General features: G+C 47.2%; 3 protein-coding genes across 5 annotated transcripts; 2 read left to right on the top strand and 1 right to left on the bottom strand.

The window, feature by feature from the left end:
- Window positions 1-23705: 23705 nt before the first annotated feature.
- On the bottom strand, window positions 23706-27325 carry rrp8 (ribosomal RNA processing 8). The gene is made up of 8 exons (XM_084466673.1): window positions 27190-27325; window positions 26861-26993; window positions 26525-26780; window positions 25511-26426; window positions 25077-25206; window positions 24841-24947; window positions 24636-24732; window positions 23706-24527 (listed from the first exon to the last, which is right to left on the bottom strand). Exons 2-8 carry the CDS (start codon window positions 26966-26968, stop codon window positions 24417-24419), a joined length of 1725 nt encoding a protein of 574 aa, XP_084322799.1. The 5' UTR covers window positions 26969-26993; window positions 27190-27325; the 3' UTR covers window positions 23706-24416.
- A 531-nt stretch (window positions 27326-27856) lies between these two features.
- LOC311341654 (scaffold protein ILK) lies at window positions 27857-41758 on the top strand. Of its 2 annotated transcripts, none has more exons than XM_084466456.1 (13): window positions 27857-27940; window positions 28919-29190; window positions 35055-35220; window positions 36730-36825; window positions 36911-37007; window positions 37127-37210; window positions 37479-37564; window positions 37700-37809; window positions 38024-38151; window positions 38547-38668; window positions 39172-39271; window positions 39658-39788; window positions 40142-41758. In XM_084466456.1, exons 2-13 carry the CDS (start codon window positions 29102-29104, stop codon window positions 40289-40291), a joined length of 1359 nt encoding a protein of 452 aa, XP_084322582.1. In that variant the 5' UTR covers window positions 27857-27940; window positions 28919-29101; the 3' UTR covers window positions 40292-41758. The 2 variants fall into 2 exon arrangements, with proteins under 2 accessions (XP_084322582.1, XP_084322583.1); XM_084466457.1 differs by having other exon boundaries at window positions 27864-27966.
- A 648-nt stretch (window positions 41759-42406) lies between these two features.
- On the top strand, window positions 42407-54567 carry apbb1 (amyloid beta (A4) precursor protein-binding, family B, member 1 (Fe65)). 2 transcript variants are annotated; one of them, XM_084466764.1, is made up of 13 exons: window positions 42407-42537; window positions 43147-43800; window positions 44714-44919; window positions 45084-45143; window positions 45683-45759; window positions 45933-45999; window positions 47322-47468; window positions 48283-48410; window positions 48915-49029; window positions 49200-49356; window positions 49452-49567; window positions 50588-50764; window positions 51481-54567. In XM_084466764.1, the coding sequence occupies exons 2-13, from the start codon at window positions 43170-43172 to the stop codon at window positions 51634-51636; spliced, it is 2037 nt and encodes a 678-aa protein (XP_084322890.1). In that variant the 5' UTR covers window positions 42407-42537; window positions 43147-43169; the 3' UTR covers window positions 51637-54567. The 2 variants fall into 2 exon arrangements, with proteins under 2 accessions (XP_084322890.1, XP_084322889.1); XM_084466763.1 differs by having other exon boundaries at window positions 47319-47468.
- Window positions 54568-71167: the final 16600 nt, after the last annotated feature.

Raw genomic sequence — 71167 nt, 5'->3', positions numbered from 1 at the left:
TGTACCAAGGATGATTCCCAAGCGATGAAAGACAAACTTAGGAGTTTGTTACTGTGTTGGTCGTCATGTTGTTTTGGTCATTGTTGAGTAATTAATCATACACTGTTTGTCATTACGAGGAGACATTGCTGTGTTTGAAAGACTCTTGAGTCCTCTCAATATGCCAGGGCGTCGCCATCACAAAATCCCATGATGCATTGTGACGATAAGCCCTAAAGTAAATTTGCTGGTGGTGAAGCACGGTGTGTGTGATAGGGCTGGGGAACGGCTCATGCTTGGACAAACAAGGCTCACTGCTAATGGCTCTGTGCCACTAATTGGGCTCATGGCCTTTGAGGGGCTGTGATCAGAATGGGTGGGCGGTCATCCTACACTGACATGGTTCTGAGAATGCCCCCTCCCCTCTGCTCTCTCATTGTTCTGCAGTCCTGATGCAGATATAATCTGCATTGAAGTTGTATCCCTCCACAGCATCACAACTATCCATCGGGACACATGGCTTATACATATGAATAAAGTATATGTTCTATGTTCAGAAGAATGGATGTAACATAATAGTTCACATAGGTTCAAGTCCAGGTGCTATCTGTAAGCTGTCTCTCTCTCTCTCTTGCTCTCTATCTCGCTTTATCTCTCTCTCTCATTTTCACTCTCTCCCTTCTCTTCCTCTTATTCTCTCTCTCCCTATCTCTCTCTCTTTTTCTCTCTCTCTTTCGCTCTTCCTCCACGTCTCTCCCGCTCCCTATATCTCTCTTTCTCTCTTTCTCTTATTTTCACTCTTTCTCCCTGTGTATGTGTCTCTCTCTCTCTCTTTCTCTCTCTCTCTCCCCCCCCCCCCATCTCCCCTCTGTCTATCTGTTTACATGGGGCTCTATATGGGGGGCTGGGGCTGTTATTTGTCATGGTAGATCTCTGTGTTTTTTTCACCTGGCCGTGTCTGTCAGTGGCTGGACTGCCAGAGCCCCCTCCCAACACACACACACACACGCACACGCACACACACCAACCTCAGTCACCCCCCGCCCCCCCCACCACACATCCTAACACTCAGCATGCCTCCCCTGAACAAGTGGTGCGTTGGACTCTGGTGTGTATCCAACATGACAGCAGTCTCCCCCCCCTCTCTACCACCGGGGCGTTTGGGTCATGTGACTTTTGGGCACACATCACATGACTGCTCGCTGGCCTCCGCAGCGTGTTGTCATTGCTCACCAGCCCAGAAGACAGACCCTGGCCTGGGACCTGTTGTCCTTGCTCCTGCCCCGGGTGCAGTCCGGTCCTCCCCTGGGAACGGGGCTCTGCACAGAGCCTAATCCCTCCCAGAACAACACAGCGTGCGGATCGGGGCTTCATTATTTATGAATGAATGAGTGAACCCTGTTTGTTCCCTGGAGTCGGATGACTTAACCCAAATGGAAGGTGGTGGTGGTGTTGTTGTTGTTGTGGTTTTAACCGTAAGTCGTAAATAACTGGAATGACTGACTTATCATGTGGCTTATTTTCTTGTAATCATTAAGTCAAATTAGCTCAACCGTCAGGTAGTTAATAATTGTTCTGATAGACCAACAGACAGACGGACGGATAGAGAGGCAGGCAGACAGACAGTGCATCATGGATCCTGCTGTGCTGGGCAGCTTCTGTTCACACACTCTCAATCAGACGTGGTTTGTGGGGTCTTTCATCTCTGGGGGTGGGGGGGGTCTGACTGAGCTGGACAGAGGAGGGCTGTGTCTGTGCTCAGCTGTTCCATCGCTGATCCATCAGGCCTGTCCTGTGCTTATACTTAAAACATGTGCTATTCTGTCCCATCAAACTCACCAGCGGCCCATCCACTGATTTACAGCCCGGGATTTACTGATCCGTCCCGCACTGTACCCATAAAGTTTTATACATACCCCCTACCATAAATATATTTATATCAACTTGGAATCAGATATTAATTACTTCCACTACGGGGATTTCTGTCCTTCCTTATACTGAGTTAAAAGCAGTATTAAGTATTAAGAGTATTAATACTCCTGCCCGTGTAAAGTGCTCCTGCCAGTGTTTGAAGGGTGCTGTATAAATAAACCTGGCCTATTAAAACCCACCAGCGCAGCAGTTGGCGTTTCACTGTTCCACGAGACGCTGGCTTCTTGGCTGTTTGACTCCCGTCATTGTCCTCTGCAGCAGCGGGGGTTCCCTGTGGTTGGTCCGGCTGGGGCCGTCGTTAAAGGCAGCCCGGGATCAGGGGCCCCAGCGGCCGGGGACAATGGAGCACGACTCCAGCGCTGGGCCCCCGCCGCGGACAGACCCGGGGAGGGAGGGTGCGTGAGCGAGGCTGAGGGGGGCTGAACTCCACGTCACATCGCATCGCCGGCATCAAACGGACGAGGAGTGGGGGAGTGGGGTTGGGAGTGAGGGGGGGGGGGGGCGAAGCTGCGTGGCGTCTTCATTAGTGAGACTTCACACTGGCTCGTACTTATGGGGGCGGAGGAGGTGGGGGGGGGGTCAGGAGTTAGAGGACGGTGCACACCCCAAGCAAACACACACATGCACACACACACACCCACGTGCACACCCCAAACAAACATACACATGCACACACCCACCCACGTGCACACACCAAACGAACACACACGCGCACACGCACTGGCTCGGCCTCTGTGAGTCCCCATACGTAACATGTCACTTCCTGTCCCATCGCTACCAACAGGGCCAAAACAACAGCACCTGTTCTGTTATATGGCTGATTACGACACAGGTCCTCACCCGGGGGGGGTAAGACGCTCGACCAAGCCGGGGATTAAAGCTCCGCACAGCAGGCGGGTAATATTCCAATTATTATCTGTATTTTTCCTCTGTGTCTGTCCGGTCGGATCGAGGCCTCAACCGCTCGCCTGTTTTATTGGCAGTAATGATCGCAGTTCCCCTGCTGGTGGTTCACGTGCCCCCCCACCCCCCCCCCCCCCCCCCCCCCCCCTGCGGGCCAGGGAACCAGGAAGGATTACTGGGAAGAGGACCTGAGAGGGGCCAGCGGTGGCGCATGTTCAGACACACATCCTTTTAATCAGGAAATGTAGTGTGTTTATCTGTGCTGTATCGTTAACTTTCATTGAGCCATTATAAAAGCATTACTCAGAGTGGGTTATGTGGGAGGCGGTTAATGTGCTCGTATTTGGCCGACAACACCAGAAACGGCCGGTGCAATCATTAAGAAAACAGCACAATTAATATTGCAATGTTTTATCCAGTGATGAACCAGAGTGAAGAGCACGGGTTCGCTCGGTCGAGGTGAGGACCCGGTGTGTAGCCGCGTGTCAAATGGCTCCGCCCCTCTGGGACCTGGAGAGGAGGTCAGCAGCCGGCTTCCCATCTGGAACGCCATTATGGTCTAGAAGTTCCAGGAGCCATGACGATGCACTTTCATTTCAGCCAGCAAGTAATCCCAGAATGCAATAAAACTGTCTGGCCCCTGTGTCTAGCTCCAAGTCAGCCCAACTTTATTGACAGAAACGTTGTAGCCCGTGGCTCTTTGGCAATATCGGGGGGGGGGGGAAGATATAGCCTGAGAATAGGAGTTGAATGTGCTCCTCTGTCTCTCACGGCTGACATATTGGATTCCGTTTTAGCGACGAGCCAGGGGTGAGTCACTGATTATATGGGAGGATGGAGTCAGGTGTGATATAATGAGGGGCTGGCTCTGACCAGACAGGACACTGTGTCTGTCTGGAGGGACCCGGGTCGTTGCGCTGTGGTTGGACCGTGTTTATTTGGGCTAAAACAGGCCTAGCTCTCTCCCGCTGCACTGTGTCTTTAAAGTCCTTACTTTTGACTCAAAGTTGGTTTTGGTCCTGCGGTCTGAACGTATGTGTGCTGCATTGCAGTCGGATATATTTGCTCTGTCCCTCAGTGACTCGCTCCCCCTTGCACAGCAGCAATGGTTTCTTCTTGGGTCTCTTCTTGAAAATGGTGATGCAGAATTATTCATCATTGTCAAGGAATTGAGGTCCACTTTCTAGAAAAACAGGGTGATTAGTTATGAATCAAAATAAGTCAAATTCAGCTTTAATCTTAAACTATGATAGATCTCCTTCTACCATCGACACTGAGAAACTACAAAACTGATGATGTCATTCACTTCAAATATTATTTTAGCATTTATTTTCCATAAGAGTTCAACCGAGTCACTGAAACTCGAATACCCCCACCGCCCCCTATCTTACCCCACATCTCAAGTAACACATCCATTTAGCTTTCAGAATGAAACATCCAAACTAATCTAATCTAATTAGAGGTGACTGCGGAGTGATGGGAGGGGTAAAACTAACCTTTCTGGGAGCGTTCCAGAGGCGGTTTTGTCTGGAGGGTGGTGGGTTACCCGTGGGTGGGGCTTATCGTGGTGGAGGTGAGGGGAGAGGAGGGCTGGGGGACGTCACTGTGTTTTCGCTCTCTGATCCTCTGCCAGGTCATCTACCGGGTGACCTTTGAACTGACATTTGGCCACGTCTGTCTCCTGCGGTATGAATGGATATATGATATTACGTTTATTTTTAGAGCCCCTCTCTCTGAATCACTCCTACTGTTACTATTTTTAATCAAACCGTGTCAGAGGGAGAACATTAAAGGTGTGAATGCTGCGTTTTATTAATAGAGAAACCATTTGTCTTTTTCATAATCCAGTCTCTCTCTGGCACAAGACTGAAGCCTGCGAATAAAACCCAAGGCAGAATATCCATTAAGGAAACACATTTTATAACGTCTAGGCTAGGCTTTATCGGCCTATTATATAATCTTTCTTACTATAAAGTGTTCACACTCCACATTCAAATGCAACACGATTTATCACATATCATAAAGATCGGTCTCTTTACAGGGATGACATTAGCAGATGGAGAATCTGGGAATGTACAATTTCTATTTGCCCTTCAATGAGAACCCCAACACTCCTTGTAAACGTGTTTGCATTAGATTATTCCCCATCTAGGTTTAAAGGTGCCATGACATGCCACCAGGTATGGTATGATTAGCCATTACAAGCCGTTTTGGAAATCTGCCCCTTATGTCCACCCAGATGTGTGCTGGATAGATCAGTCTATCAGCCTACCCAGTGGACTGTAGCAAACATTGCTCATCTATCCGTCACACATCTAGGTCGACACGCACACCTCCGATGTCTTAAGGGGCTGATTTCCAAAACGGCTTGAAACGGCTAATCACACCACACCTGGTGGCAGGTCATGGCACCCTTAACACACGCTATCGCATGCACAACCTCTGATTGGCTTACACCCCGCTCACCTGCTAACTAAGAATTGATGCGGAACACCTGTCCTTTCACTAATTGAAAGTTAAACTGTATTGAACGGGCGTTTGAAGAGGAACCAGAATGAAAATAAACTGAAGGTATTTTTTAAAGGCGGGGTTACATAGTCCTTCATAATCATACCGCGCAGGGCCTAGCTCTGGTGAGGCTAAATGACCATAGTAGACGAGATTAGAACATTGTTAAAGATATTTAATAACATAATGAGGGTATGGAACGTTGCGTTTAGTAACGTTACCGTATGCATAAGCTTGGATGCTGACATGAGCCATATATAATAGTAGCACATTGTAGCAAGCTATATGCAAGCTATATAGCGATATTGAAATATATCAATACATTTGGTCTGTACTGGATTACTGTTTCCTGTATTTCCCCAGAGGTGAAGGGGTGGAGGGGATATGACGCCATCAACAGGTAACCAAATGAAACAAACCCTTACTTTGAATTTAACTCCAGACAACAAAATATACAAAGTGATATGTATGTATAATTTGTTTAGTTTGTTACGAGTTAAGAGAATAGACCTTGTGTAGGCTAGCCTATAAATCCCCCCTCCCACGCCAACCCAGTTATGAAAGCTGGAAGAACGAAAGGACACGATGGAGACATCAAACGCCCCAGACTCAGCGAGTTACACTTTCCCACGCTGAATATCGTGCATTGCGTGATGGTCCGCGGCATGTTGGGTTTCGGTGTCCTCCGGGGAAACCTCCTTTTTTATCCTCGGTTTGTATCCCCTCCACCACTCGGCTCGTCGCCACAGGCTCATTCGCTGATTTAGAAGTTAGCCAATTGTCATAAAAAACACCCTGAAATATTCATGGGGACTGGACGGCGTGCCGTAGTGATTTAGGGGACTAATTATGATCGGATCGATAACGCTGTAAGAGCGGCTCGTGGGCTTAAGGAAGAGGCTATGGATCCGTTTTCTTCTGCATGAACCTGAAACATGATACGTTGTTGTTAATTCACTTTTTAATATTCAAAGATAATCAAATCCCAATCAAGCAACTTGATGTTGGAAGTCGATGGTTCTTTAAAAGTACTTAAGTGCATTCTTTAAGAGTGCTGTTGTGTAAACAGTAGTAGGCCTGTGGAACTTCACAGGTGGTACCAATATAAAATAGTTCTACGTAGTCAGAAAACAACGAGGCCCTCCTATAGGGGGCGGTAAATAGTTAGTTTAAACACACACAGGCACACACACACACACACACACACACGCACACAGGCACACAGGCAGACAGGCAGACACGCAGACACACACACACACACACACACACACACACACACACACACACACACACACACACACACACACACACACACAGGCACACACGCCTAGCTGGTAGTAGTTATGTCTACTTACATTATATTCTATCTTGCTTACATGAATCATTGGATTGTGTACATAACTCGTTATTGTAAAAGAGCATATGGTCTTCCATAATACAATAAGCAATAAGCAATAAAAAAGATCAATATACGAAAAATAAAAAGCGTTGAGCCTTCAATCATAACACAGATGCTATTGTTCAAATCACGTTGGTTTCGACCTCTACCACCACGGTCCACGGTAAAAAAAAAAAAAAAAAAAAAACACGCGGGGGGCATTAATGTATGCATGATCCTGGACTATGAAACGCTATCGATTGGTTCCCTGCCTCCCTGCCCCTGCTCGGGGCCGGGCCGGTCGCGGAGCAACGTGTCCCTCAGGCCCCGCCTGAACGGGGCCATTCCGTCGCATCAGCCTTGTGAAGAGCAGCGCCGAGCTGGAACTAATGATCAAACATGGCTTTAATTAAGAGCCACTTGTCAGGCAAGATAGCTCCTCGCTCTCTGACAACTCTTACGTTAGGAATTCCAACCGTTTCTTTTTTTACATAATAACTAACAGGTTCTTACAAATGCTGATTGTGCTCGGATAATTGTTGTTTGAGCGAATTCAGCAGATTTTAATGACTAGAAGAAGGGCTGTGTTTTTGTGTTTCTGTGTGCGTGCCTGTGCCTTTACGTGCGTGCGCGCCCGGGTACGTTCGTGTGGTGGGGGCCTACGTAGGTCCTAACTTCCAGCCGTTTACTATAATATGCATATAATACGGGATCCTGGATTCAGATGAAGCGACGTCCACGGCGGATGACATCAACATGTTTTGGCTGAGCTGCAGCAACATGGCAGAGTTTCTCTCTCCCTTTGAACCTCGGAGGGCTGCGGCCGTGGGTGCCAGATCACAGCCCGGTTTGGAAGGGTTTCACGGTAACGGGGGGCGGGATGCCAAGGCTAGTGGCAGCGCTGGTGGACCGCATGCTATCTCTCACGGCCTGAACACAACTGGTACCCAAAGCAGAACCATCTGTTCCGTGTTCCACTTGTGTACTCACTTGACACGGCCGCCTCCAGCGCGGCGCGTCTTCTGTTTTCGCTCCCCCCCCAGTCGTCGTCACACACACACACACACACACACACACACACACACACACACACACACACACACACACACACACACACACACACACACACACACACACACACACACACACAGAGCGCAAGGCCCATGCCTCCAGAATGAATGCCTGTTGCGGTTCCCTGTAGGTTTAACCGCGATCAGCCTTACCATTCCATAAGCACACTCCTCCTCCTCCTCTCCTCCTCTCCGCGTCGCCGCCTCCCAAAATAGTCCCATCGGCCAGAGAAAATGTTGTTGCAATGGTGATTTATTTTCGACGAAAAACAAAAGCGACGGCGCGCCTCTGAATGGCGCGTCTCTCAACTCAGCCACGCGGAGATTAATCAAAAGGGCCGCTCCGGCGCTAAACATGTCCCGCTTGGGCTGATCAGGACGGATCTGTCTGTGGAGTTTCATCTACTCTCCACTCTGCGTACTGTAAATAAGTGCGTTGGAGTGATTTCCGTCCACTAAATAACCATTAAGCACTCAGCGTCATGAATGCAACGTATTTTTTCCTTTCAAGTAAATGAAAATTCAATGAACTGCATTGTGGAGGCAACCAGCACCACAGGGTGCAATAGAAGAAGAGAGAGTGGTTAAACAGTTTTTAGTCATCTTCCTTACAACAGGACACACACACACACACACACACACACACACACACACACACACACACACACACACACACACACACACACACACACACACACACAGCTAAGGTACTTCATACTTCATTAGAGTAGTGTCTGCATCGTGGAGATATTTGAGATTGAAAAATGGATCGGTTGTATATTCAATTTAATAATGGAATCCCTCGGGGCTCACCATAAGAATAGTCCATCATAGGCTATTGAGTCAACAAAGCTTGTCCATTATACTTTATTATAGAGCAATCAAAACAAAAACATGAAGTCATCCGGATTGTGTTACATATACGACTCCCTGTTCTGACAAATGTCGACTGGCTTTGCATGGCGCGGCCAGGAATATGAACCAACTGTCAAAGAAGCTGAGCTGACTCAGCTGGAGCTATGTCGCTAATTTCGGGCAACATGTTTTTTTCCCCTCTAAAACTCTTCACACTATACCCGGCATGGGGCCAGGCGTGACTCTGTGGCTGAAACCAGACTGTGACTCTCGCTCTTTTAAAGGGAGGAGTCCACTCTGTGTGCCGTGTCTATATTTCAGATTTCATGTTGTTTTCTCTGCTCTTGGATCAACACTGGTCGTGTTAACCTGTATGCATGCTGCCACTGGCCGACCGGGTCAAGCCTTTGTTTATCTAGATATGCAGTGGATTCTATACATGCAGTGGATTATATAGAGATAGTAGTGGAGTTGATATAGCTGTAGTGAAATAAATCCACTGCATTTGCATATAATCCACTACATCTACATCGACTTCAATGAGCGATCTACACTTCACATGATGCACTGCATCTACACTAGCAATTGCACACACAGTAGTTACTGCATCTGCATAGAATCCACTGCATCTACGTATACTATTCTGCAAGGCATGGAATCCACAGAATCTACACAGAATCCACTGCAATGCAGTCACAGAATCTACACAGAATCCACTGCAATGCAGTCACTGAATCTACACTGAATCCACTGCAATGCACAGGCACTGAATCGACACTGAATCCACTGCAATGCAGAGTCACTGAATCTACACTGAATCCACTGCAATGCAGAGTCACAGAATCTACACTGAATCCACTGCAGCTCCAGTTCATAGAGGTGTGTGTGTGGGGGCTGGTGGTTGTGAGGGGGACCAGGACTCAGAGGGGGGGCAGACCAGCAGGAAGAGATCAGCTGGGGTCTCCTCCTCTGCTGAGGGGAATGGGATGTGATCCCTTCCGGAGGGGACTTAAGTAGGTTAGCAGAACCCCTAGCCGTGTGCCTGTGCACCGTAATCACTGTCCAATCACCAATCAGCCAGGCCACACTTTCCGGCCGACACCCGAACCCTGTGTGTGTGTGTGTGTGTGTGTGTGTGTGTGTGTGTCTGCGTGTGTATGAATTTATGAATCTGAATTTATGAATGAATCTGTTTGTGTGTGTTTGTATATGTATCTGTGTGTGTTTGTGTGTGTGTGTGTGTGTGTGTGTTTATGAATCTGTTTGTGTATGTATCTGTGTGTGTGTTTATGAATCTGTGTGTGTTTGTGTATGTATCTGTGTGTGTGTGTGTGTGTGTTTATGAATCTGTGTGTGTGTTTGTGTATGAATCTGTGTGTGTGTGTGTGTGTGTATGTATGGGAAAGTAGCACTTCTTAATCCATTATTTTCGGGAGTGGGAGGGACGTATGCTGAGCGATGTACTTTATTTGTGAGCGATGGGCTATATTGTGTCAGGAACAGCATTACTTATGAGTACAGCCAGGGACCTGACTGTACTCAGAGAAGGAGCTGTGCTGCCAAACACCAGGTATCCCAATCGCCCATCTGTGGAGCTCATCAGCCCGCTGTCCCTAAATGTTCTGAGGCTTTTGTTCCGACTCAGGAACTTTGAGTCGCAGCCAAGTCACACACGCTTTGAAAAGGAAACAGGAAGGAGAAGAAAAGAGCAGAAAAAGAGCAGCGATCCCCTGTTGTTGCTCTCGGCCCGGCCCGGCCTTTCCCGGAGACTCAAGCCACACAGGTAATGTGATTACGTCCGGGCTTCACATGCACGTCTGTCTTCTCCTTAAAGCACGGTTCTCTTCTGAGAGCTGGCGTGAACTACGTGTCTCCCCAGAGCACCGTGTGTGCGTGTAATGAAGGTAATTGTTTGAACTTTGCGTTGCCTTCCGCAGATAGGATCGTCTGCGGCAGTAATGGAACCACCCCGACCAGGGGATTACAGGATGTAATAAGACCTTAATATGGACTCCATCGCGTTTGAAGGCCATATTCAAACTCCTTCTTGTGGTTTGTGCAACAATGCTTGTTTTACAAATGTCTCCAAACAATAAAAAAGACACAAGGATGGATTCTGTTTGACTTACGGTTATGTGATGCATGTCCCTGGATGTTTCTACTGATTGACTGAGGGTGGTGTGCTGATGGTCTGGATGTTGTGTGTGTGTGTGTGTGTGTGTGTGTTTGTGTGTGTGTCTGCGTGTTGTTATTCACTTTACTGTGTGCTTTACTGTGTGGTTGTGTCTGTTAAAGGTACAAATAAAACGAGGAAAGATGTCGTAATATCATTCATAAGTCCGGCACGGAACATGCTGAGTCTATTTTTTGCAGGCTGGAGTTTATTATTTGAAGGAAGCACAAAAGCACAATCCACCCTAAACGGCATCTCTTCATCTGTGAAGTCACTTCAATTTGTTCAATTCCCTTTGCTACGGTCTCAGCCACAGAGCCAGAGAGTGGATCATCCCCAGCATCAAGTAAAACAGGGCAAACTGAAAAAGTTTTCAAGTTCAAACTAAATCAATATGCAGCCCTCCCCACCTCTCCCTCCTCCATCTCCCCCGACTCCCCTCAGGTGCTGCAGTGATAAACTCTTATTTATCCAAACACGTTTTTGCCACAAAGTCAAACAGAACAAATATTAGCGCTGCCTCAAAGTGATTGATTTTCCGTAACTAAGCCGTGAGAGGCGGTGATTGGCCGGGCAGGGTTCAGATGATGTGAATGATAAACGGTGGTCTCTCTCAAACCATTTCCTCCTGCTGCAATGGGAGGTGTTGTCCACACCCATCCTGCACACACACTCTCACATCAGCAGGGACACACATCTCTAATTCTGAATACTGAGACGCTGTCAAAAGGGAGAAAATGGGTATGACTGTTTTGATGTGAGTAACTTTTGTTGAAGCTATTGGCTCTTTGTGGAGATTTTGGCAAAAAGAGTGAATGATGACGTCTGTGTGGTCTTGCTTGTGAATATGCGCGTGTGTGTGTGTGTGTGTGTGTGTGTGTGTGTGTGTGTGTGTGTGTGTGTGTGTGTGTGTGTGTGTGTGTGTGTGTGTGTGTGTGTGTGTTTGGTTGCATGCATAAGCGTACCGTGGTCAAAGTCAGCTGCAGGGTGTGTGCCTTTTACACTAAACCACAATATCCCAGTCACACACACACGCACACACACACACACACACACACACACACACACACACACACACACACAGGAACACACTCACACACAAACAAACAGAAACAGAAACACCCAACACACAGAGTTAAATACTGTGTGAAACATATGATGGTGTGACAAACCTCTGTTTCACTAGACACACATGAGACTCCAACATGGGTTGCTCAAGTGTGTTGATGTTGGGGCTGCTCCTAAATCTGTCTCACTGTTTGGAAATTATGGGTAAGTGTTAAAGACACATTTCATCTGTATGTGCTATTTCTGCGGTTGGTGTGGATATTTCTATTCTTCAAGGGCGAGTTTAAGCTGTGGCATTCACTCTGATCGTTAATTAGCACAATTACAACCACTAACAAGCAATGCGGCCACATTTTCTATGTAGTGAATGCATTTAATTAGACAGTTATAACGTAATGAAGAGTAGCAACCGGCACATTACACTGTGACAACTACCCAGTCATGATTATGTCGCTGTCATTGTGCGTTTAAAAATCTATTAAAGCAACGTTGGTCGCTGTACAAGCTTTTAAAATTTTGATTTTATTGAGATTATTATTTTGAAAGGCATGGGTTTTCGTACTTCAAGGAGACACTCGTTGAAGAATGACATCACATGTCCTTTGTTGTGTGTCTGGTTTCAGTAAGAGACCCACGTCCTACTCATGTGTTGTGACAAAGTCAAAAAGCACTGCTCAAACGCACAACCATCCAACGCTGACAACATCCATTTCACTTATTGCATGAAAAGTCATCATTACGCTGTGCTACCATGTTTTACTAAACCAGTCGTGTTCAATCTAAAGATAGCCATGGTTGAGTTCATTCTCGAGCACTCGGTTAGGAGAACCTAACGAACGTGGAGCGTTTTACTGGTCAGCTCACGGTGATTTCTTACTGTTCACGCCCGTGCTTTGTCTTGTTTCACGCTTGGCTGACTTTCATATCGGGGGATTTTTTCAAGAGCAAATCAATTTTATGGATCCTAAACACTCGGGCGTGATAAAATTATACAGCCAATCCTGTGCTTCCTCCCTGTCCTTCTCCCTCCGTTCCTCGCTGGCCTCGGAGCGCTCCGCATGTCGTTAACTTTGTGGGAGCGATATACACAGGACGGCACTAGCGCTAGCAGGACCACATCACTATTAGGCGGCTCTTCCTCTGGCTAACATGCTGTCACAGAGGGGAGATGCATTGAGTCCCACCAGAGATGTGTCCCACCTTGTTTTGATGTTTTCCTCGTTGTTTGTTAGGCAAGCCGTCGGCTAGGACAGCTCAGTGCATTTAAGTTAAAAGTTAACTTTGTCCCCTTGCCGCAATGACACTGACTGCAAGAAATAAATAATGAAATTGACAAGCCCTTCCAGGACAGCTTAAAGTTGTCAGGTTCCATTAAATGCCCTTCCCTTTGAAACCTCCCGTAATCATGACTTCAGCGGCGGCAGAAAGGTGTCTGGCTGCAGTTCAGGGCACAACTTTTGGACTCTCTTCAGTTCATCAACATAATGGAGTCCTCTGGGGACAAAGACACATTATTCGAGCGCCGTTGTGCGCACATGGACCCACAAACCTTACACAACCCCCCTGTCTTGAAGGAGGCCGTAATCCTCAAAAGCTGAGAGATGCCACAGCTTTGAGATATTGTTGCACAATATGTCTGTGGCGTTATGGAGATCATTGTTATACATATATATTAATAAATAAAGGGATTGGCTATGCAGTGGTGTTCCTCACCTTGGCAGAATGACAACCAGGCAAGCTTGCGTGACAAACAATGTCCCCAGCTGTGTGTGTGTGTGCTTTCTCGTTCTTATCCTCGACGCGTCTCCCATAATCATCTTTCCCAGGCCCCGCCGGAGCAGTGAAACACTAAATCTCTGTGGTCAACTGCTCGCGTACAGGGACGCCTGTCTGATTCTTCCACCTCAACAGAAATACAATTCGCCCTTGTTTGCCGTTTAAGCTGTGTTTACCGACTGCCCCGAACTTACGACCTTTTCCAGGATCAATACTAATCTTTAAAAAAAGAAATAAATCACTACCTCCGGACAAAACGTGTGTCGTGTCGTGTTCTCCGCCTCAAGATGCCGACGGAGGTGGGGGGCCGGAGGCGGGGGTCCGTAGCGACCTCGTGGCAGTGCTCGGGGGGGAGGTGTACCTGCGGTGTCTGTACGACGGCAACGCCTCCATCACCGCCAGCGCCTGGACACGCCGCAGGGGCGCCCGCGTGCACCGGCTGGTGGGGTTCACCAACGGCACGGCGTTCAGGCGCAGCGCGGCGGCTGGCGTCTCCTTCCCGGCCTCCCCCACCAACCTCACCGTGCGGATGGGGGTGTCCAGCCTGGACGCCGAGGGGGAGTACGTCTGCACCTTCGAGTCGCAGGACCGGGAGTTCACGAAGAGCGTGGTGAACCTCCAAGTCCACGGTAGGTCCGACGCGTGGGGTGAGGACAGAAACGCAGCCGGGGAAACACAGACAGGTCAGCACAGCAGACGGCTCGGCTGGGTTTCTACGTTTACCCTTTCAATTGGTCATTCAACTGGGAATGCGTTTAAAGGGAAATGTGGAAACTATAGGGCTCCAAGGCTGAGGCCCTGAGATATGTTCTGGCTAGCATGCAAGAATGCATACTGTATATAAAGAACTACCTACTTAAAGTAGAACCTGAATAGAGGGGGAACAACAACTGAAATCCATTCTGTGTAAACATAGCCTTCCGGTTAAGAGATGGCTTTATTCCTTCCTCATTTACAAACATAATCCATTCTCCATGCGCGCCGTTTATTCAAGTCTGATTTGAGTTATATTAGATACAGCCGGCGTCGCTGTAGTCCACAGCCTCTTTGTTTGGCCATCTCTCCACTTTACCTTCACCTTGTTTATTGTGATAAAGGTTGTTTTTAATATGCATCCATCAAGGGTCCCATTTTACGTTTCTCAGTGAAGATATGGCTAGCATACTAACGCTCCCACTAACTAAGGCCCTGATAAGAAGCAACCAAGGAGAAGCATTTTCAGAATACATTCATTAATGAATCGTTATTGACCTAAGCGTGCGTCTGCTTAGTCCGTCCGCAGACGCAATTATTAGTCACTGCGGAGATGGACAACGGCACCCACTATCAGTCCGTGCGGTGCTCGGCTGACGGCGGCAAACCCCGGGCTCAGATCGACTGGTTGATCGACAACAAGCCTCCGGTCGGGGACTACTTCTCTATCAAGCGGAGTGATTCGCCCGGACGAAACGGCGTGAGCAGCGCCGCCAGCGTCCTCCGCTTCGCGACGCACCTGCAGGACGAGGGTCGCGTCACCTGCGTGGTGCGCCACCCGGCCCTGGCCGGCCCCGTCTCCACCACCGTCACCGTGGAAACCTTTGGTAAACCAACAGTCATATGAGTGTGTTTAACCGCTGGTCGGATCCATGTCACGTGTTAAAAATAGAGCCATGAATCACTTCCTGGAGATGTCCCTGAGCAAAGAGAGAGAGGAGAGGGTGTATAATTAGTGGCTCCGAATTAGTAGTTAGTTATTTTAAGGATACGATTATAGCTTAGTTGATATACAAAAAAGGATATGAATGAGGTAAAACTATTATTAATATAATATAATATAATATATGTCGTAAATATAATAAACATAACCTCTCTCTCCTAAGTGTAAAATAAATAGCTTTATTCCACCGCTATATGCAGCCAGCAGTGAACTGAACTTCAGCGTGTGCCCTAAAAGCGGTTCGGTTCCTCTAGCTTTGGCAGCTGGGTCACCCGTCTGCTGTCAGCTGTGGCCCGGGCCATCAGATACAACAGGTGATAGAGCCAACATCAACACTAGCCTCCACCCAGACAGCAGCCGCTCACTCCAAGACCCCCACCCACCGCCACCATCACCACCCGTATTTAGTTTAACATCCATCTCATCCGGACCTCGGAGCTTCCGCTGCTAATAGGAAAACCATTGGTTTCATTGGCTGTTGAAACCATTAGTCTAGCTCCAGGAATAACATCTCCTCGGGCCTCTGGTCCTCCTCTTCCTCCCCGCTCGCAGTCGCTCCCAGGATGAGTGTTCAGGTGGAGATGAGACAGAGGCAGGAGGAGGAGGACTACTGGAGGGTCTCCTGTGTGGCATCCGGGGGGCGACCCGAGACCCTCATCTCCTTGGCGACCACCGCCTCCGACGGCGAAGAAGAACCCCGAAGGGAGAACGGCACGGACGCAGGGACGAGCGTGTACCGTCTGCCGGTGCGAGCGTACGAAGGCCGCAACGTCTCCTGCGTGTTCGCCCAGCCCAAGCTGGCCGGGCCGCAGTCCAGGACGCTCCGGCTGCCTTCCTTCGGTGAGTGCCGCCTCAGCCAGCCAATGGGGTGCGGCGTTCTGTGATGGAAGCACCAACAATGCGTGACTCTGTTGTTGTTCTTCTTCTCCTCCAGGTTTATCTGGTGTTCGGTTGCTGTCAGAGCCCATCAATGAACTGCAGGCCTTGGTGGAGCTGGAGGAAGGACAGCGGGATGTTTCTATTGGCCTGGAAGCCGTTGGAAACGTTCCACGCTATGCCGTGTTTTGTCAAAAGTAAGGTTGAGATAGACAAAATAGTGGGGAAGATTTGTATTCTACAGTCACTCTTTTTTTTCTGATTATGAACAAGCAGCCTTGTATGACCGTGATTCGTCTGCCAGTGGATTTAAATGATCTGCATATCCTAAAGAGGATGTGGTTTCCACTTTGGTGCCAGCTTATTCAAAGTGATAGACTACAGACAACACATTCAGACCCGTCTCCTCACCCAGCGCTCACAACAGGAACCTTCAGCATTGCAGCAAACCACGCTCTGTATTCATGTGTGACACACTGCATTACGGCACCAGTGAGCACACACGCTGGACCTGGGCAGGGTAAGGTAGCGGTGAGGACTCCCGGACATGCTGCTCTGGGATTGAACCCAAACGTTCGTCCATCTGCGAGCATCTATCTGAGCAAGATGCCAAAGCCTTGATCTGCTCAATAAAGCATCTGAATTCACTATGAATCGCTAATAAAAAAGGATGCTTTTTATTACGATTAAACAGTTAATAACTAATAACAATACTGATGTGGGTCTGTCTAGGGAGGAGGCGTCACAGCTGCCCAGGGGAGTAGTGGTGGTGGGATCGGCCCTCACGTTCCAGGCTCCTGTGGGTCTCCTGCATGCGGGGCTCTATGTGTGTGAGGCGTCGTACTACCGGCACAAGGCCACCGTGCAAATAAACATCACAGTCAGACCCCGGCCCGGTGCGTTAAGGACCCCTCTTTCCTATGGGCCTTATGTTTTATTCATTGCACCGGTTGCGGTTGTCTTTGTAAAAATGTTTTATGAACTTGCTTTATTTTTTCTCCATTGCATTATGATGAATTATTGATGCAGTGGAAAATAAACCTTGGTGCTGTCTCTCTCTCTCTGTATCTCTCTGTCTCCCTGTCTGTCTCTCTCTGTCTGTCTCTCTCTGTCTGTCTCTCTCTCTCTCTCGCTCTCTCTCTCTCTCTCTATCTCTCTATCTCTCTGTCTCCCTGTCTGTCTCTCTCTTCTCTCTCTCTGTCTCTCTCTCTGTCTCTACCTCTCTCTCTCTCTCTCTCTCTCTCTCTCTGTCTCTTTGTGTATGCGTGTGTTCGTCTCTCTCTCTTGGTTCTGTGTGTGTGTCTCTCTGCCCCTCTCCCCCCTCTTTCTCTCTCTCTCTCTCTCTCTCTCCCCCCCCTCTCTCTCTCTCTCTCTCTCTCTCTCTCCCCCCCCCCCTCTCTCTCTCTCTCTCTCTCTCTCTTCCTCCCCCCTCTCTCTCCCTCTCTCAGTGCCGCTCCCTCCTCTGATAAGTCTCGATCTGCGGTCCGGACCCTCGGGCCGTGAGGTCCAGTGCACTGCGGTCGGCGCCGTCCCGGACGCCACCCTGTCCTGGCGTCTGCCCGAGGGCGTGGCCGCCGTCCCCTCCCCCGGCGCCGGCTCCCTTCTGCCCGACGGACGCCGCTCCGTCGCGGGGGTCCTGGCCCTCGGCGCCGCGTGCTTCCCCCGGCCGCTCGCCGTGGGATGTGTGGTCCGTCATCCGCTCTTCCCGACGCCGGAGTACCGGAGCGTCACCGTCCCGCTCTGCGGTAGGCCGACGAGGAGGCGCCGATCACCTGAACCGCGCGGCTCGGTTCGGGACGGTTTGGCACGTTGGCTGGGCGCACTCGGTACCGCTATGCATTATGGGAGACATTAACTGTGTGTTTAAAGGAGGTGTAATTATGTTATACTTTACATAATAGGAAAGTATGATCATTATCTCGGCTTTATAGTACACGCATGAAAAGCGCACGAATCACCTTTATTTATATATTTAAGCAATAGATCACGACAGGCTGTGCTATGTTCTCATTATACCACAGTTAAGGGACGGCGACCCCCTTAACTGTGGTATAATGAGAACATTTCACTGACTGATCTATTGTGATCTATTGCTTTTATAAAACGGTTACGTAAGTATGGCGAAATGAAAGTCATAGACTCCCTCAATTTTGAAAAAGCGAGAGTCGGAAAAGCATTTTTTTTAACGAATACAAAAAAGTAGTCCCTCCTGTGCAACACACTGTAGCGTCCTTCAGAGAGAAGGCTAGAGACTGTAGCTTGGTTCGCCGGCAATTTAGCCTACTATCGAGGTCACTCACTGTGTGCCATTTCCACCCTCTCCAGCAATCAACATATTTTTAGGCTTCAGTGAACTATGCTATTGCTTTTATATATAATAAACAGTTCAAGTTAGGCGCGGAGTGATACTGAACTCTGTAAACTGAACGGGCGTCATAGTTGTGTGTATACGCTCAAGGTACAACAGTTGGGAACCAATCAGATCGCTTGATTTATGCCACCCGTTTTATAATTAAGCAATAGATCACGACAGGCTGTGGTATACGGTCATTATACCACAGTTAAGGGGCGTTGTCCGTCCCGACGCGCAGCGGAAGGACGGCGACCCCCTTAACTGTTTTATAAAATGAAAATGGTTTTATAAAATGGTTACGTAAGAATTCAAATGAGCCATTTTAATCTAGATTAATCTAGATTAATTCCAAGATTAATCTAGATTAATCTAGATAAAAAAAATTATCTATGCCCACCACTAATATATATATAATATTTGCTGGTATATATATACCTCTGCTGGTATATATATATATATATATATATATATATATATATATATATATATATATATTTTTTATAAAATGGGTGGCTTAAATCAAGCGATCTGATTATATCTATATCTATATCTGATATATATATATATATATATATATATATATAGTATAGTATAGTGTATAGTGTACAGTGGTTGTGTACTATATATGTACTATATGTACTAGTGTACTATATATATATATATATATATATATATATATATATATAGGCCTTGGATGTTTTATACCACCAATAGAGTTGGATTCTCAGGGGCCATTCTGAGAGAGGAAGGCTAGATTGCTGTCTTAACTCAAATGACCGTCACAGAAAGCCCCTCTGAGATGGTTGCTTTAGAGGGTCATGAGGAAGCCTCTTGTAACTGTTGAGTCTAGACTTTATGGCCAGAGCCAAACAAGCAAAAATGGCTCCACCTCTGCTGGTGGTAGGTGAGATGAGCAGTACCATGGTCTGGTATGAGCACCATACCAGACCACGTCCCATATAGTTTTACTATCTGAGCTCCCGATGTGAACATTTCCTACTTTAACAAAGCTCTCCTTTCAAGTGTTCAACTGTATAAAAAAACTCATACAGTAAAACGGTATGCATATATTAAATAACCCAGTATTCTAACTATTGTTTGCACTCCTCACCAGCCCCAGAATTAGGGAGCCCCCCCTCTGTTCTTTCTCTGGGTTTCTTCCTTGATACTTAAGGGAGGTTTTCCATGCTCTTTAGGAGGTTTAGGGTCAAGGGGGGGAGTCATAAAATATGGCCTGCAAAGCCCTTTGAGACTGTAACTGTGAGTAAGGGCTATACAAATACAACTTACTGGACCAGATAAGATATGAAAATGTAAATCGAGGAGGAGGGAGTTTACTGTGTACACAGTGCAAGCAGAAACACTGCAAGGCAGTCAAGATGAAGATGAAAAATAGAAATCGTTCAAGTGAGCGTAATAAGCAGCACTATATACTGTATACACGTGCATAAGAATTACAATTGATACACCTTAATAAAATAAAACACAAACTGTGCTTACACATCAGCACATCCACAAACCGCTGATGTGCTTATGAACATCTAATATGCAGAGGTAGGTAAGTGCAAGACCCGGGTCCAGATGTGGAGATAAAAGCTGACGTCCGACCTATCTATAAAAATCCATAAGTGAAGGCAGCGTTTCGGCGGTTTGTCAGCCTCCACTCTCCTCCCTCCCCGCGCAGCCCTGCCCAACATCAGCCTGAGCTCCAGAGAGGAGTGGCGAGGAGGGGAGGAGTACACCGTGGCCCGGTGTCGCGTGGTCAGCGTCGCCACCGCGGCCACCATCACCTGGCGCCTTGGCGGCAGTGGCGGCGGTGGCAGCGGCGGGGACGATGGCGGAGGCGGGGGCGTCGTCGGGATCGATGACCCGGAGGGGGTGGACGTCCGGGCAGAGGAGGAGAAGCGCGGAGGCGCGGAGGTGACCTCCCTCAGCACGGTGCTGCTCCCCACCTCTCTGTACTCGGGTCGGACGCTGAGCTGTGAGGTGGGGGGTCACCCCAGCCTGCAGCAGCGCCAGGAGCGGCGGCACCTGCTCCTCCCCTCCCTCGGTATGTTGTCTCCGGCCTCTGTGCGGCTCCCACGTCCAACACCTACCGTCCCCGGGATACCCAGGGCATGTTTTTGTTGATCTGGTGGGGATTTCTGCTTTGGTTACACCCACACATACATGGCTATACAAACACAGATGCAGGCACTCACACGCATGCACGCACAAACACACAGACCCACACACGCGCACACACACACACACACACACACACATAAACATACACATACACATAAACACACAGCCGCTCACATGTGCACAGCCATTCACACGTGTACCCATATGTACGCACACACATTTGTGCACACATTAACACACACTTAAACACACACACACACTCAACTTTCCATCCCCCTGTGTGTTCCTCTAGGGGCCCCCGTGCTGAACGTGTCGGTGGGGCCGGGGGAGTCTGACCTCTGGCAGGCCGTGTGCGACTACCAGGCAGAGGGGGTGGAAGCCAACCTCACCTGGGTCCTACCTGCGGGCTCCAGGGGCCAGGTGTCCCGTCGGTTCCAGGGCCACGGGCGCACCGTGAGAACAAGACTCACTTACCGCTTCCCGCTGGCGACTCACGAAGGGGACGCCCTGACCTGTTTGGTGGAGTACCGGCGCAGACGGTCAGAGACGAGGACGGTACACGTCCCAAAATACTGTGAGTGTAACAGAACACGCAGATAAATCAATCAGTGTCTCCTGAAGGAAGGATGAATGAATATTGACCTCAGGGACGGCGTTCGGACTGGACGTTTTGAGTTTGAGTTTGTATTGCTGTGTGACATTTGGACCGTCTTGAATCCTATTGGTTTATTTCAATCAGATTGTTTTTTTTTCTCTTTTCTCCGATAGATATCTCCTCTTTGAGGGTGCTAAACCACACGACTCGGATGAAGTCACGCCACAGTGGTGGCCGATGCGTCCTCGGGTTGTCTCTCCAGAAGAATCTGCCCGGCCAGAGAATATTGTTTGAGGTGGAGGGGAATGTACCAACGCACAGCATCACCTGTCAAAGGTGACCTGTTTCCACCTCCTGACATCTGCATCTGTGGACACTGCAGACGCTCAAGAGACACACAAATACACACACACACGGAAACGCACATGCACGCACGCACGCACATGCACGCACGCACGCACGCACACACACATAAACACACAGCAGATATCTTTCTTAACTTTTGTCCTTTTTTTGTCCTCATGAATATTTCATCAAATAGGAAAAGGTTATATTACATTATATTGATTTGCTATGCAGGGGGGCTCATATTAACCAAAACAGTTTTCAATTATACGTGTTAGAAGTGACACAAATTGAGATCGCACCTAACGACTAAGGCCATTGATTGTGTTACAGCAGCGACGGCTCGTTTGTCAAAATGGAAGGAGACGCGCTGGCCTTCCCATCAGAGGTCAAAGGTCGAGACGAGGCACTGTACACCTGCATCGCCTCTTTCTACCGCCACAAGGCCGAAGTCCTGCTGCGAGTGGAGTTCATCTCCCAGGGTGACCAGTTAGGTGAGCGGCAACAACCAACTGAACACACTTCTCCAGCCTGAGAACAAAAACGTCCGACCTAAACGCTCTCTCCCACCCCCCCCCCGCCCGTGTTTCCCGCTCCACGCAGCGATCCTCGTCATCGTCTGCGTCTCCTCCGCCTCCGCCGTGGCCGCGCTGCTGGCCGCCGCTCTGTGGGCGTTCTGGTGAGTGCAGCGTCACGGTGCCGGTGCCTCAGCAGGTGTTCCGTCGGCGGGTCGTCACTGTGGCCGGCGGTGCGTGACAGGCAGAGAGAAACAGGATGCGTGTGTTGCGTGCCGTCACCCCCTCACCCCCTCACCCCCCCCCCCTTTCCGCCAGTCGTGCAGTAACCTAAAAAGATCAGAGCCCTGTTGGCAAACAGGAAGCAGACAGATGCCTCTCTCACCACAGCGTGTTCAGATGGCAGCCACTGTTCCCTTTGTGTCTGTGGGGCGGACGCAGCTGATTTATTTTCCCACCGCGGCCCTGCCGTTACCCCGCTGTCGCTGAACAACAGTTGGTGTGGTTTAGACAGCACTATCGAGGGGGTGCTACTAATGTTGTTTTTTAATGGTCGCTTTATCGGGGGGGGGGGGGGGGGGGGAAATAAACGCATAAATTCCCCACATCTGGGAAGGTTGTAGCAATAAAAAAAGTTGGGATATTCACAGAGTTGGGGGGGAAATCAGTGTAACAGAAGTGTGCTGCCATCGCCGTTGGAATGGATTTGAATGTGAATCAAGTCAAATGCCAGATTAGGAAATTCCGCTCTGTGCTTTGTACTCGGCACATTCTCCCATGTCATGCTGCGTATATAACTTCTATGAGGGCTGTATGGCCATCAGGCCATCAGTGGACTGAATACAGGCCCACTGTGCATCAGAATAGAGGGTTCAATAGGTTTGCCTCTCTGGTCACAACATTTGGTCAAGGTGCCATTGGTGCCATTGCTGCCGTCACCCTGCGGCCCCATGGGAGGATGCTGTCCAAATAATTTGGGAAGGTCAGGTCATGTACACACAGAGAAAAACAGGACTCCCAGGAGAAATGCTATTTTGGGATTTGCGTCAGCTCGCCATTGTTGTTGGCAGTCGTCTTCATCGACATGACCGGTGTCATGGGTGCATGATGTACGAGCGAATGCAGGGGTTTTGACATCAGAGCGCTCAATGGGGACGGCCGCTGGGGTCACGCAGTATTCTCTATCGATATTTCCGTAGATGAACGCATGAATATGCAGGTAAGCCTAATGAGTGTTTAGTGTTTCTTGTATTGAGACGTAGTGCCACTTATAGGTGATGTTGAGAATTACAACAACAAACTGAAATCTTCGTCAGTATCCAGCTGAATATTTGTTTTTTGCTTTTTCCAGTAAACAAAATCACGGAGCACGATCTAAGGTAGGCCTACACAACTGAGCTCAATATTATACCACTTTATTTTTGTGTAACTCACTCAAATAGTAAAACAACATTAACCAGATTTGTGCATTATTATTTATGATTTTCTACTTTAGAAAAAGGAGTCCCTCGCAGCTCTGACAGCTTTAGTTCGACCACGACGCTCCCCTGAGAAGAGCAAGGCGCTGGTCCGTCAACCAGACAGCCAACAGTATGGCCATCTGGTTGGCTACTGTATAGTGTCTGACGTCAAGTCCACCGTCTGAACCACTGGACGGTCTGAGACGAATGGAGAGCCCATAGCCCAAGAGAGGTTTTGCAACTCGCTTCCAGTACTTGGTGTCACACACACACATCTGTTTTCTCTCATGATTGTGAAGCCTTTGGTCCTGGAAGTAAGTAATTCAAGCTTTGAATTATTGAATATTGAAATACTTGAATTTGTCTTTTCATAGACTAGTCCATGACGTCTTCTATAGAAAATGATGTCCTGGGATAGAAGGTTTTCCTTCTTAATGTATCCTAGGAGCAGATGAACAGAACTGGTGTTATCACGCCCCCTAGTGGTAAATGTAAATCCGTTCTTGAATAGCACTGTAGTGATGCAAATGTAACAAAACATAATTCACAATATTCAAAGTGTATTGTAATAATGTACTTTGTATATGTATAAACCCCTCTGTACATTTCCATTTAATTGACTTATTCAGAGTCAGAAAAGCAGCGTGCATTTCAATTAAAATTGTATTAAGAAAACTGTACAAAAAAAATATACTTGTCAAACATTGAATACACGGCAAAATGCTCCCATGTGGATTGAGTTGGACCAGGAGGCTTCATGAACCCACTTCCAGTAAGTGTACAGATATTTCAAACGCAGTCCTAGGTCTATCTTTTCTTGTACACACAGGGCCTCAGCTCAAAACTCGACAACTTCACATCCGAAATGTCTTTTGTCTTGATGAAGTCAAAGGAGTAGAAGTGACTGTTCTCTGTATCCTACAGATGAAACAAAGATGAATAAGCAAACAACAAATCACGTTTTCCCCCCCAATATAAGCATGTTTAGTTCTTGTGCTTTCCATAATCGACTTTATTTTGCCTTACCTTTAACATCATCTTGAACCCGAGATTTGACAACGTAGATAGGAACCCACGAACGTCGTCAAATCTGCTTGCAACTTCTGCTATTTTGAGTATACCCCTAGAATTAGATGAAAAAACGTTTAAAGTAACACGCATTTAGTGAGCGGCGGGTACAACACAGAGTGTACTGTACTATTGTACTGCATGTCGTGCAAAGGACATTTACCCCACGATCAGCACTCTATTCGCCTCAGTTAGAAAATCCATCAGGTTGGTTCCCATGAGAGAGAGGCAGAACACTGCTATGTGCACACTGCCATCTTTAAGAGGTACCTGTAGACCGGGTGGGGGGGGGGCGGAATCAGTCTTTAATACATCACTCCTGGCATCCACAATCCAACAAATCAAACCCCAGTGCAGAGGCCGGCCAGAAGAGCCACAGATGTGACAGAATACACTCACGTGGGCCATGTCGCACACGGTGACAAGGTCACAGATGGGGGCCAGGTCGAAGCTGTGCACCTTGTTCTTCACGCTGAGCGCAATCTTACAGTCGCCACAGCCGAAGTCAGCCACCACGTGAGAGGCCGGCCTGAAACGAACCACAGGATGCTTTACGTTGTACACGGATGCAACAAGTGAGTCAGAAATTAAATGACCAACAGGTTAACCAACACAGAGGTTCCCCCATTGTTTGGACGCCGTGACCCAACGTTTCCCTTTATATTGTTCATCGAAACCAAATTCCCTTTTTCAGTCCTCCAACATACCAACTATCAAATTAACGACTTATAAATGTCTGCCGTGGCTAGACCACCATCCACTCGAATACCAAACAGACCAACACATGCCGACCACCCTCCTCCAGCCATTCAGTGAACACCGCTCCAACGTACTTCTTGTGAATGTAAGCGATGATGGCGTCCACAGGGTTGGCGGGCCAGTGCTTGACCTGGGCGGTGAAGCCCTTGTGGTAGACCCCGAAGGCCTCTGGGTCCTGGGAGAACATGCGCTTGGCCTCGCCGCTCGACGACGTGTACAGGACCTCGTTGATGTAGCGGAAGCGGGCCGCCTCCAGGCGCTGCTCCATGCGGGACCGGAGGCTGGCCGAGCGGTCCAGGGGCGCCGCCGCCACCACCACCTCCTCCTGCTCCTCCTCGTTGTCCTGGTTTTCCATGGGGCACTCCGGTTCATCCGGCTGGCTGTGGAGCATCTTCCGCAGCCTCTCTCGTCTGCGTCGCTCCTCTTGGAGCTTGTGCATTTTCTGTCTCTTGATGGTGGGCGTCTCTTGCTGCATGTCGTCTTCCTGCTCCTCTTCCTCCTCCTTGACCTCATCCTCCGCGGGGGGCTCGTCTGCCTTCTGGTTGGGCTCAGGGTCTGGAGAACCAATCTCCTCCATTTTCCCTCGTCGGGTTTCTTTCACGTTCATGTTTTTCATGGTTTTCTTGTTCCGTTTAGGTTTTTGTACGTCGGCTGTGTTCGGTATGCTTTCTGCCGGTTCATTTAGTTTCCTTTTCTCTGGTTTAAGCTCCTTCTGCTTGGCCTTGTTCTGTGATGCTGTCTTGACTAAAGTAACTTTACTTTTCTTGCTGCTACTTGTGTCTGCTTTCTGTTGCCCCCCCGTGTTGTTCTCCGTTGCGGTGTCGGCTTTAGGTACTTCCAGTTCCTTCTCCCGGTACTTATTTTTACATTTCCTCTTGTTCTTCATCTTGCTTTTCCACTGCTTTCTGCTCAATTCATTTTCCTCCTTTATTTCCGGCGTAACCTTAGACTTTCTATTGCCTGAATCAGTTTTCTTGAGCTTTGTGGACCCTTTAGGACCAAGTAAAATTAATAATGTACTATTAATGATTCATTCATTTGGCCGGGTGATCAAATCTTAATTCAAATGTAACTGTAAAAGTGCTCACCTGCTTTGCTGTCTTTCATCTCTTTAGGAACATTGTCAGCCTTCTTGTCATCGGCTGGGCCTGCAGTATCTGTTCCCGCTTCATCCGTTTTCTTTCTGCCTCGGTTTCTTTTCTTCTTTCTCTTGGGACGAGCTGGTGCTGATTCCGGTTCTGCTTCGCTATCACTGTCCTTCTGCACATGGTCGCTCTTCTGATCCAGGGCAGGCCCTAGTCTCTTTAGAGTCCTCAACAGGCTCTTTTTTGCAACACTTTTGGGCTGCTCAGAAGAGAGTCTTCAGGTTAATACTTTAACATGTATATGCAAAACATGAAAAGAAAATGCTAAAATGAATTTACCTTAAACGTTACGATGCGATTCGATTTCTGAAAAGGCCTGGGTAGAACAGGTTTGATCGTGATTTGGGAAGTCTGGTCATCATTCCATTCGCTATCTTCGAGAAACATGTTTACATGTGTTGCTTTCTCAAAACTGTCAAGAACGATTGAAGAAACTAGATTAGTATTTAACATTTGACACTTGACAATGATTAGTCAATAAAAAAAGTAAATAGGATAATTGATTGATTATATGTACAGCTACCAAGATAAGTAAACTTACAACACGAATGGTAATCATGGCTAGCTTGTGCTGCCATCAAATACTTAGAAGGAAAATATTTAATCACCTGTTAAATAGCTTCTCTTGATCAATGAATGTTGTTAATATCTCTCAAATGTACGCTCATTAAATAACATGACATATAACAACATGCTTTAGTCTATATAAGTGTATTTGTATGAACCATGCTAACCACGTTTGAGCACTAGGGCAACACACTCGTGGGAGTGGGAGGAGCAAAACGTCTCATCTTGATGACGAACTGACGAAAGGCAGTATGGGATATTGAGTTCAACAGGGTTCAACACCTTATCAACAGCTGTTCAACGACAGCATGTGTCATCTTACTTTGATTTATATGATAATATATATATTCTCTTTGAAAATGCATCACCCCTCTCAAGCCAAGTATTATAATTAGACTATAATCTATTATAACCATATATACTATACTATACTATATATACATATTATACTACCAATTCAAATGCAGGCTCTGGAAAAGTACGTTACTCTAGAATGTTACTCGAAATGTTGTATTATTGATATACATATACTCTTAATTCTAGTAATCGTGGGTGTATACAGACGAAGAAATCCAAAGTAAACGATAAAAAAAAATACATATCCTCGGGGAGTAAATATTGCAGTGCGTCGTGCCGCCGCTCTCCCGTAGAGGGCGCTGCGGATCGGCGGCATCGTCCCTACGTCACCACGTACGTCAGGAGGACAACGGCGAGGGTGTGGACGTCGCGAAGCATTCAATCTCTGGGAGATAGCGTATTTTCCTCATAATAACTTTTGTGGCGTCTAAAAAGGTAAACAACCCCGGCACGTTCAACCGGTAAGGTATTCACCCGATGCTTCATTCTGTGATGCTCTCCTAATTGTGTTTGTTTATGGATCCAATAACATGGGGATCGGTGGCCAGTGTCATTAAGTTCAGATGATTGAAACGTAGAAGCTCCGGGGGTGAGATCCATTAGTAAGTTAGCTTTTTTGTTTGCCAATGCTCGTTTGTATTTCTTGGTTATTATTCTGGCTGCTAACGAACATAACTGGATTCGGGGTCCCAGTCATACTGGGGTCGCCTCTGTGTTCACGGTGGAAGCAGCTAGCGGTTAGCAGAGTTAGCTCTGCATTCTTCACTCTAGGTGAGATAGAGTAGCCAGTCTGTGCTATCACAGCTAGCTGCTGCCAGTCTGCCACTATGGTATACATGGTGTTCACGTTCAGCATATTGTATACATTCGACTATTTGGCTGGTTTCAACGTTTGATTGAAGGACTGCCACCTGTTTGTAGATGTGTACGTTTAGATGGACATACTGGTGAGTGGGGTTAGGAGGCTACCTCCATACCCATGTTGCTTTCGAAGGAACTCTGTACATTTTCTTCTCCAAGTTGTAAGGCTACTTGTCATCCCACTTGCAAGTCTTTACAGTACAGGGACGTTGAGTGATGGTCGACCTGAGGCTAAATAATCTTGCTGCAACAGATGGCTCAACTTTATACACCGCCAGTCATTTTAAGCCGATAGTATTGCTCAATGAAGGGTTTGCCTTGGTGTCTTGGTTCTGTGTTGTCTGCAGTGTTGGTGGACTGTCAATCATTGATAAATGATTCCGGCTGAGGCTGGGGTTGAATTAACGTTTATTTACACACACACACACACACACACACACACACACACACACACACACACACACACACACACACACACACACACACACAAAATACGATTTTCTAGCCATTTTCAAGAGATCTAATTGGTATTTAATGTTGGTTGGGTTTCAGGGCTCCAGTGAGGTTCTCCTGAGGGTGTCCAAGGCTGCTTTGGACTTGGGACGGATGATCTCCCGATCCTTCTTAAATTCTTCTGGCTGTCCGTCTTCTTTTACCAACTTCCTCCAGTCCAACGACATATCCTCCCCCAAAAGAGCCAGTGTAACCTAGCAGAGGACGGGCGCAGCAGCAGTGATGGATGATATCTTTACACAATGCCGAGAGGGCAATGCCGTGGCGGTTCGTTTGTGGTTGGACAACACAGAGAATGACCTCAACCAAGGGTGAGTTATGTGTCACATTTCACTGTGGTTGGATGAGTAATATCTTGTCACATTGTTTCACAACACAGCTCTCAATAGTTTTTTCACACTTTTATGATTTCAATTGTCCAAGAGAGACCAGTTCCGGAACTGTTTATTGTTCCTTCCGAAGGGACTATTCCCAGTTCAATGCAGACTGAAAGGATGGAGAGTATAAATGATAGGAAGTGAAAGAGGAAAACATTTGACATATGTGATCACACAAGTAAGGGGTAGCAAGCAAGAGTATCTGAGGCAAGAAATTCAATTGAAAGAACAGGCTCTCAATATCTGCACACTAAACTAAACAACATCTAAACCTGTACTACTACTGGGCCACTGGGTTCCACTATGTTGCCACAGATCTCTCCATAGCCCAATCTACAACCTCCAATTCCCAAGCAGTTTAAATGGCCATAATGTCCTTCAAGCCTCAGCTGTAGCTTTTTGTGATGAATTTCTCAACAAGGTATCATGTCACACAAATATGTGATGCTTGTACTGCATACCTGGCTGGAAGACAGTCCCAGATACAAGCCGCAGCGAACCTCCATGAATGCTTGGCAGGCAGGTCATGAAGTGCACATAATAAGCAGCCAACAGGTTCAGAGCTGCCCTCACTATCAAACCCTAGTGTGCCGAGAGCTTGTGTTTAGCAAACAAGGGCTGGTGATTATGCTGAGCTTTTTATTTTTAAATTATCCTATATGTGTGTCTGAGGTGAAGAGTGAGTAGAATAGGAAGGCAGTGTAATGAGTTGTATTCTGGGCCGGCTGAGTGATTGGATAAATCAATGATCTCTCCTGTGATTGATTTCACGTGCACCCGGCTCTAGTTTCAGTCGGCTGTGCAGACCGAGTACATCCATGATTTAAAATACCACATGAATGGGAACAAAGCGCTTCTCTGTTAGTGGCTGTCTGCGATGATGTTTCACGTCAAATGTTTAATGTGATGTTAGATGATATATCGTCAAACCTGTAACTGAACCAGAGGATTTTGAGCAGAGCAGACTTCATAAGTGAGTTATCCTGGGTCCTTCCTAGATGTGTCGTCAACAGTTTAGAGTAGACTAATAATAGTTTCGAGCGAGAACCTAATACCCCTTTTGTAAACAGGAAATGCATACTTGGAACTAGTTTGAACAGACAACAATGTATTGGCAATCTAATTTGTGTGACCAGTTCATGCTCTTATCTCTTTCATTAAAGTTAATGAAATGTATTTTTCCCCAAATCTTTCCTAATAATTTTGTATTAACCTTATCTCTGTTGATTCAAAATTGCAAAAATAAGATGTAGGTGATGTAGACACACACACACACACACACACACACACACACACACACACACACACACACACACACACACACACACACACACACACACACACACACACTTCTTAGCAGTTCTCCATTAGCAGATTGCACGTTAAGTTCCCTCTACTCGTCTATGTATCATCCCCTCTGGACGAGGGCAAAGGAAAGCCCACGCACGGCAGCATTTCAACTGGCATCGCACAATCTAGCATTTCGTTCCAGGCCTGCACAAATAATGAATAATCACCTATCCCACTATGCTTGCTTATTTACATGAGTGTGGTTACTCATGAATTGATCCTTGACAGCGAGAGTAGCAAAGGAATGCTCTATCTCCTTAGAAGGACTAGTGCACACTTCTCCAGGAACCATTCCTGTGTGTAAGAGAGAGGGAGCATGAGAGGGAGGGAAGAAAGGAGGGGGTGTGTGTGTGTGTGTGTGTGTGTGTGTGTGTGTGAGACACTGTGTGTGTATATGTTACTGTGTGTGTGTGGCCATAAGATGACCGTCTAAATCTTTGACTACTGCAGGAATGCACGAGATCTGCATCAGGGCAGATCTCCCCCCTCCCCCGCTGCAGTGCTTCCTCTATCCCTCTCCCAGCGGCCCCAGATAGTGCCACTCATACCCCCAACACGGCTTCCTACACACCCACAACACTGCAGTAGGAAGCCTGGAGGAAGTGCCCCCAAGCCTTAGTATGCAGCATTCATGGATTTTTTTTATTCCCTCTGCCTTTTTATGCTATGCCTTTCTTTTTTTAATCGTTTTTATTATGTAAAACCTTTTTCTTTTTTTATACTTATAAATTGATGACATCATGGTTCTTTAGTTTCTACCACGGCCATTACATCATCATGAACTAGGGAAAGTTTTTGATTCGCTAATTGGAAAAGACATGTAGAGGTCCAGAAGGGGGTGGTGCAGTTGCAGTCAATCAAAATAATGGCTAGGGACAAATCTGCCGTCCCTTGATATCACCAAGGACATATTCCAGAAATACTCCCATAGGAAGGACTGGGCTGATCTTAAAATCTACATGGACTAGAGGAGATGCAAAAGATTTTATAATATAGGCTTTGTTTCTGTATTTGTAATCATCCTTGGCATGTATTAATTTGTGCCACCTTAGTAGAAAACCACATTTACATGAACAAATAAAAATATAGCCTACTTTTCTTCAACAAGTGATGAAATATTACCCTCCTTTTACCTATTTATACTAATGTTAGATAAAAATAATGACTTATTTTCAGGGATCCTTTTTAAATTACTCTTGTTGTGTGTGTTCTGTGCTTTGTATGCCTCATAGATGGCTCATGGAAACTTGTGATTTGCCTTAAGCCCAACTTATGGTTACATTGGGTTGAACTTTAAAATACACTTGTGGAAGTGTCATTCTGGCTGCATGTTATTCTTTCTACACTAGAGAATGTTATTCTTAGTTTTTGAGTTTCATAGCGTTAGTGGTGTTCACATAGTCTCAAGTGTTTGACTGCCACGTCAACCTCCAGAGAAATGAAAGCAACTGAACTTCTCCTAAAGCTGTATTAATTAACTTAATCTTAGCTTCTTGCTCAGAGCATCATTTTAGTTGACTCATCCATTTTGTTTGCTTGGTATAATCCAAGACTTTTTTCAACATCATCTGCTCACAAGTTATATATGTCAACAGGAAGATCTTTTCCGTTGCTGGCTGGTGACTCCAGAAAGTGACCCTACTCACTTTCCCTCCATTGTGTCATGTTATACGAGGCTTCAGTGATGTCGGGCCAGAGATAGAGAGACCTAGAGACGCTTGGAGAATGAGAGAGAGAGAGACTGACAGACATACAGCAGACAGGGTGTTCCCGTCTTGCTAGCACTGAGCCCTGATGGCAGGTGGATGAGCCTGAAATAAATGAATCTGTGGGTGCTTAAAGGGCCTTGTGTGGATGAACTGGGCTCCCATGTGCTGTGTATGTTAAAGACACAGCCTCCAGTGAGACCAGCCCAAGTGGGTTTCTACTTCTGTATGTTTGAAAAGGATTGGGTTATGACCCAATCGATGATGTCATTGTGCCTGTATTGCGATGATCTCAGCCACCCCCCCACCCCCAGTTCAGTTTTGCACTGTTGATTGAACTGATGATTGCTCGAGTTCATAGCCATGGTTCAATTAGCTACATCAAATCGATTGTTTGAGACTCTATAACCAGCTTGACTTGCAGTGAACCTTCATTATCCAACAAGCACTACACGGATTCCCACACTCGCAGACAGACTTCTGTTTTATCGCTCCAGTCGTTGGCGTTCCTTTCTCTCTGCAGACTCGTAGCGCAGCCAGAGGAAACGGCGACTAGAGCAGGCCAGGTGTGGATGTCACGGGTCGCCCACACTCATACTTTGACGTCTTTCTCTTTCGGCGCCTTTTCATTGGACCGCTGCCACGTGCATGTGCATGTGCGTGCGTTTGTGCACGTTAGTCTCGAGAAAGGCGGCCTGTGAATCGGGTGCGAGGGGGCAGAAGGCTTGGATTCTTTCACAGGCCACAATACGGCCTCAGTGCTCGCGTTACGCAGATGACATTAGCATGCGCTCTGTTCTGCTCATAACTTCACGGCCAGCGTATGGGCCTGGGCTAGCAGACAGGGGGACCCAGGCAGACCCTTGCAGGGGACCCAACAGAAGGGCTTTTGTGAGGGCCCCTTCACTGAGTTACAGAAGCCCTGCAAAGTGTAGCGGGAAAACTGAGCTCTAAAGGAATAGTTAGGGGGAGAAAAAAAAGTATGTGCTGGAATTCCAGCTGTTCTTGTGGAACAGAGGGAGAGAGGAAGGAGAGGAGTAGACAGTGGGAGAGCCTGCGTGGGAGGAGGTCAAGGCAAACAGTAGGCTAAAAAGCGATGACATAATACATAGTGCTGTGTGTGTGTGTGTGTGTGTGCTATTGAGCTTCTAGTAAAGGAAGTCTCCCTTGCCCTTAAAAGGGCCCAACACTCCACGCTTGGACCTACAGTTTTTTTTGCTTTCTTCACTCCTTCCTAATTGCCTCTCGTTGCTGTCAGTCCTACACACACACACACACACACACACACACACACACACACACACACACACACACACACACACACACACAGGAATTCGCTCTCTCTCTCCCCCCTCCCTCAATCTCTCTCTCCTCTCTCTACTGTCTCTGAAAGTATTATAAGGATGCTGTCTGTCAGTCCGATTTGTAATGGTACAGACTCTCCTATAGCGGCTGATGCAGACAGAAACCTGTGTCAGGAACATATTCTCTCTATTCCACTCTACCGTCTGCTACTCTTGGGCCTCTAGTTTGACAGAGGTGCTGCCCTCCCCCATGCAGGACGTACAGGATGATCCTGGCTAGGTGTAGCCGTGCCCCACTGCGCTAAATAAGCCCAACCCTGCCCTTCCTGCTTTAGGTGAACTTCCACTAAAGTCACTTGCCACTTTAGACTCTTGCCTATGTAGAGACGAGCCATGAACGAATGAATGATGTCTGTACTCCTAAGTCTTATGTCTGTATTTTTGTGCCTTTTAGCTCTTTGGCTTCCTATTTTTGTGTGGTGTTTCTCTTGTCGGTTGTATTGTAGAGCACACTGCAGCAAATTGCCATACAACTTACGTTGTATGGCAATTAAAGTATTGAATCTTGAATCTTTATAAAGACTCATGGACCTGTTTTTGGGGATGGAATCAATGTGTTGTTACTAAAAACGTCAAGAAGACACATCTGGGTCCCCACAGTTTGTCTGAAAGCTTCCATTTTAAATGTTGTGCTGCTGTTGCGTAACCCGTGATTAAGACATCTGTTGAGTCATCGTTTGATCAAGGCTGACTTCCTCAGTCTGATCATGTTTACATCTATCAGGCTGTCTCTATAGAAACCGTTGTTTGGGATTCAGGCCTTCCGGTTCTGAAACAATTATTCTGATGCACTAATGTAGGGGATGTAATTAACCAATTCCATCTTAATTACTAACAGGTGGCGTTCATTTAAAGAAGGATCTTATTGAAGGATCATATTGTTCCATGGTTTCCGTCCCAGCTGCTGTACTAGATCATTAATTCCCCAGTGCACTCATGCAGCGTAATCAGAGATAAGATGGTTTGACTAGGGAGTTGACATGCTCCGACTGGCCTCTAATATTAACCGCAGACTACTAGACATATCCTATGGCAGTCGGGCGAACCGCTTAACGTCAAAGGCAAAGTGACGGCACTCTGCTGTCCAATAGACCTGTCTGTAGACCTATGTCCTGGCTTCGTTGTTGGCATGCTAGTTGTTTATTAGTAGTTTCTTCATTTATTTCTTCAATTAAATATTAATAACCCATTTGTAGCGGATGCTTTATCCAATGTGACACGTTGGTCTCAGGCCTCTTGCTCAGTGAACGTTCAGGTCCACGTCTAAGGTACAGGTCCAACAGCCTGACCACTGGTCTGTCCTGCACCTCTCTTTCTATGTTGTGCTAAAAGTGTCCCTCTCTCTCTCTCGCCCTCTCTCTCTCTCTCACCCCCTCAGGGACGACCACGGCTTCAGCCCGCTGCACTGGGCGTGCAGGGAGGGCCGCTCCAGCGTGGTGGACATGCTCATCATGCGCGGCGCTCGCATCAACGTCATGAACCGCGGCGACGACACGCCCCTGCACCTGGCCTCCAGCCACGGACACCGAGACATCGTGGCCAAGGTGGGGCGCGCGCACGGCACTGGGGTTGCCGGTTGACTGTGGTGCCGGTGTGAGGCGTGCTGTTCAGACTGAGCGGTTGGCGGCACTGTGGCAATGGGAGCCACTTTAAATACTGAATAAATGTACGGGATCCACAGAGCTTCACAACAATGGAAGCCAGCAGACACCGAGGGGAAGCAAACGTTGTACCCTTCGGTTAAACCGCACAAGAAATGCAATTGCACAAAAAAATTGGACGATTGTGTTGCAATGTTTACAGAATTGCATATCATGCCTGCACTCAAACATTGCCATAATATGGTCTTCTGAAGTCCCTGCCAGATCCTGTCCCTATTAAATATGAATGTGTGCCATTTGGGCGATGCTTTTATCCAAAACATCCTGCGGTGCAGAGAGTGGATACGTTCTTCTTATAAGTGGGCCTAGGAGCCAAATCCCTGGCATGCTGGCAGTGTCCATGCCATCAATGCCATTGAGCAAGACCCTTCCACAGTATTTTGTGGGTTTATTAACACCATTCAACACCAAAACACACTGAAACTGTTGTTTCATGTTAATTATTAATGGTGTTGTGGGATCTTTGTTATGATGTGGTTAGCTGGTTCACAACCGTTCTTTCTCAGCATGTGTTTTAGGAATGATTCCCCTTTAGAAAGCTAAAGCTAAAGGGGCATATATTGACAGTAAACAGTTCTCTGACATTTTCTTTGGTAGTGGAGACGGGGCATGCCAAGGAAGGTTTCACGTCATTGGTGGAGCGCATGCTTTGTTTGTGACCGCCAGTGTAAATGTTTATTCAGGCTATAGGCGATGCTGTGGGACAACAACGCTCTTTAATTGAGCAGGGAAAATGTCCCCCAGACAGAGAGGCTGCTCGCGACTCGCTTGTCTCTGGCTCATGAAATCTTCACTTCCCGAATGTGTTTTGTTTTTGCAATTGAGGCTTACGAAACCCAGGGGTGTGTCATTTGTACAACCGATGCAATTAGAAAGGGCTTGTCTGTTCTTGGAGCAGTATTGTTTACTAGAGAAACATGCATTAGCAAGCTGTGTTGAAGATCATATTTTTTATGGATTATAGCTAGTAGTTTATTTGATCTGATGCGCTTCATCTAACAATAATTCAGATCAATCCATTACATTTTACAAAGGAATATCCTGTTCAATTGATAATTATCTCAGACCAAACAAGTTTTGAAGTTTAGGTTTAGGTCATTAAAAAGATTACCTCATTTATTAATTTTCTTTCACGTTTGCTCTTGATGTCTATTATTTAGTTCTGGTGTTTGTTGTCGGTCTTCTGCAGGCCACTACTATTGAGGTAGTCATAATATTACTGCATGATATTCCCTCTGGAATGTCACTGGAGACGGTATAAACCAGAGCCTCCGAGGATGGATTAGGTAGAAGGAACTCCCCTCTCTTGTCTAGCCAAAGCGGGATCTGGATAGCCTGCTTTATGTTACCAATACAAAATAATAATCGTCCACTTTGTCTTCTTTCTTGAAGCTAATACAGTGCAAAGCGGACACAAACACTGTGAACGAGCACGGCAACACACCACTGCACTACGCCTGCTTCTGGGGTCAGGACCTGGTGGCTGAGGTGAGCGCGCCCCCTGGTGGACCGTTGTAACAGCATTTGTTTTTATGCTGCTCTCGCTTATACTGTCCCCCCCCCCCCCCTTCAGGACCTGGTAACTAACGGGGCACAGGTGAGCATCTGTAATAAATATGGAGAAACCCCAATGGACAAGGCCAAACCTCACCTGTGTGAACTCCTTAAAGGTATACCACCTGAAATGTTGATTTATTATTTATTCATGTTTAACCACACAGAGGTTTTATCTTTGACCGACATTAACCCACTGCCTTGGTGTTTCCTACGTCTTCGCCTGACTCGACAGAGAAAGCAGAAAAGTTGGGGCAGAACTTGACCAAAGTTCCCTTCAAGGACAGCTTCTGGAAGGGCACCACCAGAACCCGACCCAGTGAGTGCCACCCATTAATTAGCGCCACCGTTTCCATCCCTTGTTTTCCTTAAGTCCCGCTGGGTTTGCCTGTGTTGATTCTGGCTGAGGACTCCGCTGACAGCTGGATTTCATAGCAGAATATGGTATAAACATAATGGCATTCATGCTATATGGGTCACATCACAAATCAAGATGCGAGTATTTCACCACCATGGAAATATCAATATTTTCATGTCTAGGCAGGGTTTTGTGTGTATTCTAGCGGGGCTGTGCTTTGTGTTTGTAGGGAACGGCACTCTGAACAAGCTCGCCGGTGTGGACTTCAAGCAGCTCTCACTCTTGGCCAAAATTAATGAGAACCAGTCTGGAGAGGTAGGCTGCTGCCCTCCCACCTTCCTCCCCCATCTCTGTAGAGTCACTATGGATCCACGTTAGGGCGTCGTGCTGGTGCCGGTGGAGTGGATGCTCTGACATTGCTGTCTTTTCACCCCCCCCCCCCCCTCAAAGTTGTGGCAGGGGCGTTGGCAAGGCAACGATGTAGTGGTGAAGGTGCTAAAGGTTCGCGATTGGACAACGAGGAAGAGTAGGGACTTCAATGAGGAGTACCCGAAACTTAGGTTAGTGTGTACAGCATTTGTATTACTGCAGTGCTGCTGTAATACGTCTCTGTCACATTGTTGTGTGTTTGTCTTTCATTCTGTGTTTTCTTTATTTCATTACGTCCTGTTAATTTCATTGCGTCCTGTTGATCCAAAAACACTGTCGGGTTTGTCTATTTTTTTTTTTCTTTCTGTCTGTCCTTCCTTTCCTCCCCCTTCCCCCCCATCTCAGGATCTTCTCTCACCCAAATGTCCTCCCCATGTTGGGCGCATGTCAGTCTCCTCCGGCCCCCCACCCCATCGTCATCACCCACTGGATGCCCTATGGCTCCCTGTACAACGTTCTGCATGAGGGCACCAGTGAGTACTCCTCCTCCTCCTCGTCCTGCTCCTCCTCCTGCACTGGATCCTGGGAGGAGGACCGGTCTCCTCCTGATCTCTGACCACCAATGTTACATGTGTAGCGTGTTTTTGGTTTGTTTGAACAGCGCTATGTTGTCTGCTTTGGTTTGTGTTAAGAGTTTGGTTGCTCTTTGTTGTCCAGGGAATGTGTTTGTTTGTCCTTTGCTGTGGCTTTGCAGCCATTGTTTACATCACCACTCTTTTTGTGTGTTTTGCATTATGTTGTCTGTTTTTTATTTGTGTTAAACCTTTTAATTAAAAATAAGAAACAAAGCATTGCCCAGTAGTTGCCCATCCAGTCGAAGAATATATGAAATTATTGATTGTTTATTTTCGGCTGTGGCTCTCTCCAGACTTTGTGGTGGACCAGACGCAGGCGGTGAAGTTTGCGCTGGACATTGCCTGTGGAATGGCTTTCTTACACACTCTGGAGCCCATGATCCCCCGCCACTGTCTCAACAGCAAGAGTGTCATGGTGAGCCCCCCCGTGGACTGACGGGATACGACCACAACGGGGTCTTAATCACATTAGAGTCATGGCTATTGAATGTGTGTGTGAAGATATTGAAATAATCTGCATGCACACGAGATGGGGGGGGGGGGGAAATAAGTATGAGGACGTAGTCGAAGATAAATCTTTCAGAGATTTAGAAAGTTAGAATTCGACCGCCATGAAAGATTGTTTACTAACTATTTACTCTATGATATATAGAGTTAATACTCTTAGAAAAAATAATATGAAATATATATATTTATATTTATTTAGGTTACCCACAGGTTATGTTAAAACACAAAGACGTCTCCAAATCGACCATCTTCAGGATTAACCTCAACATGAGTAGAGCAAAAATAGTTTAATCCGTAGCTTCGTACTGAATATATTATGAACATTTGTATGTCCCCTCTCCACTTCCAAGCGATCATATGTTGTAGCGTCGTATTTAATGCATTAAAACCATTCGTATGTCCCCTCTCCAGATCGATGAGGACATGACGGCCAGGATCAGCATGTCAGACGTTAAGTTCTCCTTCCAGTGTCCTGGCAGGATGTACTCCCCCGCGTGGGTCGCCCCTGAGGGTAGGTCTTCCTCACCCCCACCCCCACCCCCACTCCCATGTTGTTCCTAAAACCTCTCAAACACAAAGCAGTGGCTCAGGGCCTTAGTGCATGGAGCACTTGAGCACTTCCCAATGGCACTCCTAAGATTCCTCTCTTGTGGGTTTGTCCTCAACCTTTTAGAGGGCTGAGGCTTAGGGAGTGTTGCATAATGCGGTCTGGGAAGCTCTTTGAGACCATCTGCGATTACGGGTATACAAATTAAAAGGGAGTTGAACCATCGTTAAATGATTCAACCAGCTTAATCACACCACATATTTAGAGAAACGGATCAGATTCCGCTGCACCATGAACACAGCTCTGTGTGTTAACCGACGTTGACCCTGTGCTACGCCGTGTGTCCCCAGCCCTGCAGAAGAAGCCCGAGGACATCAACCGTCGCTCGGCAGACATGTGGAGCTTCGCCGTGCTGCTGTGGGAGCTGGTGACCAGAGAGGTGCCCTTCGCTGACCTCTCCAACATGGAAATAGGCATGAAGGTAAATATGGAGCGAGACCTTCTCAGAGCGGGTGTCTTGTGTCTGGATATGTCCACATCCAGATAAAGCTCCAGACAGACATGCACTCACTCCCCAGCATTAAACCTGCGATCTCGGGTGACCCCCTTCTGATTGGATTTCACTGTCCCACTCACCATGCCAAGGGTGCCTTACAGTATTCCTACATTGCAGTCTAAATAAGGGGAAAAGGGGAGTGACCCTTAAGGCAACTCAGGTTACTTTTTTTTTTGTTATCGGACCATCATGCATAATCTGAACTAAACAAAGGCTCATATTTGATACCAAGGCATTATAGATCTGGTTAAGCTAATTCCTAATGTGTGCGTGTCCAGGTGGCCTTGGAGGGTCTGCGGCCCACCATCCCCCCGGGCATTTCCCCCCACATCTGCAAGCTGATGAAGATCTGCATGAACGAGGACCCGGCCAAGAGACCCAAGTTCGACATGATCGTGCCCATCTTGGAAAAGATGCAAGACAAGTGAATATTGCTCCGCCCCTCGTGCCCCCCCCCTCTTTGAACGAGCCCCTGGGGGGAAACCCTGTCTGTCTTGCCCGTCATGGTGCCGGTGTGCTGGACCGGTGGTGCCTTAAAGCCCTTCTCTCTGCCACTCCGCCGCTGCTCTCCGTACCACTGTACCGCCCGCTGCTGCCCCCAACCCGGTAGCAGGCACTCGTTTTTTTACTCGTTTTATGATTTTAATCATGTCATTTTTTTTGGTTATGTTCTCCGTCTGTCGTCGTGACTTCTGCATTTTTATCCATGTGTTCATCTTGGCGGGGTTAGCATGTTCTGTGGACGCTCCGTGGCGGTCGTGGTTTGTGGTCGTGTTGTAGTGAACGAGACGGCGGTGACGCTCAGTGATCACCGCCCGGTGGTCCGAGTGAGACCCCCCCCCCCCGTGTCACGCCACCTGCATTGATTATGAAGCCTTGTCTCTCTCTCTGCGTGGAAGAGGATCCCTATCCGTCGCATTTTGAACCACCGGCTCCGTGGGGTAGAACGTTTGCGCTCTGTAAGAAGAGACGCTATTAAGCTTATCCAAAGCCTGTCTTGTGAAAACATGTTTGGTGTCTCTTTGTTGTAGTGATAACAAATTGTATACAATCTGGGAGGAGGGGGAGACCGAGCGTTTAGTAATACATTTTATTTAGGACATGGATGTGAATGAGTAGGTCCCACGTGAATACGTCTGTTGGATGGTGCCTTGTAGCTCTGCTTTATTTCCTCCTTATTTGCCTCCACCGTCACCTGCTGGAGCTGTAAAACCGACCAAATAAGTGTTGATATCGAATGCATCAGGTTCGGATACGTCGCCATCAAAATGTATTCCTTCTTTTGTCGAGTAATGTCCAATGGGGTACATTTATAAATAACTGTATTCATGTAATCCTGATGATTCATTACTTATGTCTCTAAAATGTATAGTCATTTCTGGATTTTTATACAAATCCCTAATAAGATACATTGCCATCGTTGCACCATTATGCCCAGGTTAGAAAAGTATCTATAAAGTTTATTTTTCAATTTCTTTGCTGAGTGAGCTTGGGAAATGCAGCAATTAACACCTTTTTTTATATGTATTTCGTTGCACTGATTATTTGCAGATACGATTGCTTACTGCTACGTCGAGAACGTCACAATCATTGTATTTGCTTTGTTCTTAAATATATGGGGAACACCCTTCCTCCAAATCAAATCTTGTTTGTGTCAAAAGGTTGTTGGCAAAATCCCGTGACACCTTGCCAATTGGGATTGACCACACATCCGTCTGTCTATGATGTCACTTCCTTTCCTGCCATAACGTCGTTGTTGCTTTGTTCTGAGATATTTTTTACTTGTATTGTTTTGTGTATTCACCGGTTTGCTTGTTTGTGCTGAATCACAGGGTTAAAGCCAAAATCAAGCATGTCTTAAAACAAATATGTATTTATAAATAAGTATATTAAAAAGAAACCGATGTCAGAATGTTGTTTGACTTTTCTATCTTACTCTTGCCTCATGGCGAGGGCAGGATGTCCTTTAGGATTTCATACTTGACTTTGCACCATTATATACATGTTCAATGCCTGTTACAATTCATTGTTCAACAGTAAATGTTCAGCTTGACAATTGCAGTGATCCTTTAAAGCCAAATATGAAGCCGCCTTTTTAGACTCTTACAATTATTGGAAGATTTGATTTGTCCCTGATTTAAACTGTCAATGTCAAGGACACTGCCATTTTGTTTAATACGGGGAACAGAACAGAAATATGCTACAAATAAACTTTTATACAAAATATACTTTTATACCTACTAAATATACTAAATTTTGGATTACAGCTAGAAATACAACTAAATGCTCTAGATAAGTTACACAAGACACACATAAAACATTTCTATCTTAAGAAATGTAAGTATATTTAATTAAACACTTTTAAAACACCACACAGATCTCCATCTGTGTGTGAGGGGTGGTGGGTTTACTGCTAGCTCTGCCAGTACAGCCACCTCACACATCCCTGTGTTTAGCAGTGTGTAGTAGGCCTGCACGCTGGATGCCTTCAGTACTGTGGTGCTGTCCCAGAGCGGCACGGGGCGTGACGCATCTCTGACGCACGGTCAGCCTCCATCGCTAGACGACCCAGCTGACAAACACCACCTAGAAACCAAAGCAGCTACCTCGATGTGCGGAAATATGTAGTTCATATCTACACGGGATTAAAATAAGGGGGCTTTAACGGAGATTGGTGAGTAAAACAAACGCCTTCCACACGGAGGTATCGGTGTGACCGTGGGGATCGGTCGTTCTTTGGTGTAATTCGTAGGTTAGCTTAGCTAGCGTTAGCTACGGAGCGATGATGGCGGAGGAGGCTGCTGCCCGTTAGGTGTTAAGGCCGAGCTACACAATCCTTGCTTTGTATTGTTCGGTGTCATGTCTCGGTTCTGCTTATGAATACACTACTGGGTTAGGAAACGATCGATAGTGAAATAAATCTGAATATTACAAGGTGCCGTGCTGGCAGATATGCCATGGATTGGTGGAGGTGAGGTTACCGATGGAGGAGAAAGCGTGAGGCTGAAGGCGCTTGCGGCCACGCAAACACAAGACACGATTATGAGGCGAACTTTGGTGCGGGGAGCGACCAGAACCAGGGCCGTACAACCCCCGGTGCATGGTAGTCAGTACGCAGTGACCTAACAGCTACTAGTATAATGAAGACATGCGTAAACCCGACCGTCCCGTGAAAGTGAAAACACAACTTCGATCGTGGCGTTATAGGATTTAATCCCTTTTTGTTTAATACATCTGACGATTAAACCATCCTAACGCTTATCTCTAATCTTATCTCCCCTAGAGCTGTTGAATGGTGAGGCTACCATGGGTGGCCATGACGATGACATGTCATATGCAATCAATAAACAAAAGCAGGACGAGGAGCTCAAGAACAACCTGAATGACAGCGGCCACTGGGTGGACCAGGAGTCCACCGGCAACAACGCCAAATGGGTCAAAGAAGGACGCAACCAGCTGCGCAAAGTAGCCAAGGACCAAGACCACAACTGCAATATCAACCAGAATGGCAACGAGGAGGACTTCCTCCTCCACAAGCTCTCCACCGAGGGAGAGCAACAGGGGGTGCAGGGCAAGTCCCCAAAGACCACCATCATCCCCGACCTGAATGATGAGGAGTCCTCCAAAGTCCTCATCGACTCCCTGGAGGCCCCAGAGGAGGAGGAAGAGCGAAAGGAGGACGACAAAGAGAAGGAGGAGGAGAAGTCTGAGGAGGACGAGGAGGAGGATGAGTCCAGCGTAGCGGAAGGGGAGCGGGCGGAGGAGGAGCAGCGCAGCGACACGGAGTCCCAGAGCGAGGGGGCCGCGGTGGGGAGGAACACCTGCCTGCTGTTCTCCAACGTGAGCGGGACGCCCAGCGATGAGGAGGCCAGCTGGCCGGCGCTGTCCCAGGAGGCCACCGACCAGGCCCCCGACAGCACCCCCAACGGCAACAGAGGTACGCCCGCGGCGGCGCCCCCCCGTGCTGCGGAGGGCTCAGCCCGGTGTTGTAGAGTCATTTTATAGGCCTGCTTAGGGAAGGGCATACTGCAGTGGATCAGGCACCGTATCCTCAGCTTAGAGATGCCAGCACCCCACTTAGTGAGCCCCTTGTGTGGGGTTAACGGTGCTGTGAAGGATTGCTGACTAATGAATTATAAATTTGTCGATACAGGGGTAGATTGCAAATGTTATTGAAAAGGTTTCTGTAAAGATCATCAGACTGGTCTCTAAAATGTTCAGGCCTTGAAATGCATTCACAGGCCGAAGTTAGTGAGGAGCTACTGGGTTCAATCCCCAATGCCGCACAGCCACCTGTAGGCACCCTTTAGCAAGATGCCGAACTCCTTGCCTGCTCCTTTTGTGACCTTTCTTCACTAAATCACATTGGTTGAACGTATCTGCTAACTAAGTGATGGAGGAATAAGTCTTCTTATTTTTCTATTCAAATAACGTTTGTTCATTTGTTGGCTTTTAGTATGTGGCAAGCATTTATGTTTTCTATCATTATGCAAATATTGCTCTCTCAATTAGACCATTTCCTTGTGACTATTTATGGGATGAAATGGGCATGTTTTATTTTGAAAGGTGGTAGTTTGGTCTTCTTCTACCTTCACAAACCATCTATTGGCATATTATTAGACATTTCATTGTGCCAAACATCAAGTTGAATTCATTCACACACAAGAAGATATTGAGATCTTTACATCAAGGATGTGTACAAATACGTTAGACATTCTGATGGTACATTTCCTTCGTCCTCCACTCAGAGACACGGCACCATTTATGTTGTGAGTTGTGCGTTTGTGAGTCTATGATGTAGATGTGTGACATAGTGCAGTACAGCCTCATCGTTTCCTCTGTCCTCCCAGATTCCTTCTGGGAGTCCAACGCCTTCGAGACGGACACGGACCTGCCCTCCGGCTGGATGAGGGTGCGGGACACCTCGGGGACCTACTACTGGCACATCCCCACCGGCACCACCCAGTGGGAGCCCCCCTCGGCCCAGGACAAGCTGGGGGACTGCGTCATGTCCTCCAGCATGTCCCTGGAGACCACCCCCTGCGAGGAGCAAGAGGTGAGGCGCACGCACGCACACACACATGCACGCACACACACACGCACACACGCACGCACACACACTTGATTTTATTGGACCAATCAAGAGACATGGCTGTATGTTTAGTAATATATATCATATTAGGTGCTGCCATGTGTCTTAACCTCTGGTCTGTCTTCCAGGAGCCGTGGGTTCATCTTTCCCATCCTGATGAAGGAGCCTCTGATGCAGAGCTGTGGAAGGTTTGTTTACCATCAGCATTCATCTGTAGAAAATGTGTCAATCGCTCATCCTCAAATCCTCTCATTTCCAACGACTTATAGTGGATTGTATGAGTAAGCCACGGTGTAATCGGGACAGGTTTTAGAGAGATGGATCAGTCTAGACGGGTTGTGTTTTCCTCTGTAACCTCCGGCCTGTGCTGTGCCGTCACTATGAGATCTTTATAGAGAAAGACACTGGTCACTTAAGGCAGTAAATAAGATTGACATTACATGCGTCTCTGTATGAACTGCCCAGTTCCTCGTAACCAAGGAGTTAATAAGAAGTGTTGCAGACAGTGGCTCCAGGCTACTGATGTTCTTTGAAACAGACAGATACAATGCAGCAGAGCAATCAATCGTGTGTGTGTGTGTGTGTGTGTGTGTGTGTGTGGGTGTGGGCGTGGGCGTGGGCGTATTAAACATTCTACTGCTCCTTCCGTCTAACATTGATTAAAACCAACATAGTTTGGTCAGAGTTGAATCCACAGCGAGTCATCCTCCCTGTTCTTCTCCTGCAGGAGGCCGAGGTGACCTCCGACCAGAGCTTAAAGGAGTTTGAGGGGGCAACGCTGCGCTACGCATCCATCAACCTAAAGTAGGTCGCGGTGGAGCCAATTAAATGCTGTGACTCATGCAGAAGAAACAGTGTTCCTAGGCCTTCTGTGTGTTTGCAACTATAACTATTCCTAACGTGTGTGTGTGTGTGTGTGTGTGTGTGTGTCTGTGTGTCTGTGTGTGTGTGTGTTGTCACTCTCTTCCTCTGCGCAGCTACAACTGTTCCCAGTCTGAGGAAGAGCTGAAGCTCCGGCCCCTCTGCACAGATCTTGAGTCCAAGGTACACAGACCCCTGGCACAGGGAAATGCTCTCTGAAACATAACACAGAGAAATGCTCTCCGAAACATAAATATATACACAATGTAGGCTCATCCAGTCCCTGTTACTTCCACCGGTACACCTGGGCCATCAGTAACCTTGAATTGGATCATTTCAAGTTCATGCATCCCTGCTTGCATTCAGCCGTCACTCTTATGTTGTAACCCGAGTACACATACTTTTGTACCTTATGGCCGCATGAATTATTAATCATTAAAGACCGGGTAAACCAAGAATAATTATGGGTTTTGAGTTTATAATACCACAGGAAAATATATTATTAACCACCCTGCCAAATTTGAAGGACTAAAAAAATCGCGAAGTATATAAAATTATGCTTCAAAGTTGATGAAAAATGAGCAGTAATCCCTGGCTCAGGACGGTGGGGGCGTGTGCGCTGCAGGCCAGGAAACCACGCCCATCACCGGAGAGAGACCGTCTTCGGTCGGAAACTTAAATAAAGTAAACGAACCGTTAACGTTACGTTTCCCACTGTGGCATCCAGGGAAGATGCACCAACGAGGTTGAAGAGGCATAACGGGCAAGCTAGCTGCAAACTGACAATTCAAACCAGACTCGTGAGCGGTAAAACCATAGACGGGTGAAACCACAGAATGCTAGTGCGCGGTTAATGTATTTATACCTAGAGGGCAGCAGGGGGCGGGTCTACATCGAAGACCGCTTTACGTAAAGCGGTCTTCGATGTAGACCCGCCCATTTTAAACCTGCACACAGAACATTCTCTGAGGCCTAGCTCCTCAAGGAAATGATGAATGGGAAAAATATTTTTTACATGTTTTGAGGGACACATTTAAGGCCTAATTAATATGATAAGAAGAAAAATACTGAATTTGGTTTACCCGGTCTTTAATGAATGTTGGTGATTCTGGGATAGATGTGTACCGAGCGATCATTAGGAAGCGCTCCACAAACAAAGGCTGTTGGTGGGCTTCATAGATGGATGGACAGGATGGTTTGTTTTTCATCCCTGGGGGGAAATGAAGCAGCAGGCACCGGCACAACGATGAACAATAATAAAACATGAATTTAGAACACAGATGATCGGTTAACATCTTAAACATCTGTGTCAACAACAGACAACCACCCCCCCCCCCCCACCCATCCTATTCTAACTGGACTGTCTCCTTTGTTCCCCGGGCCTGTGGCTCATCCTGTGCACCCCACCCACCCAACCCTCCCTCCCTCCACCCCACCCACCCAACCCTCCCTCCCTCCACCCACCCTCCCTCCCTCCCCCGATGCGGGTGGTGGCATTCCAGCAGTGCTTTGCCGTGCGCTCCCTGGGCTGGGTGGAGATGTCTGAGGACGACATGGCCCCGGGGAAGAGCAGCGTCGCCGTCAACAACTGCATCCGCCAGCTGTCCTACCACAAACACAACCTGCACGACACCGTGGGAATCTGGGGAGAGGTAGGCACGGTGACTGCACGGCCACTGGACCTCTGCTCTCTGAGCGCGGCTCTCGGGTTGTTGGTTCAGCGTCTTTTAAAGAGGCAGGCGGGCGTGACGCCTCAGTGCAGCTGAAGGACCCGGTGTCTTTGTTTTAAAGGTGAACTTGGGCGGTACAATGCCACATCGCCTCGTTTTGAAGGTGAACATGGTCAGGTTCACCTTTTTAAAGAGTCTGTCAGCTGCTGTGTCGATTATTAGATTATGGGCTTATCTTTGCTGGCTCAGCTCTCTGCTGCTACATAATTTGTTTTCCTGCTAGGTGTTCTTCTTCCTGGTGCGTCAATACTTTTGTTTTTCATACTATTTTGTTATGTGGCAGATACTTACTACTACTACTATTACTACTACTACTAATCCATAGTCACCTTTGGTGTATTACGTTCTTATTGGTATTTCTTATTTAATATTCATTAAGGAGCAGGAGACTGCTGCATTGGGTTCCTATAGCCTATAACCTTTTGCTTTGGCTTTTTGGCTGGCAGTCCAAAACCCTAAACACTAGACATTATTATCCTACCTCTTTTATTGGATTAGATAAATTATTAAATTAAGACAAAAATGCAGTGTAACAACCAATACAAGCATTGTTTTCCCTACTCCAAGTGGTTGTAGTGATCTAATGAAATCACTAGATCACCACCATAAGGAGAGCTAGTGGTGAGCTAGTGAAATCACTAGATCTAGTGAAATTTCTAGATCATTACCATAAGGAGAACATGGCTGTCCCTCTTGTCGTGATGGAGGGAAATCATTCCTGTGTCTGCTCGGACAGGGGAAGGATATGCTGATGGTCCTGGAGAACGACACCATGAACCTGATCGACCCGCTGGGCCAGACCCTGCTGCACGCCCAGCCCATCGCCAGCATCCGAGTTTGGGGCGTGGGCCGCGACAACGGCAGGTCAGTCTCCACGAGATGTCATCACAAACACTCATTATCATGCTAGGAATAACACTACGACTTATGTTAAATTAGCATTATATTTTCTTAACAATTGTTGAGTTTAATAGTGGGTGCTTTGTCACCCTTACAGAATTAACCTACTAGCTACTATTTTTGCATACATTTTAAAGTCTACAACCCATGTGTAGTACCTGACTTACTACTGCCATCTGGTGGCGTATAACTTGTACTGCACAATACTGCCTGTGTGTCCCGGAGAAGGTTTCTGATGCCACTGCCTTCTAACACCCGTTCTCTTTCCTCCTTTCATGCTGCGTTTCTCTTTCACCAATAGGGAAAGGTATACTCCCGTGGTCATTCTTTACCGTTGTCTTGTGAAACAAATGTGTCTTTTTTTTTGTTTGGTGCATGTGCTATATATGTGTAGTGTTAGCTATATACACAAGGCTTATGATGTTAAGATTGTGTTGTTAATCTATGCGATATGATTGGCTCCTCCAGGGACTTTGCGTACGTTGCCCGGGACAACCTGACCCAGGTCCTCAAGTGTCACGTGTTCCGCTGTGATTCGCCCGCCAAGAACATCGCCACCAGCCTGCATGAGATGTGCTCCAAGGTCTGCCTCTCGTTCACGTTCACCACTCTGTCTGTCGCTCATTCAGCAGACGCTTTGACCATAAGATCCCCACGTCTGCAGACGTTGGGGAATCGTACACTGTGATTTTGTGAATGTGAATAAATCGCCCTGGTTATGACCGCATGTCCATCTCCCCCCAATACCCCCAGATCATGACCGAGAGGAAGGCCTCCAAGCCAGGCCTGAGCAGGCTCGACTCGGACTCCCCCAGACCCATGGTCCAGGAGTTCCCCGCCCCCAAAAGCGAGCTGTTCCAGCGCTTCCACGTCTACTACCTGGGGAACGTGGCCGTGGCCAAGCCCGTCGGTAAGCAGAGGCCCGGACAGAGAAGGAGTGTTGTTTATTACCTGGAAAAAGTGCAGTCGTTAAACTTTATGTCTGCGTGTGTATCACCCCCCCAGGGGTAGACATGGTGAATGAGGCTCTTGAAGTTGCTATGAATGCGAAAGACAAACAAGACTGGACCCCTGTCTCTGTCAACGTGGCCCCGGCTACCCTCACCATACTCTCAAGACAGGTAAAAACATACTGATTATACTCTCAAGACAGGTAAAAACATACTGATTATACTCTCAAGACAGGTAAAAACATACTGATTATACTCTCAAGACAGGTAAAAACATACTGATTATACTCTCAACACAGGTAAAACCTACTCTGGTCATACTCTCAACACGGGTAAAAACTACTCTGATAATAATCTCAAGACTGGTAAAACTACTGACTATACTCTCAAGACATAAAAATGATTATTCTCTCAGGATAGGTAAAACATGCTCTCACCATACTCTCAAAACAGGTAAAAACAAGCGCTCAATATACTCTCAATCTATAATGTCAAATTATAAAACGGGTGGCTTAAATCAAGCGATCTGATTGGTTCCCAACTGTTGTATATTGAGTGTATACACACAGCTATGACGCCCGTTCAGTTTACAGAGTTAAGTATCACTCCGCACCTAACTTGAACTGTTGTTTATTTATATATAAAAGCAATAGCATAGTTCACTGAAGCCTAAAAATATGTTGATTGCTGGAGAGGGTGGAAATGTTGTAAAGCAATAGGCACACGGTGAGTGAACTCGATAGTAGGCTAAATTGCCGGCGAACCAAGCTACCGTCTCTAGCCTAGCCTTCTCTCTGAAGGACGCTACAGTGTGTTGCATAGCAACCGCCGTACACTTTGCAGGCAGCCAGGAAGGGGGTCGCCGTCCCTCCGCTGCGCGTCGGGATGGACAACGCCCCTTAACTGTGGTATAATGAGCGTATACCACAGCCTGTCGTGATCTATTGCTTAAATATACTATACCAAAATATACTTAGTATAATGTGCAGGTAAAAACATATCCTCGCTAGACTCTCACTATACTGTACAGGTATAAACATACACTCACTCTATCAAGACAGGTAAACATTCTCACTATACTCTCAAGACAGGTCAAATACACTCAGGTTAAAACAGTTGCTATCGTCCTGGGAGCACCAGAGCGTCCGGTGTTGAGCGGGAGAGCCGCTAACCCTCGTGTTTCTCCTCCAGACGGAGGAGGTGCTGTCAGAGAACCGCGTGCGCTTCCTGTCCTTCATGGGCGTGGGGAAGGACGTCCACTCCTTCGCCTTCATCATGGCGGAGGGCCCGCGCGACTTCATCTGCCACATGTTCTGGTGTGAGCCCAACGCCGCCAGCCTGAGTGAGGCGGTGCAGGCCGCCTGCATGGTGAGTAACGTCACCATCATCATCATCATCACCTTCACCACATACAGGATGCACAGGGAGACCGGAGGGTGGATGCTCACAGGATGGGGCAAAAACAACAGTAACTAATGTACAATAAAGAGAAGTGACAGTACAGTAAAACGGTGTTGCTACTTTGTATTGTAAATACTGTTACTGGGCTGGATGGATAGATGGATGGGGGATAGAGCTGTTGTTTTATTAATGTGACTTCAATTGACATTTCACAACCAGAGAAGTTGATCTCGATGAATATTTAATGCAGTCTCACAGTCCTCCTTCCTCTCTGTTAGAAGCCGTGTGAATGTGAGGGAGCTCATCAATATGGAAAGAAAGCATGATCCTTCCATTCAGAGTATGAATCAATACTTCAGAATACAAGTGATTATTACTCTGATGTAGGGCAGGTGTCTGTCTGCTTTAGGGAGGTGCTCTGGGCCATCTGATAATGGCAATGTATTATTACAGTCATAATAGTAAAACATGTCTGTGATTCATTAAGCAACTAGTTATGTACTCCTTATAACCATAATTATAACCTATCACAGGGTAGAATGCATGAAGAACCAGCCTACCCTCTGGCAGGTTGTGTCGGTAGGTTAGATGGTTTAAAAAAGCATCTCCTTAACTGTGTGTGTGTGTGTGTGTGTGTGTGTGTGTGTCTGTGTCTGTGTCTGTGTCTGTCCCCGGTCCCACAGCTCCGCTACCAGAAGTGTCTGGACGCGCGGCCCCCCAGCCTCGCCTCCTGCCTGCCCACCCCCCCGGCCGACTCGGTGGCACGCCGCGTCAAGAAGGGGGTCCAGAGTCTACTGGGCAGCTTCAAGAGCTACAAGGCTGCACCCCAGTCCCCCTGAGGACCTGAGGGAGGCCACCCTCACGGCTCCCATAACCTCCTCCTCAACTCCCCAAGTATCTCTCCCTCCTCCTCCTCCTCCTCCTCCTCATGCTTCTCTCACTGTTCTGCCTTACAAGTTGAACCCCATACACTCCCCCACTCACACAACTTATACACACCTTGATACACACCTTGATACACACACACACACACACACACACACACACACACACACACACACACACACACACACACACACACACACACACACACACACACACACACACACACACACACACACACACTCACTCCCCCCCTACTACATCCCCACTTTGTCTAGTCGTTAGTGTAGAACATGAAGCGATGGTGAGGTCTTTTCCTCCTTTTAACCCGTAACTGTCCTCAAGCCCTCCACTCCAAATGAATGAGCTTCGGCACCTTTTTATTCTTCTTACTTTTCAGTGGGATTCTTTGTGCGAGTTTAACTATTTTTGTGTTTTAACAGAAACATGCTAAGAATGTTGGATATGGATGTAATGTATTCTCTCGCCACGGCGCAGAGAACGGAGCTCGATTACAGAGCTCGCTAGATTCACCTTCCCATAAATCATCTCACTCCTCCCGTTCCATTGTGCCGTTTTTTGCTGCGTTCACACTACAGGGTAGAAAATGTCCCGCGACTTATTCCCGGGACACGGACCCCGATTCTTTTAGTGCAATGGGAACCGCCATAAACACACGCCCTCTGATTTAGTACCATGGCTCTTTTTTTTTGTCTTCTGCCACCGCGCCCCCCCCCGTTTCATTTTGTTCAGATTAACTGCCAAAAACTGACCACTAACGTTAAGCCGTGACCTTCACTAATGTAACTCCCTTATCTCCAGATAACTGCAGTGTCATCACTTCCTAACCCGGGTTACACGTGTCGTAACATTAACGCCAGACATCTGTAAAAAGGAATGAGTGACACTATGTATGTCTGCGTGCTGCATGCTTACCCCAGCGCCTTGCCTTGCCCTTCTCCACGCAATGCATTTTTAGTCTTCCAAAGAATCATCATCCGCGTCGAATCGACCGACCGTTCGAGAGCTCTCTCCATCTGTGTGAACGCCCCCCACCCCCCCCCCCACGTCACCGAGTTCAGAGGGCGAAGCATGTGCAATATTATATAAATCAGATTTATCCCCCCTTTTGCATCTGACGAGTTCCACACACACACAATGTACCTGATAGCCATCCGCTGGCGTGGTGTATAAGGAATAGTAATAATAGAACCACAGACTCCGTGCCAGCCTCCACAGACATCTCCCCCCCCCCCCCCCCCCCATCCTCACTGACTAGTACTGTAGAACAGCGTCTCTCCACTAAAGCTGCATGCTCCTAGGGCGTAGAGGTCTTATCAGGGGGGTCTGACCGCGGCGGTCCTAGCGCTATAGACCCGTTTGTGTGTATCCTAGTAGAACGTGTATGTGCTTGTGTGCGTGTGTGTGTGTGTGTGTGTGTGTGTGTGTGTGTGTGTGTGGTGTAAAACAGGGGGTGTGTGTCGGTGGTAGTGTCGTCGTCAGTGTCCGCTAGGCATGTCCCTCTCTCGTTGGAGTGTCGGTGTATTTACAGTATGGGCTGTTGAGTAGTGCTAGTGGCTTAGCTTCCCCCCCCCCCTCCGCCGGCCCCCCTCTTTAGACTGCGTGTTTAGAGCCCCTCGCTGTCCTATGATTTACAAAGGGTGGACTCGCAGAGGACCTCTTCTTTGACGGTTTACACTTTTACTCTTTTGTTTATTTTGTTGTTTTTTTCCCGCCAAGGCTCCGGGTCGACTCTGGCCTCGGTTATGTCAAGAATTGTATTTTGTATTTTTTGTTTGCAAACACTAAAACAAATGTACACTACTCTCCTGGCAAGTTCCACATGCTTGCTTCGTAGATTTAGTTTTTATTAAACGAAACAAGATATATATATCGATACGTAAATACTGCAAAGGTGTGTTTTAGGTTGCTTGTGTGTGTTTTGTGTATTTAGCGATGTAGAAATAGCCGTGTAAAGTAAAAAAAGGAGGAAAAAAAAAAAAAGACAGTTTGAAGATTTGGTTTCGACTTCCCGGTATTGCGTTGGCCATGTTGTTAGCTTGCTTCTGTAACTCCCTCTGGCTGAGTAATATCAATAAATGTATGAATACGCAAAATACATTAAAAAAATATGTATTTTATAACATTGTATTTTAAGTACTAAACGTAACGAGATTAATTGCAGTAAAAACAAGAGAAAAGTGATGCCTTTTGATTTAGACTGCCAACTATTATGGAAAATACATGTGTGTGGACTGTGTGTGGTGGTGATGATGGCTGGTTCATCCTGTGTGCATGGGTCAGCCGACGCACCCCAGGTGTGCAGCCTCACCCAGCCCCAGAGAACTAATCAGACTGCCTCGCGCCAGGGGAGGCTGCTCGAAGCAGCCACCATCCACACACACACACACACGCACACACACTGTTGTCCGAAAAGTACACATTCTGCCTGTAACCTCCAGAGTGGAGTTTCTCTAGCCAAGATGCGAGACACCGTTTTTATAGTCGTGAGAAAGACACTGCATTTTGAATGTTTTGTAGTGAGACAAACGTAGCATTCTGTAATGCACCCTTTTGATTGTGTAACACTGTATCTCATAGCTTAAAGACCTACTGACGGACTCTTGAAATGTGTAACGTGTGAACACTAATTTGAACGTAGACTAATCTCGCCGTAGTCACATGATTCTGCCTTGTCACTCACATGTCCGATCAGAATTGTGTCCCCCCCCCCCCTCTTATCGAGGCGTCGGCACACTCGCACGCTGTCGGCACTAAAGAACAATTATGAACTATTAGCAGATTAATTTATTTCTGTTGATGTAAATTAGGTGTATAAAATATATGTATATAAAAGTCACTGCACAATAAATGTGAACATATCATGGTTTGGCTCGTGTCGTCTGAGTTTCTGTGTGGTCGTGTTGCACGGGCCGGGGTTCGGTGAAGACGGCGGGTGACCCTTCACAGACGGAGGAGCAAAGGGCGTCTCGGAATGAGACATCACTTGAGGAACGTCTCCTGTGGTGATGTGATACGGCGGCGATAGGACCGCTGTCCATCATGGGCTTTATCTCTCGGTGCCAATGTCTCCCGTTAAGATGTACGGCACACTGCAATCCGGCTGCTTTGCATATGTGTATATATAAGAACCTGTTGACTACAGGTTTTCATCATATGTATTGATAGAAGAGCACCTCTCTCACTGCACCTCCCCCCCCCCACCAGCCCTCATATCCCAAGTCCCCTGTTCCCTTTCATGGGTGCAGTGCTGCCCCCACCTGGTGAGTTGAATAAGATAAGATACACTTTATTATCCTTGGAGGGAAATTCGTAAATAATAAATAACAATACAAATGCAGACAATGCATACATATAGGACCCATACATATATATATATATATCATACAACATACAAGAAACACACACACCCGCTGTATTACAATAGGTGGGGCTGCGGCCCCCTGGGAGGGTAGGGCCTGGAGATGAAGGGCTCCTATCTCAAGTGGTATCCTCCGCACCCCCCCCACCCCCACACACTCACAATAATGGTTTCTCCTTAAGACTCCCCTCCCCTTGCGGACAAAGGCTGGGGCTGTAATGGCCTCCTTTTGAAGCGGGGGGGCCTCTTGTACCAAGCTGGTCTATCTACCGCTGGTCATCTGACATCTCACCTGGTTCAAAGTAACCCGGCCGGGGCGGCTATGCAGCGTCATTACCATCAGAGACGTGCTTCGAGGCAGACATTGCAGTACTTTCAAGTTGAAACCACTAGAAACGCTCCCAATAGAGGAATAGAGCTACGGTTGCTAGGGTTACTGACTCACAATGTCAAACCAGCCAGCGTCTTGGCTACCAGCCACACCAGAGTGGGTTTCCTAGTGTTTTGATGATGTACTGTGGAGGTGGCACTCTGATTCACCATGCAGTCCATGAAAGCGCCCCCACCCCCCAAATCCGGGCTCTGTATCACATGGCCGGGAGTAGCAACGTGTGTGTGTGTGTGTGTGTGTGTGTGTGTGTGTGTGTGTGTGTGTGTGTGTGTGTGTGTGTGTGTGTGTGTGTGTGTGTGTGTGTGTGTGTGTGTGTGTGTGTGTGTGTGTGTGGACATGTATTCATTCCACTCTGCTTGTAAACCGTCCCACATCTCCCGGGTGTCAATCTCCATTTGGGTAGTTTGGCCTGTGGAGAAAATAATCACAGTTCTAATTATTCCTACAGCCTAATTATGCATGTCTCATGTGTTTAATGGCGGTTCATTCGAAGTAATGAATGTTTAGTCTTGTGGAACATTGCTTTTCTTCTCATCGCTAGAGGTGTGTGTGTGTGTGTGGCCTCCATCAAATCTTCATTCTAATCATCATCCTACAGGCCAGACAGAGCGATGCCAGAGCAATGTGCATCTTGGACTTGGTACCATGAAACTGGGGGGGATGGCGCCCCCTTCAGGAGAAGCACTCCCTGGCCACCTTGTGTTGCAAGAAGCGCTCTGTTCTCCTTGAATCCTTCTGAAAGCCTGCATTTCCACAGAGAGCGGCCACTCGTACGTTACTTGCACGCTGCTTTATTTTATTTGGTTAGCTTTGTGTCTCTCCCTCCGGCTTTGTCCGAGGTCTCTGCTTCTCCCGTAAACAGGTGAGACTTGGCAGAGCTTCCCGCCTTCGGTGGGGTTTCGGCCAATCAAACACCACGGGAGGTGTGCAAACACAGAGAAGTGGATCAAGTCCAAAGTGGGAGATGGATGTGTTGCAGGGTACGTCAGGCTCCTGCCGCTGTTCAAATAGTCCAGAGGAATTGATAACAGTGATGCATAAAAAAAAACAAGAAATCAGCAGCTCATGAGGCGGACAGAAGTGTGTGTGTGTGTGTGTGTGTGTGTGTGTGCGTGCGTGCGTGCGTGCGTGTGTGCGTGCATGTGCGCCAGCCAGCCAGCCAGCCAGCCAACCAACCAACAGTGTCTGGAGATGCTCAGCGTGGTCCTGAGGAGATCACGGTGTGTGATCTGAAAATGTCCTGTAATTCATTCTGTTCCGGCCAGCTGCAGCCGCCCACCGCCGCTCCCATAATCCCATATCAAGCAGTCCTCCGGCAATCCTAAGCGCTTAGTGGGAGTTCACTCCCGGCGCGTTGGTGGCCCTGCCCGAGAATCTTCCATCACATACACAACAACCCAAGCGCTGAAAGCTGCTGGCTCACTGCCTCCAGTGTGTGGAACACTCAATACATCGATGTGTTGTGTGTGTGTGTGTCACGGTGTTATGAAAACATTCTGAAGCAGCGAAGTCTGAACACAAGCTTTCTTATTGAAAAATGATTCTGTGCTTTGAATCATACATGCTGGCTTTAGCATCTGTAGGGTGAGTATAGTTGTGTGAATCGAGGTAGCTGTTAGGATTGTATTGTTTTATTGGCACATGAAATCAAATAAATTTCAATCGAGCAGCTCATTTCCACAAAGTAATGGTAAAATGAGCTTTTCAACTCGAGATGAATATAAATGTGATTGACATGCATATTTTTTACATGACTTAATTTGCATCTTACCATTTTCAATACACTCGCTGAAATTAGCATTAGAGTTTACAATGTAAATAGTACAGTAGCGGGTACTACATTTCTGGTGGGGTGTGAGTCTGTTAGATAAGCCAATTCGATTACCGTACATAGCTATACATGGATATGTTTTAGTGTGGTTTTAATACCATAATAAGCCATATCAATATATCAGCCCCATTAAGCTTTTTAACTGAGGTCATAAAACACAGTGTGGGGGACTATGGGGCCATGTGTCGCCAGTATGTCGTGCTACCATAAAAATACATGAAATAGATGATCAGCTTTAAAAATAATTAGGGACACCTGCTCTGCAAGCTGATTTAAGAGTAACAAGTAACTTAACGGCTATACTAATGTAGTAAAAAAATAAATCTTATATGCTCTTCTTTTCTGTGTGGTCTTGTTTACATGAATATGAAACAGTCATTGTGGTTTCATCAACTATTGTCTATCTATTAGATCCAGTTAGAAGCTTAGTTAAAAGTTATCAAGGTTAAAACTGAGGAGATCCAGGTAGGCCTACTGGGTTAGTGGTGAGTGGATGGTGGTGGGCTGGATTCTCATGGTAGCGTACCTTTGAATCGTGATTATGGGGGGAATTACAAAACAATGTGGCTATCCTTATTGAAATGAATCATTAAATCATATAAAACCCCCTGAATGGATGCAGTTGAACACGTCTATAAATTATATTATAAATTAAACTTCATCAATTGTATTCTAGGACCGCAGGGTGTGTGGGTTAGTGAGCTAGCAAGGGTTTTGATGTGAGTTTACTGCCTATTTTTTACTGGTAGTAGATGGATTTGATCTTTCCTTCTGAATCTGTATTCTTTCCCTGTTATCGTTATGCTACATTGATGTCGTCCTTTGTGAGTTTTATGTTAAATTCGATACCCTTGTGGTTGATACACTTCAATAAAATCTCTAAACCACTGCATAATGAATTGCATATTTAAGCTTCATCATCGTTACCGAGGTCACTTTGCAGAATGCGTCAAAATATACCAAAAATACATTGCGTGGTGGAACATCGTGGTTTAAATAGAGGATCAGATAGACTCCTTTAAAATATAAACTTTCACACAGACACGTGGTACTTGACAGAATGTTTCCTTTAAACATTCATGGTGCTGCTTTTCAGTAAGCAGAGCTCATTTCTACCAGCTCCAAAAACAAAGAAGACTCAGAGCGCTTGATTTATGCATTTAGATTTCCCCCTGATATTCACGGGGGAAACATATGCAAATGAAGGTGTCTGGCTCCATTAGCGGTGGCTCTCCCTTTTGAAATTCTTCCTTTGTTTTTCCGTGTCAAGGTTCACAAAGTATTTTTTATAAACCTATTTTACGTCGGAGCGGGCGGAAGCACCTGTCGGATGTGGTTAACTTTATGTATTGGCAATTTCAGGTGTTCATGTTTCCGCTGTTTGTATTTACTTTATGCTAATTTAAATGTAATGCTCACAATGACAACGGAGGCATAGCTTAATTATTTTCTTTGCACAGTAGCTGATTAAAGTGGATCGGGTAGAATGGAAACGTTTTTCTTTTTTTCCCTGGCTTTCACAAGAAGATTTTTGGATTTTGTTCTCAAGGTCTAAGAATTGTACCTCTTGCCCACCATTATTTGCACTGATGTACTATTACATTATAACGGAAGCCCTGAGTTTGACTTGTGCTAGACAATTGTGAGCTGCAGTAACAAAGACGTGCGTGAATAGAGTCAGAACTCAGAAGTCATTGCTCTCCGCCTCCCCTGTGGATGCGTTTTAAGTGAACGGATGTAAATGCACTCTGTGATCACTTCTCCCTGTGTCATTTCCCCGGAGGTAAGGAGTCCTCCCGCAGGTGTTTGTGTGTGAACAGAATTTGCACGCTCCTCTCCTGACCTTCCAACATTCATTTGTCAAGGACCAAAACAGAAAGAAACAACATCAAAAATCCATGAAAGAGAATCTTTGTGTAACAGGGGGCTGGCTGCATATCAATGATCAAAATCATTTTATTTGGTGTCAAAGCCTGTCACCAGCATTTTTATTCATTAAAACTTAGTGGACAGCAAGCAATTCATATTCATACGACCAGTTCATAGGCCAGTGTTGGGCTATAATGTTCCCTGATTAGAGTCGGTGCATGTGACAGATTGTATTAGTCCCCATGACTACACATTCCCTGCATAGAAAGAAGAGGGCCGGCTAATCCTCTGGGGGGGGGGGGGGGGGGGGGGGGCAGGGTGCTCAAAATTAAGATGGAACCTTCTCAAAGCGTTTCCTGTAACCTCCACTCCCTTAATGCCTGTTGCTGAGGTGGAGCCCAGTCGTGTCCACTACCAAACAACCCCTGTGTCTGCTGGTTTGGCAGATGTTGTGATTAACACAGAGGTTCACTTAGTCCCCGGCACGCACGCACACACAGAGCGGCGCCCGTCCCCGGACACGGTTCCCCCGACAGCCCACATCGAAGGCTTCCACTGATGCAATGCGAGCCGACCCTCCCAAGTCATACTGTCGCAAATTGCATCATTACTTTGCAAATTTGTTCAAGCAATCAGGTCCATCACGCTTGGGTTACCAATCTGACAACAGAGATGATTACAATCCTGGGCGGCTCGCTGCTAGGCGCTTGAGGGAAGCCGAGATGAGAGAGGAATTACAATGGAGCCATCGGGGTGGGGGGGGGGGAGATTGTGTGTTATTGTTCCTTCCCCCGAGTGCTCGGATGCGCTCGGCGTCTGTATTATGTCCGCGCCACACTCTCTCCTCCGTGCTGGCCGTTAGTAGTGTGGTAATAGGGTGTGACTGTCGAGGGGCGATGCCAAGCAGTTACAGCGGCGGGCTGAGAGGGCTGGTGTCCAGCCCTGGCAGTCTGGGATCTGGGCCGGGTCTCCTCAAGAGCGTTAGAGCCCCTCTGACGCCGGATGGAAGTCTTATCTTCCAGAGCAGATTGGTGCAGTTGGGTTTACAGGGTGTAGGGCCTGTGGAGAAGCGAGTCTAGACGGGGGACTTTACTTTTGAAACGCTACAAGCAGTTGATCCTGAGGGATGTCGGCAGGGTGTGGAGCAGTGTGTGGCCCCGGGGTCTTTCAGGCTGTGACCTTCTGGGGTGAAAAGCGTCAGGAGGACCTCAGGAACGAGGCGGGAACACAGGGGGCCACACGCAGGCGGTCGCTTCTCCGCCCGCGTCTTTCATTCATCGGTTCCTCCTCACACCGGAAGGTTTGGCAGATAAAAATGGCATGACAGCAGGTGGGGGTGGGGGGGGGACGTGCTGTTGATTCCCATTTTGGCTGCCGGCGTCTCCTCGCTGGACCGTCTGAGACGTAGATAATTCAGGAGCAATTTTACCCAATACCTGAGTGACTCCCAAGTTCAACTCGCTCCGCACAGCCGCCGCATACTGAGTGCGGAGGCTTTAGTTTGCATCAATGTTCTCCGCTCCTTCTCCTCTCTCGTGCTCTCTCCTCCTTCTGGTTCTTCTCCTCTTTCTTGCTCTCTCCTCCTCTCTCCTGCCCTCTCCTCCTCTTTCATGCATTCTCCTCCTCTCCTCCTCTCCCCTGCTCTCTCCTGCCCTCTCCTCCTCTCTCCTCCCCTTTCCTGCTTTCTCCTCCTCTCTCCTGCCCTTTCCTCCTCTTTCCTGCTCTCTCCTGCTCCCTCTTCTTCTCCTCGTGTCTCTTGTGTCAACCCGACAGGAAGACATTCACGTGTCTCCTAGCCCCCTCCAGTTCTCCCTGAGCACCTGGGGGATGGTTTCTTTTAGGAAATAATGAAGGCGGTATGTGAGGGGTGTCTTTTTAATGTCATGCTGCTTCTTCAGGGATACATCTGCTTTTTTTTATTTGTCTGTATTTATTTTGCACCCTACAATGACCATTTAGAATGATTGACAGCTCATGACGTTTGTTTTGCTGAAGCCCAAACGCATGACGTATTATATAGGCATGACTGCAGACCCACAGACATGGAGTGGTTGGAGGACCTGTCAATCGTTTTCAATGTGACCTATCAGATGTCAACGTGTATTTATCAGTCAAATTCAAATTTTGCCACCCTCCGTTTTCAGCTCTTTTGTAGCAAAAAGCGAATGTAAAATATCATCTATCAACCAGTGGAAGTTTCCGAGTTTTAAATCATGTTAAAGCGATATAAGCAGTATGAAAATATTTTTCCATTTCAACATATTAGCATAACTTTCCCTGTGCCTCTCCTGCAGTCTGTCAGCCTGTTATGACTTCCTACATTAGAGAACATTATTTCCTGAAATTGCTTCTCAATTATGGAGTGATGTTTGTGACATATTTATTTTCAAGATGATGCTTGAAGAGCCCACAACATTTCCCACACACTTATAATTATAAATGAATTCAATATGAGTCATATTATTCATTAAGTATGTTTTTGTGTGCCTTTGAATCACTACATAGACATCATTCAACAGTTTTTTTTCATATACTTTCACACACACACACACACACGCACACGCGCGCACACACACACACACACACGCACAAGCACGCACACACAGACACATACACACACATGATCAATGTTTTATAATATGCTCTTATCTGATGACTTCTATTTGTTGATTCCTCTGAAAAGTATCAGCTTATTGTGAGAAAATTATCAATACTTTTCACATCCGATATGGCCCTTGCTGTTCTGTTACCAGCATTAAAAATATCTAAACCCCCCCACGCCCCCAGAGTGACTCCTCCTGATGGGGGGCTACCAGTAATATGGGTTAATTGTTCCGGATGGATGGATCACTTCCAAGGAGTTCATCCCATTTCCATTTAAATTGAGCCATCGGAGCGTGACATGGGCGCCGCCCGGCCTGGCACGGTCGCCATCGCACCCCTGGTCCTCCCCCCCACCCCCCTCCCCCTAGAGACCCGGTCGAGGGCTCCTGATGCAAGGGGGGAAGGAAGAGCCTTGTTTACAGGTCTCGGCGGGGGGCTCTGACGTGGCACGCGGCAAATGAAATGCATGTGCATACCTCACATGGTTCTGTCTCGTCCCAAGCAATCACCCCCCCTCCCCACAGCCCCCCACCACCACGCTGCACCTCTAACCACCCCCACGCATCTCCTCATCCCAAGTGTGTCAAGTGTATATGCATAGCGGCGTAGTCAATCTGCCTCCTGTGTGGTGGACCAACAGATGGAAGCATTCCAAGGTTATTCCCGGTCACCTGATGGGTCTGATGGAGGCAAGCAGGCCCCGTGGAGTGTGCCTGTGCCCGGTGCCGTCTGAAACACACCGTGAAACATATGCATGGTGTTGTTATTGTTCCAGGGAAATCATGGGAGAGATAGGGAGCTTCACAACAGATGGCTGTAATCCCATGGTTCCGGTGGTTGCATGTGTTTGGAGGGTAGACCCAGGTCCATACACACACACACGCACGCACGCACGCACGCACGCACGCACACACGCACACACACACACACACACACACACACACACACACACACACACACACACACACACACACACACACACACACACACACACACACAGGTAGGACTGGATCTATGGAAACTGGAAGTGAGGGTTTAAGCCAGCCCCTTTTTATTCAGATAATTAAAAAAATGGTTCTCTTGTAGTGGTATGCTTCATAACAATTTGTTGAGTGCTTTCCAATTATTCATTTGGTTCCATTCGTTTGTGGTGAGCAAAAAGCAAAAGACACGCATTGCCTCTGCACGGATCACACCGTGCATGATCAGCCACAGCCTGGCTTCAAACAGCCATACCGAATCAGCCCAGCCCATACCCTGGATGTGTTCACTCCCCGACCGCAGACCGCATGTCACGCACCCTCCTTCAAACCCGCCTGGGACCGCCTGACGTAAACACTCCAGACGTACCGCTAACACCCATTCCACGCCGGCCAGACGACACCCTCCTCCCTGCGTCTGGAGAATGAAAACAAGCTGCCAGTGCATCGCTGCACCCCCCCCCCCCCCCCCCCCCACGGGGCTGACCACGTCCTCCATCACTGTCTGCACCAGACGGCTGGGGGCTCCCTTCTCCAGGAGGCTGCGGGGGCTATTTGCGCTGCCGGGTGAACACAATGATGTCAGGTAGCACATTAAAACGTTTAGCCGGGCTGAGGGGCCAGGATGACCTCCGCACCGCTCCATTATCAGTCGGGTCAAGGCGGGGAAAATGGAGGTCGCTCCCGGGAACACAACGCGTATTAAAACCCGGGCAGCGCCGCATTGTGGAGGCGTCGGAGACGGGCGGTGGCTGTAATCCAGCGCCACCCGTCTGACCTCTCTTTTGTCTCCGTGGGGTTTTTGCTGCTGGCCACTGGGCGCTGTGTTTATAATTATATATTCAGGTGAAGGGGTTTGGGATGAGCCAAACCATTTCACATCTGCTTGCTTGTTATTCTGAGTGTTTTCTTTGTGTTACTGTGGCTAGAAGAATCCTATCACCGGCGCGTGTGTGTGTCTGTGTGTGTGTGTGAGCCGGTCTGTGATATAATAGCGCGAAATGCTTGGCATACATGATCCATTGTGTGTGTGTGTGTTGCTGTGTGTGTGTGTGACGTGTGTGTGTGTGTGTGTATGTGTGTGTGTTTGTGTGCATGTGTGACATGTGTTTCTGCGTGTGTGTGTGTGTGTGTGTGTGTGTGTGTGTGTGTGTGTGTGTGTGTGTGTGTGTGTGTGTGTGTGTGTGTGTGTGTGTGTGTGTTTGTGGCGCATTCACAGGTCCGCGTCGGATTGGCTCATTTGAATCACATTCAGGTCTCCCACATTAGCCACTCTGCTCCCCTTCAGCTGCCCTTGACTTCGACACAGCCTGCCTCAGGCAGCGTTCTGGGGCTTCATCACCACCACCACCACCACCACCACCTCCACCACCACCTCCACAAGGACACTCTGCAGGTTTCCTGGCTGTCTGCCCACCCCCCCAAAAAAAACAATATATATGTCCGGATTCTTCTATTGTTCGGCTCTCTGATCTTCACACAGGTTGGTAAAACAACCCCCCCCCCCCCCCCCCCCCCCGCGAGCCCGCATCCCCCTCATTAATATTCATGAGCGCTCTGATGGGCCGGGATCAATGGAGAGAGCAGAAAGAGACGAGAGAGTGTGCCTGAATAATCTCTACCCATCCAACTCCACGCCTCGCCTCCTCGTCCCACTGGAGTGGACTGTTCCAGAGACGAGTACGGGGCGAGGGAGATGGGGATCCAGCAGCGCAGGGCAGGGCCCAGAGAGAGGGCTGTAGGGATGGGATTGCGTCTATGTGTGTGTCTCTGCGTGTGTTTTGGGATTCTTTTGACTGACATGTACGCCATTTGGGGGGAACGATTGCATCCAGAAGCAATGCATTAATTCAATGCAACACTGAGTGCATTAATTCTGGGTTTCCCTAATAGCAACTCAAACCCTGAAGCAGCGTGGCTCCGTACCGGGGGCCATTTTGAGAGGACCTCCTCGTCCTGTCTGGCCCCCCCCCCCCCGCTGGGCAGGAAGACGGTCCCAGCAGCTAATTGGGCGGCTCGTTCACACCTTTCCTCCCACTTAGGCGCCGTGTTTCCCGGCGGTCCGGATCCGCGGTGTGCTCCGTGACTTCCATGCAGCTGGAGTTTACCTCTCGGCAGCGGCGGCGGCGGCTCTGTGGCAGATGCCCGCTGTCTCCGTTCATCAGCCCAGCGTGGGGGCCGCGCCCGGATCCAGGGCTGACAGCCGAAGACGGCCCCCGCATCCCGGTCTCCAGCCGGTGGGCACACTGCCACGTGGCGCCGCGCCAAGCCGGGTCTAGCGGCTCCGGCCATCCTGACTGACAGCGGTCCCGCCGCGCGGTCTTTAACTGCACAAGGAGAACGACCATCCATCAGGAGGCGTCTGTGTTTGACTTGTTCTGTCTGCTCGTTCTCCTGGTTTTCCTCTGTGGTTTCCAAACGAAAGAATAAAATAAAACCCATGAGCCGGGGCGAGAGTCCTTGGTGATGAATGCCCTCTCTCCCCTGCGTGGTTTTAAAAGTGCAGTTTATCCATGAGGGATGGAGCCGGGTGTGAGGGAGCTGAAGGGGGCGGGAGAGGCGGTGACCCCCAGCCGTGGAGGTGAGGTTGAGGGGAATGGAAAGCCGTGTGAGGGTGTGTGACCCCTGAAGGTGATGGATACGCCCGGGAATAAGAGGCTGGACCCCAACCCCCCCTGTCTGCCCCTTTGCTTTACTTTCTTGTTTTCTTTCTTTATTTCCTTTTTTTATTTTATTTCCTTATCTCTCCCGCTCCCTTCTGTTTAACTCCCCTTTCTATCCCCTATTTGTCCTAATTTATTTCTTCTTGCCTTTTGTTTCTGAGCCTCCCCCATTTCCTTCCTCCTTCATTCATTCATTCATTCATTCATTCAACCATTCATTTATTCTTTCTTTCTTTCTTTCCCAATCTCCCATTACTTCCCCTCCTCCTCCCACCTGAAGGTGCCATGTGTCTGGGCAGGGGGTGCTCGGTGAGGGTGGGAGTCGGGGAGGACTGAGGGAGGGAGGGGGGGGCGGGGGTTGACAGGCTGAACCGTGGGGGGGTCAGCCGGGCCAAGGGCAGCGCTCGCCGGCCGGGAGGAGAGCAGCAGAGAGCTGAGGCAGCACGGGGCTGGCGTGTCCGCGAGAGCGTGGAGAAGCCCGGCTGAGCCGAACGCGGCCATGACCTTGGGTTCTAAAACCCAAACCTTATCTAGTGTGGACATTAAGCAGGCGGGCCCCTTGTGACACAGGGTTTCATAGCTTCTCATTAGCATGGGGCGCTCCGCGCGCTATTCATTTGATTGAGGCCCCTCGCGGCCTGCGTTGAATGCCCCGGATATTGCCCAGCGCCACTGAGAGCACAGATAAACAAATGAGCGGCTTCGGTATCACAGCTCGTTTTAATTGATATTCATGAATGCTGTTATTGATATGCCACAAAGGGTTTGGCGCGACAAAAAAAAGAAAGCATGTTATCAGTTTTGAGAAGACCAATATGGGTGAGTTAAGCGTCACATTTCTAAAATAATAATTGTAAGGACTTTTTGTTAAATCCCTAACAGTACAATTGTACCTTTAATCATTGGATGCAATATTGTCCTATTTGTTACTACATACATAATATATTCACTGTGATACATTGCATTATTAAAATAAGACAAGCTAAACAAATGTTTTTTTTCTTTTTTTATGTTGTTTAAATGATGGTTTCCGCTAGTAATGGGTCCCTTAATGCGGCACAAAATACGTTTTGCATTGTCAATTAGCATTCTAAAATCGAATTGAACTATACTGGCCACCATACATTGTGCAAAGGCCTACAAGTTAATTGATTGTGACTTCATCATTTGTCATTGTGATGGGATGTAATTCTTCTCGCCCTGTTGCAGATTGAAGGTGGTATTATAGACAAAGATATGATAGGAATTCTCAGCACAGAACGTCAAAGACACCACATCAACCGTTTTCAAGTTCAAGTGCACATATCCCTGCGTTGGCATATGGACTGACTGGCCTTCTACAGTCTTCAACACGTGCGTCCTGCTCATGCTGCAGCCCAACGGTAAGTTGAATGTATTATTATTGAAACATAGTGTAAAGTAAATAAAAAGCTACACTTTCAAAGCGAAATCAGTAGGATTTTGGATTCAAAATGTGTACTATGAACGGTCAAAGTGCGTGGGGGGGGGGTGTTGGAACAAAGCTCGTCGTAACAAAGAAAAAGCAAAGTTTGTACCATCTTCTCACGTAACTGATACGTTCAATCTCTCCAGTGAGGATTTAAGATGTTCTGCATTGAAGCACTAATCCTGCTACACGCCGCATTGTGCATTTATAATCTCTTTTGACCTCAAATTCTTTAGTATATCAAACAAATGATTAGCAAGAAAGTGCAATGCAACATCAGTTCGGTGTTGCATAATCTCTACTGTTCTCGATCTCTCGAGGTTTTCTCTCAGGGATTTGTGCATCTTGTGTTTTAGTTTCCTGTTATTTGTGGAAGACATGACTTGAGAGAGCGCTGTTAACTCTCTTCGACTACAAGCGGCTAATGAGAGTCTAATTGGGGAGAATTGTATAAACTTGGGCCTCAGTAAATGGAAGTAGCAGTGGAAGTAGTAGTGTTTTGGCAAAAGTAAACTTAAGTTGAACTATTTATAAGGAAACAATTAAAGTTATGTTGTTTCGTACAAGTAGGCTGTTATGTATATAATATAATAATCTGACAGACCGTGTACACACACACACACACACACACACACACACACACTGAGTGTGTCCCAGGGAGGCGGTGTAGGCTTCAGTTGCGTATGAGATGCGTGGCTCCGCGTTGACGGATGATGATTTATGTGGAGCTGCTGTGAACGGGGAGAATCACAACTCACGAATCTGTTGTTCTATACATGACTGGCATTTGTTTAATCATATTGTCATGTGTTGTGTGGAGTGTTTGGGATATTCTTAATTATATTTGACACATTAGTCACTGTTGTACACTTTTTTCTTCTTCAAAGTAGTGTACAGTGTTTTATTCTCGACACATTTGGATGTTTCGACGGTAACATTTGTTTCTTTTATTTTAGTTTTTCATTTCCTGTGCGAAGAACACAAACAACAAACCCAGAGGGAAGGATAAATTGTATGGTGAAGAACCGACATCACACAACACATAATGGATTCCCTCCTTTCCAAGACAACTATAGGGTAATATAATAACTCAAAAGTAATACAAGGTGTTTATCACCCTCCACATAACAATGCTTCACTCCCAAATCACCGGGATGCGTCTGCCTTGTGTTAACGCATCGTAAACCAGCAGGCTTTCCCTTCCTTACTGGTGTGGCACTAACGATTGTTGTCCCAGTTGGTTGATTCCTGGTTTGATTTGACTAATCAAGATCATCATTTGATCAAACATTGTCACACAGAAGGACAGATGTTCGCTGCACGTTACCAGAAACCTTAAAATGATCTTAGAACAACTAATTTGTTTATTTTATAGCCTACTGATCTTTAGTAGAAACAAGCTACGGAATGTTTCCCATTTTGACAGGGTTATTTCAACAGCCATTATTTGTATTTTTTACTTCATGAAATGAAGACTAAAACAAAACTTATTTCAATGTTTCACCCTGAGATACTGGTCCTAGTGCATATATCTGCTCAGAGATGAGACACGCAGCAGTAGTGGAACATTTGTAGACCGTGCTGTGGCCTGTCTACCTTTTATACTGCTGCAGTCTCCCTCAGCCTGGCGCTGTTAATGCAAACAGCTGCGCTTTGGCTCTAGCAACTGTTTGCATTTCAACACAGCCAGGACGAGGGCCCTGTTTCCCACCGTGTCTCCACCCCTGTTCAGAATCACGCCGTTGTTCAACCAAACGGCCTGTATTTATATAGCTACCGGCAGGGGCGTAGGAACGAGTTTAACATTGGAGGGGAAACATATCGGAAACCTGACAGATCCATTGATGGTTCGAACAGAAATGTCATAAATGAACTACATTGCAAAACATTCACAAATGTATTTTATTCTTCTAAAAAGATACATTTGTAAAGGAAAACACATTTTGAATGGCATATCAAATCAATTCTTTAATTGCAGGCCTTATCATACAGTTTTGTAGACTGATAAATAACATGGGAAGAATATTGATCTACATTTGAATTTGTATTTTCTGAATACCTTTTCTTTTCTTAGTTGTATCTTATGCCTCAATGAACAGACACAGGCAAAGGTTAAGGTTAAAGGGAAAAACAGCATCAAGAATTTTAACATATACACCAACTTGTTTTTACTCTTGAGTGTGTGATATTCTTCCATATTTCCACTAACTAATTGGTGTGTGAAGGTAAAGGTAAACGAAAACGACATTAGAATGGATGTAATGAACTGATAAATATCAATTACTCTGTAGTTTTGATACAAATAAAAGCTAGATAGCACTGTAGTGTTATCTAACAGTGTCAAACGTGCCGTGGCACACAAAAGGTTGAAAAACACTGGCCTAGGCAAAAGAGCCAAAATGTTTTTCTCCTCCTGTCATTTGCAGCCACGAATTGCTTGCAAATTGACTTCATGTCCAGTAAGTCAAGTCTATCCTGATGGACATGACAGTCAGCAACATGGTTGAGTCTGTTTTGAGACATTGTGGACTGGAGCCAGGTTTTGAGCCTGCGGAGGACACTAAAACTTCTCTCTGCCTCACAGGATGAAACAGGGACTACCAGAAGCAACCTGACCAGGTTTTCCACTTGCCCAAATAGTCTACGTACCTCTACAGGCAATCCACGAATGATCCCTGCAGCCTCTGCACTGTTGCTAAATGAGTAGTTCAGGCGAAACATAGAAAGCTGCACTGAAAGTGACTCTCTGTTCAACTCTGGGTATTTCTCAATGACTGCAGCATCAATCTCAGACACTCAGAAGTGTCCCTTCCAACTTTTGCAAAGTCAACAAGTCATCCTGGTCAAATAGCTCACTGAGCTTTGCATCTACAATATCCAGGACTTTAAAGAATTCCCCTCTGTAGTGGTCCTTGGCACTTTTAGGCTGATGTGCCTAAGCTCCTTCAATGAAGCGTTTTGGGGGCGGTCTGGTCTGTGGAATGGTAATGGGCTTAACACCTAAAGACTGAACGACAGCCGTCACCTCTTCAAACAGAGTTTTGAAACTTTTGGCCTTGATTGAGGTCCTTACAACTTGAACAGCAGCCCTCATGCCAGCAATGGTTTCAGTTCTCTTCTGAAAAGAGATGTTCAGGCATTCAAGCTCACAAATCACTGGTGAGGCAAGGATGAGACCTAAAACTGTTTTGCCTTTCCTAAACTGCCCCAGCAGCCCATTAGCAGTAGATGTAGTATTTGAGGCACCACAAGCCATCTCCTGCAAGCTGGCCAGCACTGACCCATACTGTGACAAAACAGCTGTGATGGCTTTGCCCTGTACTGTCCATCTCGTGGGACACAGGGGTTTTATTGCAGTGCATGATGGGTTCTCTGCATGTGCTATTGCTGCATGGATCGCCTTAAACTTCCCTGAATGAGACAAAAGGACTCCAAGCTGGTTGACCCAATCCAATGAGTCTCTGATCAGAACAGAGGCTAAGCTCCACAGTGAACATAAAGTGCTAGTGGCTGCTCTTGTTTTATCAGTGCCTGTTTAATCAGTGCCAGCATGCTTCCCAGCCATATTAGCTGCCCTGTCATAAGTTTGACCTCGTAAACCATGCATTGGTAAGTTTAATCTCAGCAGCACATCTTTTAACTACTCCAGCAAGGCTTTTTCCTGTTGTTTCAGTAACAGAATACATGCCGATGAACTCTTCATGGTGCTTCAGGTCATTGTCAACATAACGCAGGCAAATACTTTCTTGTTTTGCCCAGATATGTCTTGTGTTCCATCCATAATAACTGCATACTGAATAACTGGTAGATCTCTGATTGTATCAGCTATTCCACTTACAATATTGTTGCTCATTGTAGACAGAATTTCATTCTGGATCTGTGGACTGATGTACTCTTTCTGGGACCTCTGCAACCATTTGGCTAAAAGGACATCATCCTCTGCCTTGTCTTTCAAGAGTTGATACAAATCACTGTTTTCATCCTCATGTCCTCTCAAGGCCTGTCCCTGTCGTGCCAAATATTTGATTGAACTCATGATTTTCCCCAGACAGTGCCTGTTGTCTGATTGTGTATTTGCCAAAGCACTGGACAACTGTGCATTTACAGGGTGATTTTCTTGTGCAGTCACAGAGACAGCATGACGGTGTGTATGACTACTTTCATGTGCTTTAAATTTTTCAATAGCTTTCTTCCAATTTTTGAATCCAGAAGTGATAAAGGCGGGCTCTGATTTTACAGCAAATGGTGTGGGTTTGTCCTGGTAAACTCTCATGCAATAAAAACACAAAACCCCCTTCTGTACTGCATCATAATGTAGCCA

The sequence above is a fragment of the Micromesistius poutassou genome, assembly GCF_964030765.1.
Source record: "Micromesistius poutassou genome assembly, chromosome: 4".
Classification (NCBI taxonomy): domain Eukaryota; kingdom Metazoa; phylum Chordata; class Actinopteri; order Gadiformes; family Gadidae; genus Micromesistius; species Micromesistius poutassou.
The sequence above is the reverse complement of the archived record's forward strand: the minus strand, read 5'-3'. Positions and strand labels throughout refer to the sequence as shown.

What these genes read in the sequence shown, in the direction of transcription:
- rrp8 (XM_084466673.1), bottom strand. Translation starts at nt 26,968, where the DNA reads ATGTTTCTCGAAGATAGCGAATGGAATGATGACCAGACTTCCCAAATC. An exon ending in ATCGCATCGTAACGTTTAAG is followed by an intron (nt 26,781 to 26,860) that starts GTAAATTCATTT and finishes TCTTCTGAGCAG; the next exon opens with CCCAAAAGTGTTGCAAAAAA. An exon ending in GATGAAAGACAGCAAAGCAG is followed by an intron (nt 26,427 to 26,524) that starts GTGAGCACTTTT and finishes TTGGTCCTAAAG; the next exon opens with GGTCCACAAAGCTCAAGAAA.
- LOC311341654 (XM_084466456.1), top strand. Translation starts at nt 29,102, where the DNA reads ATGGATGATATCTTTACACAATGCCGAGAGGGCAATGCCGTGGCGGTT. An exon ending in CACCACCAGAACCCGACCCA is followed by an intron (nt 37,211 to 37,478) that starts GTGAGTGCCACC and finishes TTGTGTTTGTAG; the next exon opens with GGAACGGCACTCTGAACAAG. An exon ending in ACATGGAAATAGGCATGAAG is followed by an intron (nt 39,789 to 40,141) that starts GTAAATATGGAG and finishes GTGCGTGTCCAG; the next exon opens with GTGGCCTTGGAGGGTCTGCG.
- apbb1 (XM_084466763.1), top strand. Translation starts at nt 43,170, where the DNA reads ATGGGTGGCCATGACGATGACATGTCATATGCAATCAATAAACAAAAG. An exon ending in CTGATGCAGAGCTGTGGAAG is followed by an intron (nt 45,144 to 45,682) that starts GTTTGTTTACCA and finishes CTTCTCCTGCAG; the next exon opens with GAGGCCGAGGTGACCTCCGA. An exon ending in TGCATGAGATGTGCTCCAAG is followed by an intron (nt 49,030 to 49,199) that starts GTCTGCCTCTCG and finishes CAATACCCCCAG; the next exon opens with ATCATGACCGAGAGGAAGGC.